This window comes from Condylostylus longicornis, unplaced genomic scaffold, assembly GCF_029603195.1.
Source record: "Condylostylus longicornis isolate FDR11 unplaced genomic scaffold, ASM2960319v2 ptg000026l, whole genome shotgun sequence".
Classification (NCBI taxonomy): domain Eukaryota; kingdom Metazoa; phylum Arthropoda; class Insecta; order Diptera; family Dolichopodidae; genus Condylostylus; species Condylostylus longicornis.
In genome coordinates, this window is record NW_026577995.1 from 404,941 (window position 1) to 472,641 (window position 67,701).

Consider the following 67,701-nt stretch of genomic DNA (forward strand, 5'->3'; position numbering starts at 1 on the left):
TACTCGTGTATAATTCAATTTCGACAGAATTGATTTTGAATTTTAGATTTTTTAAAATTTTTATATATGAACTCCGTCTGATAATACAACAATTGCGTAACTTTTCAAGTTGTTAAAAAAATGAATCAGTATTTTTTGACTTCGGAAATATAAATTGTTACCTACACCTCGATTTTATACATAGTGCGTTACCATATTAATTCCTAAAAGAACAGAATTTCTTGAAAGTTAAAATTTGAATGGAAACATTTTTACCAAAACAGAGAATAGTTTTTCTGGTCAGTTATATGCTGACCACATCAGATATTTTTCATGTTGTGAATCCTTTGTAAATATTAAAATTTATATGATTCTTTTAGCAGTAACGTTCCTAAATAGGTAAAATGAAGTAGGATCTTATACGATAAATTTAAAATAAATATTACGAATTTTATACACGACTACGTAATTAATAAAATTAATGCGAAATTTTTTAAGAATTAAATTTTATTTTTTTAACTTAATAACCTTAATTAATCAAATGAAATTGTAATTAATGAGATTTGGTTTTATAAAAGGTCTCCCTCTACAAACAGTGCTAATTATTATTTGTCTTAAATTTTAAATAAATCTTTACTATGGTTTTTATAACGCACAGATTTATAATTTTCTTATTATTTTTCTTTAAATATAAAATTCAAAGTTCAATTGAAAATCATTTTTTAGGGATTACTAAATAATTAAAATAATAATTGAACTCGAACAAAATTAATTAACTTGATTGCTTCTCATTACAAATATGAAGTAAATTTAAGCATGAAATTTCTTCTGAACTTCATTGAAATGATAAAATTAAAAGCTTGGTTAGTTTAAATCAGTGAAACTGCTGAGCGATTCTGGCGGAATATACATACTGTACACTGTATATATTCAAGTATATTTTTGTTATACGGAATTCATTTCTAATGCATAATATCAAATTGGGAAGTAAAAATAAACCATTTAATATTTGGAGGAAAAAAAACGAGAATTCTTGAATTCTTTATTTGAATTTTAAAATATCCTCTTAATAAAATTTATTTTTAATATATTCACATAATATGGAACATGCATACGATATGAATATTTAGTTATGAACACTACCGTTAATTAATGCTGATTACACACATCTTCATACAAGCATATTGTATAAGAATTTTGTATAAAATCTTTATATTTACCGGTTATTTCTTTAAAAGAAAATTAAATAACGCTACTAGCAGGAACAATACAAGAACATAAAAAATATGCAATATTACCTTACCCAACGTGTTTGTGTAGTCACACACCAGAAAACAATCACATATGCATATGTGGTTTAATGTTTACCATATAGTTGAGTAAATAAAAGCCATTGGAAGTATTGGAATAAATTTTTTAAATAAAATCACAAAATAAAATTAAACTTTTGAATTAACTTTATATTATTAACTATAATTTTTTTTTGTATAAAAGTTAAGGGTTGAAAATTTGTTATTATTCAATTACGTTTGTAGCACAAAAAATTATTATTATTTGTGTGTGGTACACAATGTGCGCGCGACTTCATTTTATTAAAGTGTGAGTGTAAATAAAGAATTTTAAATGTTTTAAATATAATCGCGATCGTGTATTAATCCGATAAAAATTAAATAAATAATATCTAGACGAGCTTTAGTTAGTTTATGTACAACATTAAAGTTAAATATTTTCTGTTTGATTTATTTTTAATAAGGATTTCGAGTGGAAAGCACGTTATTGTTTTTTAATCGTTCTTAATGCGAAATTTGTAAGAACGCTTTGATGTTATTGTGTTGTGTACGAAAATAAAAAAAAATTAAATGTGATTTTATTGTGCATTTTAAAAAATAAAAAATTTAATTCATTTAAAGTTTAGTTTAAATTATTTAGATTAAAATTAACTTGGCAATAATAGAATTTTGGAAAATAAAATAAAATTAGAATGTTGTTTAAAATTTTATTAAGATTTTATTGTTTTGTTGCAATTACTGTGCAAGGGATAAGAATTGGTCCCATTATTAAAGATGCATTAAGAAGAGATGTTGATGGTGAAGATTATAAAGTATGTAATATTAAAAAATATATAGAATCAATAATGATTAAAATTAAAAAATAATAATATAATTAATTATTGATGAAAAAAAAATATTTAGTTGTTAAGTGAAGATTTTGTTATACTAAGCTTTCATATATGTATGTATACGTATTCCTTATTTGAAGTTGAAGTTTTGACCAATAAAGACAAGTGTGAAGATATGTATATGTAAAATTAATTAAAAAATACTTTGTTTTTTATTGTTAATTGTAAAATTTTATAATATTTCCAATTAAATTGTGCTAGGAGAAAGTTTAATATTGAATTAGAAGTTTGGAACTCAAAATTGCAAATTTTAATTCTCAAACAATAACACTCTTTCTCATAAATAAAACAAAGAACCATTAATACGTCTAACTACAAATATGACAGTAAGATTAACATAAGTTTGTGCAGTGCGAATTTTTAATTTTAGGTTTTAGTTTGTTTAATTTAAAGTGCGTATCGCATGTTTTAAATGTATAAGCGTTATTTAAGTTAAAATACCATGATAAATAAATTGAATTTAAAATTTTGGAATATAATTTTATTCTCTACGATCATCAAATACTGTGCCTTATTCATTAATATTATTGAGTCATTTTCCAATATCTCTTCTACATATCAGCCAATGTACGATTATGTAATTATATTTTCTCGAATTTAAAAAAAATTGGCAATACCTACAAAATACAAAATGAAAGAATTTTAAATAATTTTTTTGTTTGTTCTAAAGAGTGACATAAAACTAATCTAAATTCTATAAAAATTTTTAAAATTTAATAACCAGTGAATTTATTGTGATTTAAAAAAAATGAAGCAAATATAATTAGCATAAAAATTTCGCAATGATATTCAATCGCACTGAATATAAAATAAATCTTGAAAAATTACTGAAACACTTCTAAATTAATAAAAAAAATAAGTCAAATTTATTTTTTTTTGTCTAAGTTTTTTGCAACACAAACATGACATTACAATTCCACATTTAACACTTGAACTAATTCTATTATGTTAATTAAGATATTGTTATTGATTGGTTAAATGGTTAAGTAACTAATGGCCGAACTATACAATGTAGGTAACAATTAACAAATGTTTATGATATAATAATTTATAATTAATGAATATAATTTTGAAAAACTTCTGAGAAGCAAATTAATTTAAATTCTATAAAAAAATTGACTTCAAAAAATGTTTGTAAAATCATCTAATTTCAATTAATGATTTGCAAAACCGATTTAGGAAGTGGCTTGCAGAAAACACCACGTGATTGAATACAATACTAATCTTACAGAATAATTAGCCTGTTTACAGCGGAAGACCATTTTTCTCAAAACAATGCAAATTTTTAAGCAATGTTCTATGTGAGTTACGTTCTGAGGGAGACAGTTAGATAATTTTAACGCACTCGTTAATGAACTATAAATACATTTACTTTATTTATGTGGACATAGGAGTGTAATCTAAAACTAATAAAAGTGTTTTTTTTTATCGTTTAAAGCTTCCGAGAATTTAAATCGAAATTACATTTCCACCTTTAATTTGCTCTTCTGAACAATTTTCAAATTGTGATTGAGGATAGTGCTGCTCAACATAGGCGATTTAATATCTTTAAACAAATACTGTGTACACTAATGAATAGTTTATGTCAATTTTTGTGTCAACGCTATATCATATAAAAATTGTAGCCGCACTATGTGTAATTGTCAAAATTTCAACTTTAGTTATAAAACCCTTATTTTCATTTCGAAATGACCTACATATATAGTTTTTATAATAACTTCAAAATTCGAACTGAAAATATTTGCTAATTCAATTAAGAAACATAATTTGTAAAAACAAAGTTGTTGAAAAAATTGTGTTTTTTTGACTTCTCAAATCAATAAAAAAATAATTTTTTTAATCAACAATTATTAAGGGAAATTGCATTCTCACTGCTAGAATAATAAATTTAAAAAAATATTTTTTTGTAAAATAAATAACGCATTGTTATGTGTGTGTAATTGTACATATATGAACATATATGTATATATATATATATATATATATATATATATATAAATACTTAAATGACTCAATAATGAACATAAAAATTCTGATGATCTTTATTATTAGTTTAAGTGATAAAATTTCTGTTAAAAGTCGTTCAGAATTTTTAATATTTAATGTCATTACTTATAGATTAGTGTTTGCTTTTATCTTTCATTTATTAAAAATAAATGTTGGAGTTATAACAATTATGATTTAAAATATGTGTAATTAAAAATCAATTACAATATAAAATACAAATGATAATAAAATTGGATTAAACTAATGGTTTGTAAAATAGCGCTTTTCCCTTGAGCAAATAAACTAAAATTAACCACTTTTAAAAACTAAAATTATATAAATTACTTGCAATAATAAACAAAATATTTCTAATTATTGCATATATTTAGGATAAGCAAAATAAAAAACTTGAAAGAAACGTTGAGCTAGTTGTTGAACGCGACAATTAAGTAAGTGAGTTAAGATAAAGTATATATTTTGGAAGTATGGTAGTTTCCTTTGAAAAAAAATGTTTACTCGGACAACTCGTACAACTTAACATTTAGAAGAAAAAAACTGCTTTCAGATAACGGTTAATTTTAAAGGCTTATTAAAATGGTTATTTTATCATTTTATTATTCAAGTAAACTGTCGTGGTAGAAGAAACTCATTACTTTTCTTGGTATTTGAAGTGTTATAACTTTCAGAGAGGGCGGAATAGATAAAAATTTTTCTGTAGAGAAATGAGTTTTGAACAATGATCTGCAAAAAAGTTTTCAGCTTTCTATCTTAAAGGGTGTAGATAGTTTTGTGAACAGACACACAGAAGAAAGGCGAACGGACAAAGTAAATAGTTCAAAATTTAATTCAAAAAGTTAAGAAATAGAAGTAATTTTTGTTATCAATTTCATTTCAAAAGTTTAGTATTTAGTATTTAGTATAGAAGCACGTTCGCACATACCCAAAAAAAACAACAAGTGCATTTACATTATATCGTTTACACGCATAAATACAATATCAAGTCCGCAAAAAGAAGAATAATTTTGAAATTGTGTGTTTGTATGCACAAATATGAGAATATAATTTCACTATCAATAATATAATAATTCCTTCGAAAATTAAATATGTCAATAAATTAGCCTGCAAATTAATTTGATTGACAGTACACTATTGTTACAAATTTGATCAACCTAGTTAAAAAATAAACTAAAGATTAATATTCTAACGTTCTACTTAGCTAGTAATTAATTACATGAATAAACATTAAGTGTCATACATATGTATATATTGCTAATTAAATAACTGAAAATCTTATTCTAATCACGTACTTACATACTTATATGTAAATATAAATTATGGTATAACAAAATGTTTCATATTTATATATTGCAAATTTAAAAACATAATGCGATAATGACAATAACAAATTCAAATAATTGAAAAAATCAAATTATCAACTTTGCATTTACATTAATATTAGTGATAATGAAAAACAGAATGATGAATTTTTTCCTGTCATTTTAAAAATATTTATGATATTAAAATTTTAATTAACATTCATAAACAAATTAAGTACATACCTATTCAAAAATTTCAAAATAAAACTTATACTAGAAATTCTTTTAAGTGCAACACAAGATTTTAAGTCAACTTCCTTTTTAATGTTGTAACTCAATGAAAATCTGCACACAAATCCGCATACAACATGCATTTACAGAATTTTTTATGAATGTGCTCATAATATATTTTGCATACATCAAAAAATATATGCGAATAGTATACAAATAACGTTGACATATAAGTGCACCTGTCATTGCTGGTTAAAGTAAAATAATAAAAATAATAGCGCAAAACTGACATTGAAACGTTTGTTTTTGTCTGTAAAAATATGTCAAAAGGGAGCAATGAAATTGAAACGTGCTACACATAGTAATTAATAGTGTAATTGAAAAAAGATTTGTAACGATTAATTTATCGATTCTATCGATTAAATAATATTTAATTGATAGAATCGATGAATATTTAAATTTAATCGTTAAAATAATAATATTCCAAAAATTATAGAAAACTAAGACGGGAGAGAAAAATTTTTAATTTGCTATTCTCTCCGGTTGCTCTTTCAATTACTATTATTCGGCTGTATTAGTGTTGAACTACATTGTATCTATGATCCATATTGTAGAATAAAATGATTAACAATAGTTAATCAATATGTTTTTGAAACATTTGGTAACAAAATTTTATGTGCACTACAAAATCGCAGTCGTATTTAACTAATTATAACGAGTGAAATTTCAACGTTCATGTAATTAATTTTAAAGCTCAGCATTTTTATTAAATTAAAATTAATGATAATTAAATTAGTTTTTTAATTTATTTTTCAGAATAATGTCAGCTATCGAGATGGTTATAAAATTGAAGATCACGATATCACTACAAAAGATGGATACATTATACGCTTAAATAGAATCTCATCAAATGTTACAGAGAATGAAGGCAAAAATAAATTACCACCTGTTTATTTATTTCATGGTTTATTAGAAAATTCAGAAATTTGGTTAGTTTCTGGTCCTGGACGTGCTTTAGCATATTTATTATGTGATGCAGGTTATGATGTTTGGCTTGGCAATGGTATTTTGAATAAACAATAAATTTGTAATGCGTATATAAAATTTAAAATTAAATTTTAGCAAGAGGTACAACACATTCAAGACGTCATCGTTACTTAAAACCAAATCAACATGAATTTTGGGATTTTACATGGCATGAAATTGGAATTTATGATAATCCAGCTAATATTGATTATATATTAAAAAAGACAGGAAAACGGCAAATACATTATATTGGTCACTCCCAAGGAACAACCACATTTTTTGTATTAACATCTTTACTACCTGAATATAATGACAAGATTAAAACGATGCATGCTTTGGCACCAGTGACATTTATGAAATACACGACAAGTGTTTATTTTACATTACCAGCTTTGTATATTCCAACAATTTATGTAAATTTTATATTTTTTACTAATTTTATATTAAAAGGAATCAATCACTTATGTTTTTTTTTAGCGTTTTACGACAGCATTTGGTTTAGAGGAATATTTTCCTAACTCTCTATTATTTGCAAGTTTACAAAACTTTTGCAGATCAGAAGATCCGGATTCAAATCTTTGTTACAAATTATTATCGATTGGAGGTGGAGCAAACCCAAAACAAATTGATGCTGTAAGTAAATGTTTAAATGTCAAACGTTACTTTTGTGTCACAAAGAGTATAAATTAAATGAGATAAAATTATAACAATTTGTTTTTGTTTATGTTTGGTTTTATTTTTTAGGAAACACTTTTTAAATTTTTTAAATACGCTCCAGCTGGCGCTTCCATTTATCAAGCCTTACATTATTCTCAACTGCATTTGAATGGGGAATTCCAATCATTTGATTACGGGGAAAAAGGCAATTTGAAACGTTATAAACAAAAGACTCCAATTAAATATTCATTAGAGAAAGTAACAGCAACCCCAATTAACCTTTATGTTAGTGGCAATGATCCGATTTCCAGTCTTAAAGATGTAAAAACATTAATATCAAAATTACCAATAAAACCAAATTATATCGAAATAGCTGACAAAGAATGGAATCATTTTGATTATCTCATTGGGAAACAAGCCAAGGAATTATGTTATGATAAGATTCTAAAAAGTATTATAAGTTCTGACAGCTAACAATATTTTGACAATTTTTAGATTTAAGACGCGATAGTTTCTTAAAATTTTATATTTTTATAATATTTTTAAACGGTGATATTAATATACTATACAAATAATATTATACGGCAATATAACAAAAAGTATTAATTTTAAGTAAGAAAACTAAGTCTTGCCATATTTAAAATGTAATGCGAAAATTAATTATGAATCTAATTTGTAAATTCGTAAATACTCAAACCTTATAGGTTATATGAATTTTTTAAGTTTTTGATAGTATAAGAGTTTTGTCAATATGTACATAATTTAATAGTTCATGTCATTTAATAGTTTTAAGTATATTGTTAAAAAAATATATGTAAATTCAGAAAATTTTACACAAATTCTACATTTATATTAAAATAAAAGAAATTTTATTAGAGTATCGAAATGGTTAAAATTTTTCAAAGAAAAATTTGAAAAAAGAAATTGACAATTTTTTAAAACTGTGAAATTAAAAATTTAAGAAAAATAAAAGAACAATTTTATTAAAACTATAAAAAGGAAAATAAACTAGTCTTTATTTAAATCATTTACTTACATACATACATATACAATCGAATAAGAATTTGAGACTTCAGATTCCTTTTCCATTGTATAATTACTAATTTCATGTAATTCAAATTGAAAACTTGAACTATGAATAACAACACAAAATTTAGAACATAATTAATTGCTTCCTTTAATTAGAAAATTACTTCCAGGCTTACTGAATTCATTATTTTCTATATTATTATTTAAATATCTTGAATTTAGGAGTTGTTGATTACTTGAAATTGAATTTCATATAAAAATTTAAAGCCATCTACTGGAATAAATGCTCGTTTAACAAACATCTCAACTACTCCTATGTACGAGTTGGTGTTATTTTAGTGTTATAAGTAGATCTAAAGTGTGTTAGAATGTTGTTGTATACCTGTAAATGGAATTTCACAATTATATTCTTTAAATTTAAATAAATTTACAATTTTGTTATTATTTTCATTTAAACATAAAATTCAAAGTTCAATTGAAAATCATTTTTTAACCTACAAAATAAATTAACTTAATTGATTCGTTCATATTATTGCAAAATTAAGCATGAAATTTCTTCTAGACTATTGCAGTAATAAAATTAAAAGCTTAGCTAGTGAATCAGTTAAACTTTACAAGTGAATCTGATGAGAAATTCTGACGGAATATACACTTTACACTGTAGAGAATCAAGTTTTTGTTATACGGAATTCATTTTTAATGCATAATATCAAATTGGGAAGCAAAAATAAACCATTTAATATTTGGAGGAAAAAAAACGAGAATTCTTGAATTCTTTATTTGAATTTTAAAATATCCTGTTAATAAAATTTATTTTTAATATATTCACATAATATGGAACATGCATACGATATAAATATTTAGTTATGAACACTACTGTTAATAATTAATGTTGATTACACACATCTTCATACAAGCATATTGTATAAGAATTTTGTATAAAATCTTTATATTTACCGGTTATTTCTTTAAAAGAAAATTAAATAACGCTACTAGCAGGAACAATACAAGAACATAAAAAATATGCAATATTACCTTACCCAACGTGTTTGTGTAGTCACACACCAGAAAACAATCACACATGCATATGTGGTTTAATGTTTACCATATAGTTGAGTAAATAAAAGCCATTGGAAGTATTGGAATAAATTTTTTAAATAAAATCACAAAATAAAATTAAACTTTTGAATTAACTTTTTACTATCTATCTTTTTTTTTTGATTTGTATAAAAGTTAAGGGTTGAAAATTTGTTATTATTCAATTACGTTTGTAGCACAAAAAATTATTATTATTTGTGTGTGGTACACAATGTGTGCGCGACTTCATTTTATTAAAGTGTGAGTGTAAATAAAGAATTTTAAATGTTTTAAATATAATCGCGATCGTGTATTAATCCGATAAAAATTAAATAAATAATATCTAGACGAGCTTTAGTTAGTTTATGTACAACATTAAAGTTAAATATTTTCTGTTTGATTTATTTTTAATAAGGATTTCGAGTGGAAAGCACGTTATTGTTTTTTAATCGTTCTTAATGCGAAATTTGTAAGAACGCTTTGATGTTATTGTGTTGTGTACGAAAATAAAAAAAAATTAAATGTGATTTTATTGTGCATTTTAAAAAATAAAAAATTTAATTCATTTAAAGTTTAGTTTAAATTATTTAGATTAAAATTAACTTGGCAATAATAGAATTTTGGAAAATAAAATAAAATTAGAATGTTGTTTAAAATTTTATTAAGATTTTATTGTTTTGTTGCAATTACTGTGCAAGGGATAAGAATTGGTCCCATTATTAAAGATGCATTAAGAAGAGATGTTGATGGTGAAGATTATAAAGTATGTAATATTAAAAAATATATAAAATCAATAAAATTAGAAAATGATTTGTAAACAATATGACAAGTGTGAAGATATGCATATATAAAATTAATTGTAAATTAATTTGTTTTTTTTATTAATCGTAAGACTTTATAACTTTCAAAATTAAATTGCGCTAGAACCAAGTTAAATATAGAATTAAAGAAAGTTAAAAACTCAAAATTAGAAACTTTACAACTCGAACAATATAACACTCATTCACATAAATATAATAAAAAAAACCGTTAATAGACGTACAACTACAAAAATATGACATTAAGAATAACATAAGTTTGTGCAGTGCGATTTTTTAATTTTAGGTTTTAGTTTGCTTAATTTAACGTATGCGTTTAGAATGTTTCAAATGTATAAAGGAGTGAAGAATTGTGTTTCGTATTTTTATTTAAAATAGAATATTGTTAATAAATAATGTCAATCAAATTGTTTGAATAAACGTAATTGATTGATTACGTGATATTAAATTTTGATATCAACTCAGTTCAGTTGAAATAAATTGAAGAAATGGATTGAAACTTGAATCAATGATATTTGTATTAATTGTTTAAAGTAATTTTATATGTAGTTTATATGTAGTTATGTAGTTTATATGCAGTTATGTAGTTTATGTATTATTATATTAATTATGAAGATATTTCGAATTTTGGGTATAGAAAAATTTATACTCTACTTAATTTTTAAAATGTCACAGCTTATCGGTGTGCATATGTCAATATGTCGTTTTCTTGTTATGTAGTCAAACATTGTAGTGTTGCAGTTATTAAAATTCATAAAAGATACATAAAATATTAGAAGATTATGCTAAAAATTACATGAATTATTTAATGTAAAAAAGATGAAATAAAGTAATAAACTTAACTGGATTATAGTTAAGATTATATTACAGGGGTGGCCAGACTTGGTCATGGTAAGAGCCAAAACTCAAAATTTTGAATTTTTTGCGAGCCGCAATGATATAAATTATAAATTATGTAATATCTGGTTGAAAATGTCTTAGTCCTACAAATAAAAAAGAGTTATAATTAAAGAAAAACATATGATATTTTTATACTTTACTGGTTGATGCATTACATTGTGTATTACAAATTTCTGAAAATCTGGCTTATAATTTGTGAATGCCGTACGTATAAGCTCAGTCAAATGTTCATTTGTTAGCTGCGACCGGTGCTTGGACTTAATAAATTTGATTGTAGAATATAATGATTCGCAGCAATATGTTATGCCGAACATTGAAATTAACTTACTCAGTAAATATTGTGGAAATATGAAGTCTTCACCAATAATATCAATTTCAAATGGATTTACAAGAAAATTTATACAAATTTTAAATTTTTTTAAATCTTGAAATCGTAAATTAAAATTCTCCATCAACTCCTGCAATCTATCCACATATTCTTTAAGCTTTTCATTTTCTATTTCCGATTTTTTCTTTCAATCTCGGAAAATGATTGAAATTCATTGTCAATATATCATTTTTAAAAAGTAGCTTTTTTTTTGAAAACTAAAGATTGTTTGCGTGAGATCAGAAATAGTTTTCTACTGACCCTGCAAATCTAAGTTGAGTGATTAAGAATTTAAGCTTTGACAATATATACAAATTATTTTTCCATATGTTAAGTAAGCGTTGACAAAATTAAAAAGTGTGGGAAAAGATATACTCTACTGCGTTTTTACTTTTAATCAAATTTCTTTAAAAAAATTTTTTTGGGAATATTTTTTTTCGACTTGAGCTGCACTAAAAATATTTTTTAATTTTTTCTTCGAGAGCCGCATAAAATTGGTTGAAGAGTCACATGCGGCTCGCGAGCCGCAGTTTGGCCATATTTGTTATATTATAAATTATATAAACTAAAAAATATTATAAATAAAGTAATAAAGCTAAAAATTCAATATTCTAGTAATTTAATAAATTTCCGAATTTCAGGAACAATGTTGTTACCGCATTAGTGATCAATATTCTAATTCTCTTTCATTGGCAGTTTGTTGAAACAGTTTTCAACAGCCTTCAACACAATAGTATTTAGGCATTTTTTACGAAATGAATATTATACCTGAATCGGTAAATATTTATTACTTAGCTATATACATATTTATTTGCCATACACTTACAATATGGAAGATAATAAAAAATATTATGCTTTTAATTTCATATTATGGTAACACTATTTTAACTAGTTTTAACTAGTAACATTTTTTGCATTTTTTAATTGGTTTTTGCTACCGAAAATTCTAATTTTATTGAAAAAATAATTAAAAAATTCGTAAAATGTTTATTTTTAGAATACAAAAAAAAATTTTTTTGTTGTTAAATTTTGACAAATTATCGAACGAAAAATAAATTTTTCATGAATTGAATTTTAAGTTTAAATTTTATGATTTGTGTATAGTTTTTTTTTTCAATATTCAAATTTTTATTTAATTAATTACTTGGCTTAAGCTGGCAACTACTTTTTATATTGAAACTGTCTTTTTATCTGCCACTGTCTGTTCATATTCTATAATGTGTTCATTATGATCTAAATTAATAAAAAAATTTTATTTTCAAATTTTTTTTATAGTTTTTTTGTTTTCAAATTTTCTGCAACGCAAACGTAATTCCTTTAAATTAATTAAGACACTGGTTAAATAGTTAAATAACCACTGTTGATATTACCATAAGTGTTGATATTTCAGATTTAAATACATTTAAGTAAATTCACAAAATCTACCCAGTCGTGCTATGGGTTCCAATTGCCAAAAAAAAATATTGACTTTTAAATCAATTAAATTAGAACTTCTGACAGCTAAATATAATATATAATAAATATATAGACAGCTAAATATAATTTTTATAATATAATTGTAAAAATTTTTAAATTGTCAAAAAAAAAATTTCATTTTCATTTCGGAATGGCCTGTTCAAACATTCAAATCTATATTTTGGAACATGAATTTTACATTTAAAAAACTTCAAGTTCAAATTGATAGTATTTGCAAATTGAATTTAATTTGCATTTGAATTGATATTTTGAATAAAAGCAAATCATTGTAAGAATTTTCAATTTATACTTATTAATTAAACAATAGAAATATGTTGGTTTTTTTTAGAAAATTATTCAGTAAATCAGAAAATATTCAGTGAATTTGCATTCTCAATACTAGAATAATAAATTTAAAAAATATTTTTTTGGTTTCTGTGCACATGAAGTACATATACATGGTGTGCTTGTGTGTTTACAGATACTCAAATTTTGCAAAAATTATGGTATGAGTTCTGGATAATAATTACAATTAGTTTAAGTGATAAATTGAATGGGTTAAAAATAAAATAAGTTAAAATTTTTAATATCTTTATTCACTTCTCTTCCTCTATTCATAGATGTAGGACAATATTTAATAATAACAATTTTATTTAATAATATTTATATTATAAAGATATTATGTAATAATTGTTTAAACTAGACGTGTAATTGAAAATCAATTAATGGAAAGCTGCGGCAGCATACTTTTCTTTCATATTTGACCAAAATGCTAAGTCTAAGTATAACAAACTATTTTAAATTAGAAAAACGTTCTTTGAGAGCAACGGAAGATTTAAGTCAACTTCCTTATCAATACTGTTTAACTCAGGGAAAGTCTGCACGCAAATACTCAAATGCATTTACAGAATGTTTTATGACTGTACTTGTTCATATTGTGTACAAATAATGTTGACAATTAAGTGCATTCGTCATGTACGGTTAAAACAAAATAATAAAAATAATAGTGTAAAACTGACATTGAAACGTTCGTTTTTGTCTGTAAAAATATGTCAAAAGGGAGCAATGAAATTTAAATGTGCTACACGTAGTAATTAATGTTACAAATCAAAAAAAGCAGTGTAGTGACTATGTGAGTAAGAATTTAATTAAAATAAAAAAAATTGTAGAAAATCGATAGATATACATACATACATACATATGTATATCATAGAAAATCAAATTACTATCTTAATAACTAGGCAATTAATTTGTGTGTTTCTCTTTAAAATATATTTGTAAATGGACAAGAAGTCCCCGCTAAAATTCTCTTCTAATTGCACTGTGCGTGCACCGCCGTTTCTTCATATTTGAGATAAAACATTTTGCCATGGTTATCCTTCGTCATATGGATAATAGACTATAGGATAATGTTCAATGGGCAGAATTGAGCAAACCTCATTCGGCAGAAATAATATGACCTTCCCTCAGCTAAGTTATTCAACCAATTCCCTTGTGACCTTACAACGAAACCAGTCAAGGTGCATAGCACCGAAATTATATAATTTTCAATTTATTTTTTTACTTAGCATTTAAATCTTTTGTATTTAATGATATTTAATAAGTTTCAAAATTATTTTTAGAACAATATCAGCTATCGGGATGGCTATAAAATTGAAGACCATGATGTCACCACCAAAGATGGATATATTTTACGTTTAAATAGAATCTCAATAAATGTTACGGAGAATGAAGGCAAAAATAAATTACCACCTGTTTATTTATTTCATGGTTTATTGGGAAACTCAGAAAATTGGTTAGTTTCTGGCCCTGGACGTGCTTTAGCATATTTATTATATGATGCAGGTTATGATGTTTGGCTTGGCAATGGTATTTTGAATAAACAATAAATTTGTAATGCGTATATAAAATTTAAAATTAAATTTTAGCAAGAGGTACGACATATTCAAGACGTCATCGATACTTAAAACCAAATCAACATGAATTTTGGGATTTTACATGGCATGAAATTGGAATTTATGATAATCCAGCTAATATTGATTATATATTAAAAAAGACAGGAAAACGGCAAATACATTATATTGGTCATTCCCAAGGAACAACCACATTTTTTGTATTAACATCTTTACTACCTGAATATAATGACAAGATTAAAACGATGCATGCTTTGGCACCAGTGACATTTATGAAATACACGACAAGTGTTTATTTTACATTACCAGCTTTGTATATTCCAACAATTTATGTAAATTTTACATTTTTTTACTAAATTTGTATTAAAGGAATCAATCACTTATGTTTTTTTTTAGCGTTTTACGACAGCATTTGGTTTTGAGGAATATTTTCCTAATTCTCTGTTATTTACAAGTTTACAAAACTTTTGCAGATCAGAAGATCCAGATTCAAATCTTTGTTACAAATTATTATCGATTGGAGGTGGAGAGAATCCAAAACAAATTGATACTGTAAGTAAATGCTTAAATGTCAAACGTCACTTTTGTGTCAAATTAAAGTATACTCGTATAATAGATTAAGATAATCATGATTTTGATAAACGAATTTGATATTTTTTAGGAAATACTTTATAAACTTTATAAATACGCTCCAGCTGGCGCTTCTATATATCAAACCTTACATTATTCTCAGTTATATTTGAATGGGGAATTTCAATCATTTGATTATGGAGAAGAAGGCAATTTGAAACGTTATAAACAAAAAACTCCAATTAAATATCCATTAGAGAAAGTAACAGCAACCCCAATTAACCTTTATGTTAGTGGCAATGATCCAATTTCCAGCCTTAAAGATGTTAAAACATTAATATCAAAATTACCAATAAAACCAAATTATATTGAAATAGCTGACAAAGAATGGAATCATTTTGATTATATCATTGGAAAACAAGCCAAAGAACTGCTTTATGATACGATTCTACAAAGTATTATAAGTTCTGATAGTTAGCCATAATTTATTAATTTATAAATTTAAAGAACGATCATATCTTATAAAATATTTAGTTTTATTAATTATAAGTAAAATTTTAAATATATTTTTAAGAATAATTATAAACGGTGATAATAGCATAAAAATTTTTTGAGCAATATAATAGAAAGTAATTAATTTTAAGTAGGAAAATTTTTATCTTGCCATGTTTGGAGCGTAATGGAAAGTTATTTAATTTTAAATTTCAAACATACTCAAACTTTGTTTATGTTATTTGTACTCAGATATCTATATTTTTAGCCAAAGTGTATGCAAATTTTAGTTATAAATAATATTTTTATATTTACTTTGTATATTCGAACTCGAAACTTAAAAACTATGAATAACAAAATCACTATATAAAAAAACCAAAAGAATCTAATAAGTTGTGCTCTGCAATTATTAAACAACTCTTAGTTCGAATCATTTATTCGTACGGGTACTACAGAGTTGACTCGGCAATATCTACTTATTCTCAATACCTTAAATAAAAATGTGAGAAATTTTCTGCCTTAAACTTGATTATTTAATTTTGTAAAGTACTGAAAAAATAGCAATAAATAAGGGTTAGTCATTTGATAATCGATTTTCGTACCTAAAATTTTAATTTTTTCTAAAGAAAATAAAAAATATAATTATAAAACACAATAAAACTCAATATTAATTACAATTAAATATATAATAATTTAATAATTCAAATTTTGTTTTTTTTAGGTTTCTATTTGTTTCTGATTTTGGCTTTGTTTTTTTTTCTATTTTCTTAATTTCTTATAAATCATACGTACACATAATAAACGCCTAAATTATTTAATAAAATACTAAACGATAATTAATTTTAAATATTTAAAAAGTAATTTTTAATTACAAATTTTTGCTTTCTGTTTTTTTATTCTTAATTCTATAATCTATAAAATTTATACAATTTAAAATATTCAATTTTATTCATTTATTTTATTGTCTATAGTTTTATTATTTTTGCTTATTTCATATACAACATACAATATACAAAATATAATTGATACTCATTTAATATAATAAATCCTGATCTTATAAAATGAAGATAATGTCTTTTAAAATTATATTTATAAATTATAAAATTATATACATATATATATATATATATCTTTACATTATTGTACGAGTATGTATGTATGTAAATAATGGGAAAAATGTGATATTAAAATTAAAATCTGCAGTAACTGAAAGTCTGCGGTAGCTGTCTATGAAATATTTTTCATAATTCACAAATATTGGAAAATAATTGTTGTTTCTTTGCAATTAAATCAATAAATTAGCACTATTTTATAGTGCTTGCTTACTGATTTTAATTTCTAAAACACAAAAATAGAGCATTCTATAAAAAATATAATAAAATTTAGTACTTACTTTTTAAGTATGATATTTAAATTTATAAAAATCTTAAAAAAGCTGATTTATAGTGTGTATAACAAAGTGCTTATATATTAGCACTATATGATTTATAGTGTGTATAACAATGTGTATTTATTAATTTTAATTGTTTAATAAATTCAATTCCAGATTTCAATATAAGTGAATGCACATATTTTTATAGTTCGTACAAAAAACATATGTTCCCATTTTTTCCTTGTTATTTTCTTACAGATAGATAAATACAAATATAATAAAATTATTACAAAAATTTAAAATAGTTTTTCATATTTTCATTAAAATCACATTACATATTAACAACTTTCCAGCGTTGTTATTCACTTACATAACATTTTTTTAATATACCATCCATTTTCTAATTATTTTTTAAATTAAAATATGGTATATTTTATAAAATATTTAATATAAATTTTGTGCATAAAAATAGTGACTTTATAATATTATTCTAAAATTTTTGTGGATAATAAATGATTGTTCTTATAATATTCTTTCATTTAATATTAAAAGAATAATTCTGAATAATTACAATAATAATTCTAATGTATAATATTAGAATTTTAAAATTAAAATATCTACATGTATAATTAAAAATTTGAGCCGATTAATTAAATCGAAAACAAAAATTAACACAATTATAATAGGTTCTTTTTAACCTAAAAAACAAAAAAGGACTAATTAATTTATTTATAATACTATGTAATTTGATTCGAAAGTAATATGTTGTAAAAATTTTACAACCATTATACATTTATATATAATAAAAATTTAATGCACTTTTTCAGTTTATGTATATAAAAATATATAAATGTTTAAAAATAAATTTATTAATATTATTATTTTCATTATCAATTTCTCTATATAAAATTTTAATTTGATTTTTCTATTTTCTTTACAAAATATATAATTATAATTCTTGTTTTCAAATATTGAACAAAAATTATAAAAAATTTGTATGAAAATTCTCTACTCCGCCAATTAATTTAAATACAATACACTTGTTAAGGCACCATTGGAATATTATATAACATAATAATAATAATATTAATGATAACAGTGTTGATAATAAAAACAATAATAATTAAATAGCTCTACATAAAATAAATATAAATATTTTTTTTAGATTTCAAATCCACAAAAATTTTCTATTGTCTTAATAATTTTTTGTTTTAAACTAAATTTTCTTAAAATTCCTACTTAAACTATGAAATATTTTACTTAAAACTAAATTTTATTATAATTTTTTTTTTATTTTGCATAATTATATTAAAATAATATATAATATTATACTTAATAATTTATATAATTAAAATTATATTACAATTTCTTAAAATACATAAAAATATATATGTATATAGATATATGTTTAATACATATGTATACTATATTATTAAATTTTTTTTATGTTTTATTATTATTATTATTTTTTGCATTATTTAAACTATCTAATTCAATATCCGAACAATTTTCTGAATTTGATAATGCTGAATCCATTGATGTTATTGTTAGATTCACTTGTTTATCACTATTTTTTGGTTGTAATAATGGTGGTGGAGTCATTAATAATGGTTCCAATAATTTTGAATTTTTTTGTCCTTCTGCATCTGTTTCTATTTCAATTGGTAATGGTAATGCACTTTGTATTGTAAAATTATTACTATTAATGTCTTCAATAGCCTTACGAAGCTAAAAAATATAATTAAAAATATTAATTAAAATTAGTCAAATACTAAATATATAAGTATGTACATAATATATGATTGTAATTGAACAATTAAATAATTCAGAAAATATTGAAAAATTTTTCTTTTTAAATTTTTCTCAAATTATTTTGTATTGAAAATATTTAAAATTGAATTTGCACTCATTTTCTTATTTAAGACAACAACCTTTTTTTTTTATTTGAGTGTTTTTTTTTGTTTCTCAGTAAAAATTATAACGCCAAAACGTATGCAAAAAAAATATGAAAAAATTCAAAAAATCTTCATTTGAAGATGAACGGAATGTAGGAATTTTTAAGGCATGACATTTTAAATTTTGCGTGTGTACCACCATCGGTATTATCATTTACCTCTTTCAATCCAACAACACCTACTAAACGTCCAATTTTAGTTACATAAGCATGATTTATTCCGACCATTGAGAAAAGTGAATGAACTTTTAGAATAGATGTACGTTCAACTAATTGGAATGGTGAAGGATCAATATTAACATGGGCTGCTTCCAAATCAATTGGTTTTAACATTTCTTCCATTTCCCAAATTTTTTGATCTTCCGGTGACATATCAATGACACGTTCTCTCGGCTATAAAAAAAATTTACAAAAATTGTAAAATTGTTACTGAATTCACAATAATATAATTGTTAGTCTTACCAATTGAACTTTTTTCGAAATCGATGGTGTATGATGAATTGTATGATGTTCATTTCCAGTTAAATTACCCTGTGAAGCATTTTGTGAATCTGGTGGATTAACATCTTGTAATGTAGCAGCTTTCCTGAAAATTGCTTCAAATGCTGAACGAATACGATATTCTGTATTTCCAGTAATTGTTGTATATGGTGTCATTGTTGGGCTACTTGGTGTATGTAAACCTTTCAAATTAAATGAATTTGTTTTCTTCAGAATTGATTTTTTTGGTTGAGAAATGGTTAATGCATTAGAACTGTTTGTTTTTTCTAAACTTTTTGTTTCATCATTTGAAAATTGTTGCCGTAATGCTAAAATATCTGGTGCTGGTAAAACTTCAAAACGTGACGGTCTACGTATTTTAGCAGCTTCTTCTTGTTCTTTTTTAATACGTTCTTCTTCTTCTCGAGCAATTCTACAATAAAATAAAATTTTTTTCCAGTTCTAACTTCATAGCTATATTAAGTGTTATAATAATTACCTTTCTTCAGCTTCTTTTTTCCATTTTTGAGCAACTTCCATACGTTTTTCACGACCAATATGTTTATCAATCATTTTAATTAATTCATATCTTTGAACAGATCCTAAAAGTATCATATTCTCTGGATTATCAACTAATGGTAAACTTCTTAATGCTTTATTAGATTTTAATATTTCTTTTAATTTTTGATAGCTAATATTTTGCCAAATATATTGTAAATCACGCACCATAAAATCTTCAACATAAATACTATACATTGCGGATGATGATGGTAATAAATCGGGAAGATATGGTAATTTCTTAATTAATATAATACTGTCATACATAGATGGTTGTAGAAGTGCAGCAATTGCATTTGATATTAACACAGCTATCATAACAGGTACAACATGTGTAATTTGTCCTGTCATTTCGAATACTATCACAGCTACAGATACTGTATGAGTAACAGCACCAGAAAATGCTGCTGCACCGACAACAGCATATCCACCAGGTATAATTGCTGATAATCTACCACCATAACGGACGCCACTTGGAAACCATGTATGCATTCCTTCACCAACTAAACGACCAATACCTGCACCAATCTTAAAAACTGGTATAAAAATACCTGATGGTACAGGAATAGTTGATGCAATAATTGAAAAAAAGAACTGAAAAAAATAGTTATTTAAATTTAATCTGTAAAATAGATAAATAAATTACTTCTTACCGTAAATACAACGTAACATGCTAAATTTATGAAAACATCTGTATATGGAGTCATCCAATTACTAACAACTTCCGTTTGTTCAATAGTGAGATCAGGTCGTGTCCACGTAAAATTTGTAAAAAGTTGTGTAACCTGTTCATGTGTACTGAGCTCACCAGCAATAAATTGTCCAGTAAATAAAGGAAATGTTATAGTAGAAACTATTAAAGCTATTATACCAGGATATAAAAAGCGGCTAAAATAAAACAATGCGTTTATAAATTAAAAATTGTGTATAAGACATAAAGTTGAAAAGAAAGTTGTTGGTATTTACTTTTTTTGTAAGAATTTGTTCATTTTTTTATTGGATCGCATAAATAAGACGTAATGTCTATGAACCCATACATATAATGCTCCACCCAGACCGCATATCACTCTGTAAAATTAAATTTAATTAGATAAAATTATAACTAATACGGGCGCTTTACACATATTTGGGCATTTTTAACAGAAAATTTCTTGTATTCACAATAATTTCTTTTTACTTACCCCATTAATGCATACACGAACAATTCTTGTGGATCAAATGGAAAATCTGCAGTGAAACTTGTCAAGAAAAATGCTCTTACAGTGTCAGCGTTTTGAAACCAAACTGCTAGTAAACGAAAAACAGTTGCTCCACATACTGCAGCAAAAAAACCACGCCAATAATTACGAACCGCAAAATATGTTGTGGTTACTTCAATGCTAAAAAGTACACCTAGAGGTCAGAAAATTAAACTTAATTAACAAAATTAAACTAAAAAAAAATTTTACACCATAGTAGAAGAAATGCTTAAAGATGGCGCGGTGCTTCGTGAATAATATTTTTTTTTATGAATTTTTAATGTGAGTTTAAAATTTTATTGTTATTAAATGTAATTTTTTTAAATATCACTTACCACCAACTGGTGCTGCAAAACATGCACCAACACCAACTGCACAAGCTGCAGCTAACATTTCGGAATTACGAGATTCATTTTCGTAAATTCCTTGGAATGAGGTAATCAACTTAGAAAGTAATTGAGCAACTATACTAGCTATATGTACAAAAGGACCCTACAAAATACAAAAAAAAATTAAATTAAAAATTAAATTAAATATTAAATTTATTATATACCTCTTTTCCTAATGGCATGCCACTACCAAGTGTAGCTGTTAAACCAATAACCTTAGCTACTAAAGTCTTGAATGTTAAATATTCTTTAAGAGCAACACCTCTTAAAATTGTTTTCATTTCAGGTATACCTGAGCCTATACTTTGTGGTGCCACCAAATGAACAAAACCAGCTGAAAAAAGTATTAAAGCAACTGGTAACGATATCCATGCAAAATATTGTGTTACTATATGATTTGTTAAATCTCTGTATAACCATACTCTTGCTAAAATTATTAAAAATTCAAAAATAAATAAATTAAATATAATTAAATCATTTAATAAATAAATATTTACCATTTGTGCATATTGATATTCCTTTGTCCATTATAAATGATAATAAAGCCATTATAATACCTAAAAGTGCTAAAAATACCCAATCCTCCCCTAAACGGGCAAATGTATGCTTCCAAATCCATGATAAAACTTTGAATAATCTGCCGTGTCTTTTTCCTAATAATTCCTGAAATGAAATCCCACCACTACTACTTTATATTTATGAATTTTTATGAAAAACTATTTAATGTTGAGAATTAGAAGAAAAATAATACCTTGTTTCGGAGTTTGTCTTCTTTTTTTCTTCTTTTTTCAAGCAATTTGAGTTTTCTTGCTTCATCTTTGGCGTATTCTCCTAGGTCTTTGGTATAGCGACCATACATCTATAAAATATGGTAAAAATTTAAAAAAAAATTTATATAGAAAGAGAATAATTTACAAAATTTAATTTTCACATAGAGAAAAAATGGAAAATTTTGAAATAAAAAAAAATTAATTAATAACAAAAATGTTCATGCGTGACCATGCAATGTTTTTAAAATAATTTTTGGATTATGAAAATATTAATAAAATAATAATCAAAGAAAAAAAAAACTAAAAAATTTTCGAGCAAAGATGAAGGATTGTACTTACAAATTAAAGTATTCTTGTCAGGTGTACGAACAATTAATATGGGATCCCAATATTATAAAAGAAATATGTTGAATAATATAAATTTGCGGCCGAAAATTTCAAACAATATACTTGTATTGAGTATTGCGTTGTAAATTTCCTGATTAGAAATCCCTGTGCACATATTATATATATATATACTAAATAATTTTTTTCTTGTAAATTTTTTTAAAAACGAATAAATTATGAGATTTAACTAATATGTGTGTGAAAAAGAAAAATACACAAAAACATAGAAATATTTTATTTAATAAGTTTTTCAATTTTAAAAAACGTAGAATTGCATTTTTTAATTTTAAATGTCCTTTATATTTATTTTATTATTCGTACAAATTAATAGAAATTTTAAAATATATTTTTATTTGAAGAGCGATCCCGTGACAAAATAAATGAAAAATTACGTGTGTGTAGATAACTATAAAAAATATTTTATGGTTGCCAATTGCAATAAAAAATTAAAATAATAAAAAACAATAAAAACCCTTTCCGTTTATTTAAAAATAATCTCCGAATTATTTCAATTGACAGAGTAATAATTTTTTGATCTACAATAACCGATTTGAAAAGCGGCAACTTCAAAATATCTTTCCGTTTTTGTTTCGCTACAAATACTGCAGCGAAATAAAAATATTTGACATAGAAAAAATTTGAAAATTAATTTTTATTTAATAAAAAAATATTTTATTTTTATTTTTTCGTTACTACGCACACACGGTGGTACGTATATACGTAACACGCCCACAAAATAATTTGTCCTTCTAATTTAGAAACAAAGTGGTTAACAAACAATTTAATTTTACTTTCTATTTTTTTAAATATTATAAGTAGTTTAAATAAATTGTGCTTTTAATCCTAAATATATGCAATTTTTTGTATCCTTTTATTTGAATTTGAGCTTTCTTATTTGAAAACATTAAAATACAAGCGCAAATTACCACTACAAATGCATATCAAATTTTAAATGCAAGTTTCGTCGTCGTTTATGAGCGAACATATTCGTTTCTTTGTATAAATGAAGCGGACATGTTTTTGACAAAAGTAATATGTAATTGTTTAAAAACCAATAATTAATTTGACATTTTATAAAAACTTCCTTTCTAAAGTTAAATTTATTTTAATTTTTTGAGAGAGAGAGAGAGAAAAAGAGTCAAGTGCTCTTCACCTAGCATCGGCTCAAATCAATTGCACCAATGCCATACCTTCGGCATTGTGATAATATCAAATTTTTGTCTCTTTTTTTTTGATAAATGTCACTCAGCCAAATGTCATATAGTATAGAATGTTATGTCATAAATGTATTAATAGATGAGAGGGAATGGACGTTGATAGCAATTTCAAATGCAATATTGTATTGAGAAATATTTTACTCATTTTTCAGAATTCTCTCTAAATCAAAATATTTATTTATCCGCAGTTCATTACAGCACAATCTACAGAAAGAACGCAATAATTCGCAAATTTTCTAAATTTGCCAAATAATCGATTTGCCAAAAATTTAAAATTAAATTATAAGCTTTTCATAATTTCAATATTAAATTTCAGAATCAATAAGTAATTTAATTTAAATGAAATTTAATTGACTTTCGAAATTGCTGTCTCTTTTTTTAATGTCTATTGTTTTAAGAACGTTGACTTTACTTGAATACATACGTAAAGGCACAGCATTGTGAAAAACAATAAATTTTAATATTTTAAAAAAAAATTTTTTAAATTATAATTGAGGATGAAAAAAAAAATTTTCACAGTCAAAATATTAAAAAGACAAAAATGAAAAAAAAAAAAATTTTATAACGCAACTTAAAATTTATTTTTAAAAGTTTTTTTTTATTATTTTCATAGATTTTTTGATTTTGATCTTCGCGTAGCTGAACCAATAAAAAGAGAAAAAAAATTAAATAAAATTTTTCTTTTATTCTGTCTGGTGGCGTTTTTATTGTCACTGTAAATTTCAATTTTTATTTTTATTGTGAAAATTTTCGAATATTGTTTTTTTTTTGTTACCGGTCAATTCTAAGATATCTTTGTTTTTTCTATATGTGTTCAGAACAATTTAAATGCTTGCCTAAGTAATTTTTGCGAAAATTAAGTAACATTAAGTGAAATGCAAACAAAATATTGGTACTTGACAAACTTAATGATTTTATAAATAATGATGAATTCTTCTTCTAAACAGCATTTGTTATTCTAAAAACGTAATATACTCCAGGTTTCTGTAAGTAGGGTAGAGCTTGAAATTGTAAGTAACACAGATAATAAAATATTTTTGAAAATATTTTGTATTTATCCAAAAGTCAAGAAAAAGGCATAAAAATTTAAGGAATACAGACGCTGTGACTCTTCTTGATTGATTTTTCAATTTTTGACCAAATTTTCAAGCGTTGTACAGCATGGATCACATTGCTTGGTATATAGCATGAGTAACATGAAATATGTTGGTTACAAAAAACAATAGCTGCAGTATAAATTAAAAACTTTACGTGATCTAATATAAAATAATTGAGACACCTCTCAATATTCATAAAGCGTATAATTTCCTACTAGGAATTCATATTATTTTCGAATTCATATTCGACAATGGATTTATATCATCCATATTATCAAAAATAAATTCTTTAATAATTGTAGCACGGAAACGATGGCCGAAGTGAACTTAATTTTTGAAGAGAAAAGTCAGTCACCAAACTGAAGTGAACCACAAAATGGTAATAAAATAATTTGCGTGAGTTGGGTAAATCGGCATCTTTTTTTCAAAACAAATTTTGGACGATTTGAGTAGCGTTATTCATACCAATTAAATGGTGTGAATACCGTTTACATGAAAATGTTAAAAATTTACTGTAATATGAAAATTATTAAGGCAACAAATATTTCCTCTACATTGACATTCTTCTAAGAAATCATTGAAATTTTAAATCTCTTAAATCAGTTCCCAAAAAAAATAGATTATTGTAAGGGTCTTATTTATTTTATGCGCCAATGAATAGATCTAAATATTTTTGAAAGGTTAGCTGAAACTGAAATTTGAGTTCTTGATATTTTACGTCAAAATGAAAAAACAAACGATCTAGCTATATAATGCACAAATACACACACACATATATGTATATATAAAAGTGTGACAATTTGGCGAAAAATTACAATACAATAAATTGGCTTTAAATACTACACATAGCTATGTATAACTATAAAGATAGAGACAAATGTTCGAACATAAAAATTAAGAATTTTTTGGCAGGGCTTTTACAGACTTTACCTTGAAAATATTGTTGTTTACTTAAAAATTTTTTTTTTTTTCAAATTTTCCCTTTTTAATTTATTGTTACACGAATTTGTTCGCAAATTTTTGTTTTTTATTTTTCAATTTATCTTTTTAATTGTTTTTTTTTTATACTTGAGATTTTGAACTTTGAATAAAAATATTGAATGCCATACGGGAATGATTATAATAATAAAATTCTTTATAATTTTAAAATTTTAAAATAAAAATTTTCTTTTTTACTTAATATTTTAGGCACAATATAAAAATAATATTAAAAAAACAAAACAAAAAAACATTTTACTAAATATTTTTGAGTTTATGTTTGATGTCATTGCCAGAATGACAAGAGCATAATATATTCAGGGGCATTCATCGCATTCATAAAACCTATTCTTGTATGTATTAATGGGTTAAATTTATGCGAAATGGTTTTTGGCAGTAACAATGTAGCTGTACATTAAGGGTTTTATTATTTTATAAAACCATTTATGATTTTATAAAATTTTTTTGCATTAAAATTTGTGAACGTAAATTTATTTTCATTGTTAGAGTAATCTGAAATAAAATGTCGTGAAAAAGAGAGAAAGAGAGAGTGTGTTATAGTAAAGTTTTCATATTTTAAATCTCATAAAAAACTTTCTTAGTTTCATTGAAATTCTTATATTATCTCAATTAATTTTGAAACCTGCATCAATATGATTATTTAAATATTTAATAATTAAAATTTACTTTCTACAGCTGAAATCTTCTCGTAACCCGAATGACAATTCGTGTTTGCGAGTTGTCTTTTCCGCCATTCATCAGGTAACAATATTAAAAAACCGTTATTTTCTTATTTAACTTAACTTCTTAAAAGTTGAAGCGCTCTCCACGCATACGATTTTTTCTTTTAAAAAACTCAAAGGAATCATCTCCCGACAGTTTTAACACCAGAACGTGTCCACCCTTTTTTCTAAGTTATTAATTATAATTACGAAATAAAGAACAACATTGAATTTCAGATTGATTCAGAACAAAACCAGTGTCTGTCAATAGCAAAGAGATCCTGACATTCACGTGTTTGCGCTTTTTTCTTTAAATCTTTTGAAACTCTGTTTAAAAAGTGAGAATAGAGTGCAGCTTTTTTGGGAAATTTTTAAAATATTATAAAAAAACAGTTTCAATTAATATTTTGACAGATTGTAAAATTTTAATTGAAAAATATTCAATTAAAATTTTACAATCTGTTTTGCAGTCATATGTATAATGCTGTTTAATCGTTTAAAGCGAGTAATTATGGCATAAAACCCAAACTTTCAAAATAATGAAATAAAAACTGATCCTAAAAGTATGCAATTTTTTTATTAAAATATTTGTCAAAACTATAATATTTGTTTCCTTTACAAAATTTCAGTTTCATTTAAAAGTAGTCAAGTCATTATCCACCTAACATTCAACTTTACTATTACTTTAATAAATAAATAAATTAAAAAAAAAAATATTTATTTTATTTATTTACATTGTTTAAAAAAACAGGAAAACAATATCAATTTTTTCAATTTTTTATTGAATTATTAAACCTTAAACCCCTGTAAATAACCTCACTTGTTATCATAAGAACTTTGCTTTCTTTTTGCAAAATTAAATAGATAATACACAAAGATAAAAGATAAGTAAATAAATTACAAATGAAAATAAAAACTATACACGAAAAAAAGAGGGAAAAAAGTAAAAACTAAGAAAAAATTTATAAAAATTTTGACCTTCAGGAGGAATGACCTGTTGGCGCTGAGCTTATTTTTTTTTTAATTAAGTAACTAAATCATAATACAATAAAAATATTGGAAGATTGTTTTAGCACATGAATTTAAACACCATTTAGTTTTGGAAAATTTTTAAGAGTGTTTCTTTTTAAGAGAACTGCGATAAAAAGAGTTTTTTTTTTTAATTTTATGCTTTTTATCGTAAATATTTACGAATCATGAATATTATTTTCTCCCAAGTTTCTTTTTATGATATTTAAATTTGCATTAAGATTTAATTTATTATTTAAAGTCATTTAAATAAAATTTCAATTATTTATTTTAGAAGAATGAATAATTTGGAAATTTTTTAAAATAGTTGAGTGAGATTTCAAGTTATTTAAAAATATTTTAAATTTAGTACTTGAAACTATAGAAGGATTCAAAAATGTCAAACTATTCGTATTATGATGCGACAGTGATACTACACGGCTACAAAGTTTATGGGCATATTATTTTAGTAAAATTCCTTTATGTTCGAATTCGAAAATTCAGAGAGTATGGAGGAATGAAATTAATGAAGCAGAATAAAATTTTCATGAACATCTAAAAGTTCATATTCAATATTTTCACAAGAATCCAAATTCGATTTCTTTATAAAGCTAACTAACGATATAAAATTTTAATTAAAATTTTTAATTATAAAATTGGTTAAATTCAGACAACAAACAATTTTTACACTACAGTTTTTACAGCAAATTTTCTTAAGTTCTTTCATAATATTGACAAAGTTCTCTCGTATTTATTTTTATTATACAAAATTATGATAGAAAATTACTATATTTGGAAAATAAATATTTATTTTTTCATGCGATAATTTTAAAAATAAAAGCCAATAAAATATTTTTATTTGTTTTAATTTTTATTTACTAAAAAATAAGGTGCGCACCTATGCGTAAATAAATATATGAAAAAGGAAATTATTGAAACTTGAAGTACACAAGCAGGCTTAATTCTTAATATAAGTTTCCTTAATTTCATTTATTTTAGATTAAAACACAAAAGTTACGATTACACAATAAATATAAGAATTAATTGCAATATGAGATTTTAATTGAGTAATAACTAATTCATGAGCTATTTTACTCTCCTTGGCCACTATTTCAATTTCTTTAAGCTGGATTCACTGCTTCATTGATTGACATTTCACATTATTGTGTAAGCGACAGTCGCAAGAAGTGTCAAACTTCACTAATTTAAACACACTGTTTCAACTTTTGTAAATAATGAGATTAAACTTCGTATCGATCTCGAAATATTTTCAACGCCTCATGCGATCCTCGCTTTTTAAATTCAATAGGAAAAAATAGTACCTAATTAGTACCTTTTAATTTCATATTATGAAAGAGAGAAAATATACTTAAACTCAAATTTAATAAAATAATTATCTCACAAAATCAATTTTAATAATACAAAATAAGATCCTTATAAGGCACATTTAATAATTTTTTATAAATTGCAGTCTTATAAGAACAATTGAATTCATTCATTTTAATTTCTTTTTTGGCTAAATAATTATTATTTCATAATTATAAATAATTGCCGCTCATATATATATATATATGTGTATATATATAATTAAAAATGATTATAAATTTTTAAGCAAAAAATAAAATGTCAAAAAAAAAAGAAAAGAAAAGGGAATATTAAAACTTAGGAAAAAAATATAATAATTTTTTTGAAAAAAATCAAACAGGTGAAAACAATAACATTCACGTATGCACACACACTGTGCCATAAAAAAAAATTAAATACAAGGTATAAAAAAAATTGTCCATGTTAAAAAAGAAAATATTTTTTGTTATAATTTTCGGGGTAAGAATTGCAAAGTTTTATAGCTTAAAAATTCTCGTATTTTAAGAGAACTTTAATATATCTTGCATATATGTATAATAGCATTTTGGAATTTCATTCTCATTTTTTTTACAATAAAAAATTAATTGATTAAAGCGCAAATCAAAAAAACGGGGGGGGGGGGGGGGGGAAATATGGAAATCATTCCTTTTATTAAAAAAATTTTTTTTTATTGCTTGTTTTTTTTTTCAATTCTGGTATACAATAAAATAAGTATAGACTTACATAATAAAAAGATTCAATTTCAATTTCAAGTTCACTTTTATCAATAGCCAAAGATTTACGTCTTACATTAGAAATGGAAAAATTTGCAGTAGTAGAAGAAGAAGAAGAACAACCAGTATTGGATGACTGGTAATAATCAGATGTTATAATATCTTCCTTCGAATCAAATAAATCGATTTGTTGATGTTTTGCTTTAGATTCTTCATATTTTCTTTTATGTAATCGTATTGAATCCTTTTTAGTTAATAAAAGTTCCGGTTCAAAACGAAATTCCCGAACATATTCATCTTCAACTCCGTAATCAATCATTCAAAATGAGAATTTGATTTTGTTTTAATTTTAATTTTTTATTTAATAAAATTTTTTTTTGTTTTGGTAAATATTTTTTTTTTTTTTTTGTTTAAATAAAATAATTAATTTTAGCGAATGTACATTGTCAAATCAAAATTGTATGGATACGTGATGTAATTATAATGAATGCAGTCAAAAGGCCAAAATAAACGCAATGAAAAAAAAAAATCCCGTCAGAAATTAAGAAAGCTTTGATTTTCTTTGTAACGCACCTATATATGAATTTAATTGGATGGACTCTTGAGAGAAATTCAACTTGAGAAACACATATACAATATAATTCTAAATAAAAACAAAATTTTTATACATACATATACTAGAGTATTAGACTATTAGAGTGACTATTGAGGGTTTTAATATTATGCGTTTACACAATTTTTTTAAAAATTTCAATTATAAAATTTAAATTGAAAAATTAAATATTATAAAATTTCTCTTTTTAAATTGAATTTTCCTCGGAAACCGTATTTAATACTATTTTTTAATATCAACATTTTTTCTTCCTTAATTAATATCCTTTTTTTTTTTTAATTTTATTGTTTTAAATTTCGATTTCAATTTTAAAATTTTATTAATTTTTATGTTTTAGTTTTTAAAATTAATTCTCTAATAATTTAATTAAATTCACCAATAATATTGTATAAAAAATATCATATAAGGCATGTTTTTTATACAGTATACTTTTATACTAGATTTTGACAACAAATTTTGAAAAATAAATTTACGATATTATATACTTAATACATATGTTTGTATATAAATTATGTAGGTATAAAATACAATAAAAAAAATATTTTATTTTTTTTTTTTTATTTAAAAATAGAAAAACGTGTATTAAAAATAATTTTTTTTTTGTTTAAGCGTAAAACCTACCACAAAATTTTCTATATAATTTGAAGAAATTAATAATTTTATACCGTAAAAATTTTTTTTAATTGCTTTTTATATTATGAATAAAATCCATGAAACTAGATCAATTTATAATAGATTTATTTATAATAAAAAATAAAATTAAAATTTTTTTTTTCTACTTTATTTTTTCAATTTGTCAAGTATTTTATGAAAACACACACACTCACATAATCGAAAGATATATATTGAAATTAAATAAAAAATTTGTTTCTTGTTTTTGCTTTTTGTTGTGCAATTGTATTTGTAAGGATACTTTGTTGTCCCTAGGCAAAGCACTGTTTTATGTTTATTTTTATATACATATACAAAAAAAAAAAAAAAACAAAAGAAAAAAAAAGTATTATTTTTTTCTTATTTTTATTTTATTGTTTTTAATTTAAATTGCTATTTTTTTATTGTTTTGCTTTTTTTTAATTTTTAATTAAAACTTTGAATAATTTTAAGATCACATTTTTCTCCACTCATTTTTGCAAAATTTAAATTTAAAGTGTAATTTGCATTGTCATATTCCACAATTTTTTTTAAATTATAGAATTTTTCTAATAAAGAAAGGTGAAAATTCAATTTACGATATATCCGTTTTTATTATTGCAACGTTTCGAAACTTATGATCGAATCAAATTGACAACGATACACAGAATAATAAAAAAAAAAAAAAACTCAAATTAAGAAACAATAATAAAAAATTAAAATTGTGATGAAAAAATATTGAAAATACACAAAAACAAAAAAAGAAATAACGTAAAAACAAAAATTGTCCGTCCGCTCGCTTTTCTTTTTTCTTCGAATTTCAAAAATGAACTTTAGGCAAATTTTAAATTAAATTTAAGGTGAAAATTAGAAAAAATAGAATTTTCTTTTTATATACAAACATACATATATTAGGTAAATACAAACATATATGTATATGTATAAATATATAATAATAAATTTGCACATAATATAAATCGTATGCAAAAATTAGAACATTTAATAAAATTTATAGCATAATCAAGAGCAGCAACATAGAGTCAAAATTAAAAAAAAATAAAAACTAAAAAGAATGACAGCAACAACAAAAACAAAGAAAAACAAAAACTTTTAATCTTTTCTAATTTTATTGAGTTTTAAATTTTGTTTTTGTTTTTTTTTATTACCTACATACAATGAAATTTCTCTCACATTAAAACTTTTAATCGATGACATTTCTCATTTTTATCTTTCATGCTCTTAATTTCTCAATATCTCACAAAAAAAAAAACAACATAAAACAAAATTTAATTGATTTAAAAAAATTAATTTGATTCTCGTGAAAATTTTTTATTTTTGTTGTTATTTTTGATTTTTGTCAAATCTCAGGGATTTTCTCCTTATTTTTCTTTCTTTTTCTTCCTTTGTTTGTAAAGCAGACTGAGTTGACAAAATATTTTTTTGCTTTTGTTTATTCTTATTGATCAAAATTTAAAAACAAATGTACAAAGGAGAGAAAATTAATGAAAAAATGCGTGTATATGTACTTGAATTAAACAAGTCTAAGGTGTTTTCGGACTAAAATAACCGAAGAATTTTTTATTTTGTAATAAAACAGAAACTTAAATACATATCCTGCAAAATCTCATAATTTTAATTTTTAAAATTATCTTGCTTATAAGTTTGAATTTTTAATTGAAAAATAAAACAAAAACAAGGAATGGCAAAACAATTATTTTTTATTTGATCGCTTTTATTCGAACAGTAATGTCAGATTGTTTATTATTATTATCAGAGTTAGCTCTTCATTTTGAAATTGGAGTGGTACCATAATTATTGACAAAAAAAATTTACTATTTGAAAAAAAATTATCAAAATAAATTTAATAAAAAAAATCAGGCAAAAAATAATATCTATAAATTTAATTATTTTGTAGTTTCATAACTAATTAAAATTAAAAGTCGAAGTAAAATTAAAAATTTTGCGAAAATGAATTTTTTGTTGAAAATTATCAAAATGTACTAAATAAAAAATAGTACGTACTGAATTTTGAATTACGAAAATGTAGTAGAATTTAATGCAATTATACATATCTGTCTACTATATCTGTTATACTATGACATCATTTGTAATATATATTGTGTGTACAACTCTATATATATTAATAATCATCTCTATATATAAACTCTATAAACAAGAGCTAATATATATATATAATGAATTCGATATTGAATTTCGAATTTTCGAAAGTATGTTCTAAATTTTGTTTATTATTGCATGAACATTTCTCTATTAACATTATATATTTATTATTATTTCAGTTAATATTTTCAGGATGTTTTCAATGATCATTTGCCTTTGTATTAATTCGTAAATTATTTATTTATACTAAAAAAAAATTTTTTTTTCTTTTTCAATGTTTTATTTATAAATGTTCTTTGTACTAGTTCTGAATATTGAACTAAATTGTTGAACTAGTTATGTACCAATAAAAAAAAATCTGATATAAATTGTTATATTAAAATTAAGGGTCTCATTCTATATGTATCTCACTTTTTTAGTCACTGAGTAAAAAAATTTAAAATAATGAGTATTCGAATAAATTACAATAGCAATTTACAATAGCATTTTCAAGTGAGAACAAAATTTTGCTCCCGTTTTTCTAAAAATTTGAATGAATATAATATATGTACGTAATATACTCGTATGTATACAAAATTCAATCACTTTATTTTGGAAGGTGACAAATTTTGACGACATTTTAAAAATTTTGACATAATTAAATTATATGACAAATAAAATTTGACAATATGCTCCTACATAAAAATAAAAAAATCAATTTGAAAAAATGAGAAAAATAATATTCAAAATTAGAACATTTTAATTATCTTTAATCGAGAGTAAGAAATTTTATGATTTCATAATCAGTTTAATATTAATTAATTTACTCTAATCGTAAGCATTTACATATATATACATAAATAATTAACAAATATTAAAAGCGATTCTGAATATTATACCCCTTTCCTGATCATAGAAACTATTATAATGCTAAATGAAAGTTCATGATAAACAATTATAAGCCTGCTAATTTGAAATAAATCTACTAAAATGTTAATTATGAATATGTATATGCTAATTATTTAAAAAAAAATTTAAAAAAAAAATTTTTAGGAAATTTTATAATTATATTACAAAATTATATAAAAATTTCAACGTTATTACAGTGTTTGTCGTAATAAAAAAAGTTTTTAATTACCTATTTTTTTAATTACAATAAAATTAAAATTTTAATAAAAACTATAAAACAATTAATATGTAAAACGAAATGCTTTAAAATTTATCATCATATTTTACATTGTATTCGATTACAATTAATTTACATATATAAAAATGTTATTTTAATATTTAAAAATTTAAATTTAGTTTCATTTCCCTTTGTCATATTGTTTTCTTTGAATCACCAATGTAATTGAAAATTCGTATTGACTTGTCTTGAGCAGTACATCTCCCTTTTTTGTCAAAATTTTTAGAACATTTACCTCCATGATCTACATGATCTTCATCTTTATGATTTGCCAATGATCTTATATAAAACTATCGGAATGTACCAGTTAGTTTAAGAAAAACAGTTTTTAAATCAATAATAAAAATAATTTTAAGAAATAGGAGTATGGAGTAACAATTTGAATAATAGTAGTAGTAGTAGTAGAAGAGGGTGGTCCCGCTTCAACACCGGCAACCCTCAAACCAACAACCCACAACCCCGATATAAATCAATTCCAAAGACCACCTACCTGAACCAACCAACCTCTTTGACAAATTTCAAAAGCTGAACAATTCAAATAACACGGTTATAGATTTTTTACACGGGATATAGATTTTTTATTTAATAACACGGTTATTAAATAACACAGTTACTAAATAAAAAATCTATATCCCGATTGGACACAAAAACGATATTTAATAATAAAGTTGTAATAAGAACATTTCTGTAACGCATTTGATTTTTTGTGCAATCACATGTTGTTTTCCATAGATGCCATATTTAAATATTGTTATAATACTAAATATTTAAGGGTCGATTTAACTTGAGGGTTAATATTTGTAGTCATTTTATTTCACTTTCAAATATAAAAAATTCAATTTCTCAAAATTGTATACGTACACGTTTGTGCCTGTAATTGTATAAACGTCAATTTGGTATTGCATACACGATTTAGAAAGTTTTCAATATTAAAGGAAATATTTCGCTTCCGGTATAAAGTAGAATTAATTTACAGAATACTGCAAATTAATTAGCCAGAATTGAAGATAAAATTAGCATTTTTTTTTGTGTATATATAAAAAAAAAATTCAATAATATTACGGTATCACGTTTCGATATTTAAATATTGAGTTTTATAGCAGTTTTCATAATATAAGCTTTTCACATAAGAAAAGTAAAAAAAAAATATTTTAATTTATTTTATTTTCGTCTTTTTGTTTTTAATCTATTTAGAAAGTTCCTCTTTCATTATTCAATTTTATTTGTTGAATAAAGATTAAATTTCAAAAACAATACCGCAACTTTCATTTTTCGTTTTTTTTTCTTGTTTTTTTTTATTTCAGAAAAATATTTTTATTTTTTCGATTTATTGCAATTATAAAGATACTTTATTCTTTTAAGGGAGTGCTCAAGTGCCCAATTAAATAAAATATATTGTTAAGGGGATAAGGAATATTTTTGTTCGTTGGAAAATTTATGTCAAAATGGCAGGCGATCATTTTACTATTGAACTACCGATGCTTTTATGTTTTAACACAATCATAACGAATTTTAATTACATAAATTTGATTGCATACACTTAGGCGTAATGAATGTGGAGATGAATTCTGACGTGCAATTTGTGAACATGTGACAATTTTTTTTACCAACAACTTAATGTCACTTTGCCTGAGAAAGAACCGAATAAAATACAAATGATAAAAGCAATCATTATTCTCATTAATAATGTAAATTAAAAAAAAATATTTTCTTAGTTCAAATTTTTAATAGTTTTAGTTTGATATATGAAAAGTCATCAGATTTTATTGTAGATTTATTCCTAAATTTTATCGTATATGCAGACAGAGCCTCATTATTTAAGATGTAAAAAGAAAAGGGTATAATTGTTATAGGAAATGTTTTCCGCAAAAAAAATCGCTTTACAGATTACAAAATATTTCTTCTGCATTTTATTCAAATTACTCTCAGTTGTTTTGTTACAAAAATAAAAAACAAAATACGCAAAATAACTAAAATTAACTTCCTACGCCCTCTAAATAGTAAAATTTATTTTCCTAATTGTATTTAGCATAATTGCGTCTACATATTTGCTGTGTTGTTACCTTTAAATAAATCATTTGCGTTAAAAGTATTGCATTGGTAATAAAAATTTTTTTATTGTTAACAAAATTGACATTTAAATGAGTGAAATGAGAGAGCTTTTTTTTTTGCTTGCTTTACAAAAGTGAGAGAGAAATTATAGAAATTTGTAATTAAATTCAAATGACATTCTCATTTCATCAACAAAAAAATAATTTCAATTTATTTTTAATTTAATAAGCCTTCAAAGAGAATTTTTTGTTTCTTTTTTCTTTTTGAGAGAGAGAAAATTATTTTAAAGAAATTTTTTTTAAAATTATTTCTTTGTATTTTTACTTATTTATTAATGATTTTTGCAAAATAAATAATAATGTGAGAATAACAAATCGCAACATTATTCTTCAATGGGTCGAGTTCGAAGTCTTATATGTGCATTTGTATGTATATGTAGATCATGACCATTGCTGACGAAAGTGTAATTTTACAATGATTTCGAAAAAAAGAATGAATAACAAAACAAAATATTAATATTATAAATTTTTTTTTTTTGGGACACATTTGGACGCACACTCATTAGAATTATTTTTAGAATGCTTTTATGAATTTTGAAAAAAAAAAATTATTTATATTTATGGTTTTTTTTTTCTAAACACAAAATTTTAATTTTTCTTTTTTTATGTCGTCTATTCGATGTCATTATAAATTAAAAAGTTTTCATGTCGTGCATGAACTTAACCTAAATTGTATAGAAGGAAAATTATTTTGCACGAAAGAAAAATAACAAAAATTTAAGGTTATCCCACAAATCGAATTCGATGAAAATGCGTCAGAGAGAAGAAAACACATAAATTTGTATGTAAAATATGTGTTTGTGTGCGAGGAAATTTTTTTTTTTTAAATAAAAATAATTTTATTTTTAAAGGTAAAAGAAAATAAAATTAAATAAAATAAATTTTAATTACATTGTAAATACAATAAAAATTTTTACGATTAAAATTTAAAAATAAAATTTATATATGAAATTAATAAATTTTGAGGTAGTATGAATGAAAATAATAGGCTTTGTATAAGTTGAGGTATAAAATGTTCGAAAAAATTTTGGAAATAATAGAAATTTATTTGGAAGGGATGGAAGAAGGGATTTGGAAAATTAAAAGAATACTCTAAACTTTACTATCCTTAGAATTTTTAAGCACATTATCAATAAAATCGGAAAAAATCATTCGGTTCCGTTTGAGTGCTTACAAAACTTATATTTTACAGTTTACTTATTATACAGTTTTTGCCGCGAAATCTTTATTTTTTATAATTTTTACGTTCTTTCAGTGTAAAAATTATAACTATAATTCTATAAATGCAATATTTGCCCCCTTTATTTTGTTAAAATCGCAAACAAAATTTTAAATTGTAAGGCAAATTATACTTAGATAAAAAAAAGTGTGGATATTAACAAATTTTTAGGCACAATTTTCTTCTTAGATGTTAACTCGTATAATATAAAAGTATAAAATTTAACCAATTTGTTGACGTTAACAGATATTTAATTTCGGTAATTTCTTCTCGTTACAAGTTACCGTTTCTCTTAGTAAAGTTTTAATTTCGGAACACATCGTTTGCTTTCTGTAAAACTGACATAACTCAAAATTTGCACATCTGAGAAAATCGGATTTGAAAATTTTGGAGTTAATATGTTTTCCTCCTAATAGTATTATTTTATAATTTATTCTTAGCGACAATTTGCAACCTAGTCAACTTGAATTTTTTTACAAGAAAGAAATTTCTGTATAAATAACTAATATATCGTATTTTTTGAGTTATGTTACTGTTGCAGCATATGACCGGTAAATTTTTCCAAAACTCAAAACATTAGTTTTAAAATTAATACACTAAAAATGCTGTGCGGTGAGAAATTGATTTATTCTATATTACTTAAATTTATGACTAGACTACTTTTCAATAATGAAAACATTTTTAATCCTAATTAAAAATTTTATTCCTGATACTTACATATTGGGAGTATTTAAGTATTCAACTTTGAAAAAGCGATTTTCTTACTTCGAAATTGCCATGCTGTATGAGAAACTTTTATCATGCAATTTAACTATGTGTAGCTGGTCTATATCTCATGCCATAAAATTTATTAAAATTAATAAACTTACAAGGGTGTCCAAATATCCGAATGGATCATCATCTGATACAGAAAAATCTGAATCTCTACGATCAGATATATTAACTGGTGGACATGGATAAAATGCTTGTGATTGAATTTTTGGTTTCCTATGATGACGTTCCAATTCTTCTTCCATAGATGTTGTACTTGTACGACGTTGTCGTATTGTTTTTAAAAATTTCTCAAAATCTGCCCATTCTGAATCTTCAACATCATCATTATCAATATTATTATCATCATTATTAATATCATTTATTAAACTATCCCTATGAATTTCCATTGGATCTAATTCATATCCTGGTGGCAAATAGCCCATCATTTCCGACATTTTGATTTTTTTTTTGTGTTATCTCTTATTTCCCTATATTTATTTGTATGTATGTATATTATGCTTAGTTAAATTTTTATATTTTATATTTATAAGGATTATTTAATAAATTTACGATCAAAAATTGTTTCATATAAATTTACAAGACATTTTATTATGTGTAAAATAATTTTTTTTAAAAATATTTTAAATTTAGTAAAAGCATTTGATAAATACTTAATAATTTTTTTGAATTAAAATATTTTCTTTATAGTAGATTTTTATTCTTAAATTAACGATCCCCATCTTGGAATGCATCACAAATTTTATTTAATATAATATATTATATTGTCATAATTCATAAATGAACCTAATTTTCACATAACACTCTGCTTATACTCTTACTTATATGTATACGTATATGTATATTATTTAATTTTATATTAAAACTTTTTATATTCTTTAGAGATGTATGCGTATTTTCTTAAAATATATAACACATTTTATTATTGTTATATGTATGCAAACTATTTATTATATTTACGGTATATTGTAAAATATGTACAGTAAGAAAATAATCATTGCTTTATTATGGTGCGATCTTTTTATAACTAAATGAATATTGCCGTGTTGTTGACAATCAGTTAATAATATTTATTGGCAAAAAATTTTATTATTTCAGTAAAAAATTTAAGAATTTTTAAATTAGATTGCATTACACTAAAAACGGCAGTGAATTTAGAAATTACTCTTAAGAAATATACTTATAAGTATACCAAACATAATTTTTCCTGCAAAACAACTTGAAGCAAAAACATTTTTCAAAATCAATCAATGAATTTGTAAAATTTTCATACGTATATAAATAAATTTTATAAAAAAAATACATAAATTATTATAAATATATCTATGTATGTATGTCTCGATTTCATTATTTTTTACAGAGTAGTTATGGCCAACTAGAAGTAGAATTTAGTTGGTTTTTAAATCGAAACGTCAAACTTTATTTCAATGACAAAACAAATTCACATTTGAGCGTTCGCACATCTCCTCTCTGTAGGCGATAGTTAAACAAAAATTTGTATTAATTTTGCCTAATTTAAAGAATTCTTCCCTCCAAAGTAATGTTCTCCTTTTAATTTATTTCTCGCTTTATAAAACAACAGCATTTTCAAATAATTTTTGGACATATTCTCAATTATATATTTAAAATATTACAATGAGTTTTAAAGCCTAATTATATACATATAATCAAAAACTCAAACTTTTTTGACATTCAAATAAAATTTTCATTACCGAATCTGACATAAGCTATGTATAGTAGAATGACTGCTACCGATCAATCTATAACAGTATGTGCCATGAATTCTAATAAATAAATCATATTTTTTTTGTTGTTTTTAAACTTTGCTACATTTTGTCTTAAATCAAATCAAACGAAAAAGAATATTTAAGATATGTATGTATATAAGAATGTGATGAGTGATGACAATGTGATTTATTATGTGTAACTTCTGTATTATGTACATTTTACATTAGTAAATATTGATCATACCTATACGTATATAATATACGTAGCTAGAATGTAGAAGACAATAAAGTTTTGAATGCTATGTACAAATAATGTATAAATAATGAAACAGAACGGAAGTATAAACTAAATTATAAGGTTTTAAATGAAAATTTATTTTAAAGTATATATACCTACATTTTATATTCTTACATGTGTAGATATGTATATATTTCGTACATACTTATAATATTAACTCATTAAAGATTGTAAATATGTTGGTATTCATATATTAAGTTTAAGCGATTGCGAAAATTTTTATATAAGAATTTAAAGAATTTGAAATTCAAAGGAATTCAAATAAGCACATAATATATAAAGAAGAATATACACACAAATATGTGTATATATAAAAATGTAAATACATATAAATTCCATTGATTTTCCAATGGCACCTTTAAATACTCGTAATAAGGCTATTTGATATAAACTTCTTTATTTAATGCTTTAAGAAATTTTTGACGTAAGCAGCTATTCAACGTCAATCTCAAATTCATTAATATCGCAAATAACCTGGATATATTAAAAATTTATGATTAAATATCAATAATTAAAAGATAACACTTATCCAGAAATCTATTTTGACTGGAATAAATTCGTTTTTTCGCATATTGAGTAGAGAAATGGCAGGACTAAAACAATTAACTTAATTTGACACTGTTGTATTGTGAGTTATTGAACAGCAAAATCATATTTCTCGCACACATACATTTTACGCTTATTTTCATATTTCTTCCGTTTTCTCTTGCATTTTGACTCCCTTACGTACGTTACATACTCATAAAATAAATTTTATAGAATATTTATATTTGTGTACAATCCTGTACATATGCAGGGTTGCAAACATAGATGTACATATTATAAAATTTTATAATTCATAAATAAAGCAATGGTTATTTTAATATTTATGTACATATATCCTTTATTTATATTCTAACAAAAACGACATCTATATGTGATTTTCTTTAGTATGTCATTATATTTAGTAAGTGTCAAATTTATTACATTGTGCCTGTCAAGTACGTATAAATAAATAAATTTTTTCAATTAAAATAATATTGAAATAGTTATAATTTTCGTAATTTTAAATTAGTAAATGACATTATGTCATAATTACTTCAAAATGTGTCATAATAAACTAAAGAGAATGAAAAAATATAAATCATAAGATAAACACTCATAATTAATTTTTTTCTATTAAAATATTAAAAATTTCACTTTAGTTCAATATTAATTTTGTTTTTTTTCTTTTGTTTCTTTTTTCATCACATGAGTGCCATTTACTAAATACCGTATTAAAACTAAAAAAAAAAAATAAAACAAAAATCCAATTTTTCTTCTTTTATTCCATTCTGAATTTGATTTCCAAGAAAATTTAATGAAAATGGTCGAATTTAGAGATAGAAATAAATTAAAAACCCGGCACGACACGTTTTTAATCACTTTATTTTAAGTGAATTTTCATTCAGAAAATTTTATACTCGTATGTACTGAACGCATAACTACTTATGCATTTTTATTCTTTTACCGCAATTTGTTCTATACCGGTTGATTAGATGAGAAGATTTGCGAATACTAACTGGATAATCTTAATCTCATCTATCGTTTGACTAAAAAGTATCATCAAACGGCAGCGAAAAGAAAAGCAAAAATGAAAAAAAAAGAATGAATGAAAAAGAAAGAAAAAAATTCTTTTTATTTTGTAATTTTGTAATTTTTGTTTTCTTATAACAAAAAATAATACATAGTCATTGACTAACGGTATATAATGCACATACAATTATGTATTTATGGGTATACATGGTATATACATAAATCTTATTTACTATTTACATAGATATAGTTTTGGGCTTGATTTTAAAGTAGTTTCATTAAATCTTATTAAAATAAATTGAGAATAACTATTTGTCGTAACATTATGTACACGAATACATTTATCCACAAAAATATGTTCATATACAGTTAGCATTTACAGCTCCTATTAGCATATTATCATACTATAGTGTAAGTGACGTTGCCGTCGTGTTCGTCGCCGTCCTCGTCGAATGTATTTCTTTCGTGAACTTTAGACTTCGTTACAATTCAAAATTGACTTAAGAATAAATTATTTACCATTTGGTTTTTGTCTGTATCTAGATTTTTTGTAAGTATATGTAGGCAAACATGTAAAAATTCGAAATTTAGATCTAGATTGTTGATTTACACAGGTATTTATTTCAAAAATTTTTCACCTTAGGGAAAAATCCTATACGCCATTTAAGAATATTATTTCTAAAAAAATCTTGAGAATATACACAATAAATTGGACAATATATATGGAAAATTCAAAGCTAAAGCGCCGAATCGATATCTGTCATTTTCTGTCATATATACGTCGATACCTTAGATCATGCCGGCGTTTGTTCGCATGGAATCAATCTCAGAATACGATCTAACCATAAACGAACATATATGCATTCCGTGCTCGTTTCCCCATATTCCACTTAGACCTGATACCCAAATGTTTACAGCCCTATTTGCAATTCCCGTTCTCAGTTCCTCCTAAATCAATTGAGTTCTTTAAATATCGCTTCTCAGAAGGAACTCAATTGCACTTGTTTTCACTAGGAATAATACTTCTGTTCTAATAATTGGCGCGTTAAATTGACGCGCATTAATATAGCTAAATGTAGCAACTATAAGAATAATGTTGATACTGAGCGTACCAGCCTTTGTAATTATCAATGTTATCTGAGCGATTTTCTAAAGAGGAAATGAGTCTCGCTACCAATAGTAATATTAAAAATATATTTCAAATGTCATATCAGACATGTCTTTCGAATTCTATCAAATCAGATATGTAAACCAATTTGGATTTTATCCGAAATCTGTAATAAAAATCATAAATAGCAAAAATAACATTGTGGTAATGAAAATAATAATTTAGAAACGCGAAACATAATGATAATTAGTTAAAAAATAAAGTTAATAATTATTATTTCTTTCCTAATTTAATTATAATATTCAATAGTTGGCTTAAACCGACGAAAATAATATTAATTCAAAATGTTAATATGAATATTTTATAAAAAACAATTTGCATTTTAAAGGGTGACATTATTTTATACCTATATCACTTTGTACAAAACGAGACGTAATATTCACATACAAGATTTAATTTAAACCGGCCGCTTTTCTTTCGTACTTATCATATTTATGAATATATATGTATAAGATTTTGATATTTTAATAAATATTATGTACTAAACTAGGCGAGAAATAATTTAATACACAGAATCGGATTCGGGTTTTGATTTAACTCAGGTATACTGTGACCTCAAAATTGTAATTATACTGCATTACTGTAAGTATCAGAAATAACTAATAATTTTAAATTAAGTCAAGCCACCTTAAATTGAATGCATGTTATATTATGAACTAAACTTTTGGATGTTGCATATATGAATTTACACTTCTATAATCGAGTTGCAGATTTCTCTCCTTAAAATCAAGAAATTGTAAATTAAATTTAATTAATTGTTGGCTAGAACTGATGAATTAACATTTTATAACTTTTTGATTTTTAATAAATGAGAACAACAAAAATGTCAGTTTGACGAATTTAAGATTTAAGGCGTATATTTGTAAAGCAATAACTCCGACACTGATTGATTCATACATACATACATATGTCATTATACATAAATAAATTATTCAATATCATGACAATGTAAGTGTATACAAATGAACTTTTTGTAAAACGTGCAAAACGAATACCTTTTACGATTTGTCTTTTATTTTTTTATTATTTTTATTTTTCCTATTATAAATTATTTTATTTGATAAGCTAAACAAGAAGAAAAACTGTTTTTTAACCTTAATATACAAATATTATATTTATGTTCTTTTTATTTTAAATTAATATGAGTATATTTATAAATATTCTGAGAGTTCATTTTAATGAATTTGACACACTGTAAAATTATGAATTGCCAAAATTGGACCACGCAAAATTATATTTTATCTCTTCAATATGTATAAATATAATGTTATTTTAGGAAAAAAAGTGTCAGTCTAACCAGCAATGTAATTCTTTGTAAAAATCTAATGCACAAGTTTTATGATATGAAATTAGATAAACAATAAAGTCAAAAATACAGCGACCCATGTCATCTATCAGATTGATAGCTGAAAGCATTCTCCGAATTGACATTCAGAAAATATTTTCCGAAGCATTCCGAAGTAACAAAATTTACAAAAACAATGTTTAATGCTTTACATTCCGAACCACTTCGATTGATGTTTTCCGAAGCGTCTTGATACTGACTTAAATATTTTTCTTTAATTCAGTATCAGTGTGCTTCCATTTGGAAGACGGGAAAGGTTGGGTGCATCAAAATTTGCAACTAATTCTTTTAGTGCATTTTTCTATCGAATTTATCAGCCGATTGTTTTTTAATTTGAGCGTCGCATATTCAAACAACCTTTACAATTAGCAGATTTAAAAATATTATAATCAATTTCCTTCACACAAATGATTCTCAACACCCTGATTTTCATACAAATTTGAAAATTATTTTTGATTGAGTTGCATTTTTGATTTTCGGATTAATTCGAATATACGTTATGCATCGATATCAACCGGATTTCGGTGTATTAACAAATTTAGCTAATTTTTTTCTATTTTATTATTCGGAATATCATTCACTTACATTACATATTATAAGGAATATTACTTTTCCAGAAATCTTAATATAAATACTAATTTGTTTCTTATACGAGTATTGATGTATGCATTGACGCAAACAATAAACACATATACAATAGCTTTATTGAATAATTTTCATTATTTATGAAATTAAAATACCTCAAAGATGTGTCAACGTCAAATTTTCATAGTAAATATTTAAAGAATTTAATATTGCATAACAAATATGAATTGATTTAACTAAATTTTTTTTACTATATTTTTAAATATAACTATACATAAACAGTTTTGAATTTGCATTGTTTGTTTATCAGAAGAATAATTAAAAAATATTAAATCAATTTTATTGTAACGGCCACAAACGTGGCCGTATTCACAGTGGCAATTGCAAGTTCAATATTATAAGATTAATTGTATAGTATTATAAAAATAGAACACTGCTTTTGCTTTTAAAATAAAATTATCGGAATAGATTAACGAAAATTTAAATATATAATACCAACTATAACGGAAGACGTACTATTTATTACAGAAAATCAATGATTCGAATGTCATAAATATTTCTCATATATTTCTCCAATATGCTCAACACTACTAGCATTATATTTTACTGAATATTTTATAAACCTAGGAATATTTATTGCTTATACACACCATTACAAATCATGTTATCAATTATGTTATTAACAGAAGACTAATTAGAGTTTTCTGCACATAAGTTTGAATGACTCCGAAAACTTCCAAGCAATTTGCATTTGAAATTTCATATAATTACACAATTAAGAATAAGAAAAATTTACTACACCAACAAGAAAACCACAACATTTTGCGTGGTGCTTAAAATTTCCCACAAAATTAAATTGTAAGTCCTTTTAATTTGAACAATTAATTTTAAATAATAGAGATAAATTATATAAATTTTTCAACGTAAAAGTAAAATTTTATTCTAATTCAAGTGGAATGGCCAAATTTCGAAACTATAAACTATGAATTGCAAAATATTTCCAGAGCTTTCATTCAAAATTTCAAATTATTGGAAAATTTTAGTTTTTTTCACATAAGTATCACAAGTAAAATTTTAAATATTTTTATTCGATAGAAATCCCGCAAGTAAATGTGATTTATGACATGAACACTTTTATACTTTAAATTCAAATATTTACCTCAATAGTATAATATTTTGAATCCTGATATAATAAAGGATGAGGACGTCTTGTCCTCTCTTTATACAATGTTCTAACTTTTGGCATTATTAAAATGTTGTATGGAACACAAATTAAAATTAAAAAAATGTAAAAATTAATTAAAAGAAGCCCGTACCGAATGTTTTCATTCGAAAATAAATTTCAGACTTACAAGTTTAATATGCTAATTCCTGATTTTATAATTGTAATTAATATCGCAGAAATTAATTTTTTTTTTCTTTCCATAAACTCTTTTTTCCCTTCTAATTAAGACATCAAATGAAATTTTAACCAAATAATTAAAAATTAAAAAAAAAAACAGTTTGATAATTATATTTACTTTCACATATCGAATTTTTGTTTTGAGACAAACATACAAGTGATCCTAGAATTGCACTTACATTAAAAAGAGAATGAGTTTGGGTACAAGCGATGTAAAATATAATTTAAGCACACGTTACAAATTGATCATTACATTTAACCTTAGAATTGTAATGCAATTGATTAATAACCAGTTAGAATAACATTTTCATAATTGCCTTAATAAATTAATTTCAAGCTCCAGTGTTTTGTCAACAAAATAAGTCAGACATTTTGAAATGTTTTGAGAGTGAACCACTCATTTTGAAATTATCAAGAAGAAGAATTGCTTCTTGTAACTGTTCTTCTTATATAAGTACAAAATCTATTTGTTTGAAATTCTTAAATTGTCATAGTTGTAAGAGATTCCGTACATTTTTGCAAGCAAATCGAACTTCTTTTGGTAAATCAAATTAAATTTCATCAAAAGGTATCATAAACGAATTTTGGAATTGCTAATTTTATTCACTTTATTAAAAACAAAATTAATAAAAATGTTTCAGTCTCACATAGCCAACAGAATTATACCCTACTTAGTCTAGTTTTAAAATTAGAACCTAGAAGTAAAAATTTTTAAAACTTGTATAAAGCGTTGTATGGCAGCCATACGAGCCTGTTAACCGATTCCATTAAAATTTATAGAATATATTTGGGCTGCAATTGGACATATAAATGTCAAGTTTCATGCAACTTGACATTTTTATGTCAAGTTTTTTAAATATTTTAAATAATATATAATAAATAATAGGTTGTATTGCAGCTACCCGAACTCGTTGTCCGAATTAGTCCGAATTAGTTCAAGAGAAACATTTTGGGGAAGTCTCTTGATGTTTGTTTTGTCGGGCGCTGCCACCTCCTTCAAGCTGTTACAAACTTTATAACACAGTTAATTATGCCCTATACTAAGGTGAAGGGTATAAATATTTATATTTGCTCTAAATATTTGATTTCGGAATTAGGTTAGGATGCTAATAATTTTATCGCGTGTATTTTATGTACTTACAAAATGTAACTTTTATTTTGCTATACAAGAAAACAAAAATGATAATGTAAGTAAATTTTATTTAAGAAAAGAGTAAACAGAGAAATTAATTAATTTCGCGGCCCTTGAAACATTATAGATTCAAAATAAGTAAATAAGTAGGTAAGTAGAGTGAATTAATATAGAGTTCTGCCTATATATGCTTATTACTTATTGAATAATATGACGTCATTATTTTCATTTTATTTATTCTTCTTTTTTTATTTAAGTAAATTTTATATTTTTGCAAAAGATACAAGTTTATGGCGCTAAATTCATTTGAAAACTTTCGAAACGATAAACTGTAAATATAGAGGATATCCAAAGAATAACAGGATCAGGAGTCAGGAGTCAGGAACAGAAGTCAAATCTACTGTGTATACTTAATTAGGCGAAGTAGGGAGGGACCTCGGTTCATAGGAGGGGGGAGATGCTGGGGGACTTGCTCTAACGGTGGCGGAGTTACGGTCCTCACAAATTGCTTGATTTCATCAGGAGGGTGGGTCTCGACCGTGTGTTGTAGGGCATGACAAATTCAAACTGAACATTAAAATCATTGTGACTGCATTGTTCAGAAAATTTCAAAGAAGATATTGTTTTTTGCAAGAATAAGACAAAAGTGAACTATGGAATGAAAAATAAATATATATATTGATATGAGTAATAAATCGATTCCTAAATAGAATCGATTCACTGAAAAAATGACGAAAAAAACCGAATCGATTCACTTAAAGAACGACAATTTTCGAAATCATTGAACTTTTATATTTTTCCAATATTTTAAAGTTAATAAATTTCTGTTTCTATGGTTTCAAAAAAAAAAAAAATAACCAACAATATTTGCTATTTTTTATAAAATTAAAAAATCTCTAATTAAAATCTCTTACGCATAATAATTTATCTGTAAAAGTGTTAATAGAATCTAATAAACACTTAAAATATGAACGATTATTGCTAATAAATACCAAATATTTATTATGAAAACCAAACATACGAAAAAAATATTCTATCAATGCACATACACACTTACATACATATATATGGTGATATCGTAATTTTAAACATTAATTTTAACTTATATTTTTCATTAACATCAGCTGATTATTCAAGCATTTGCTGTAAATTGAATTCACGCATTTGAAATTTTTTCCTTAACTGTTACTCGTATACAAGTAAAAATCTAGTTATGACCATAAAAAACCAATTTAATTATTCTTATAGACATATACGCGGCTGTGTAATCACTCGTATGCAATAATTTACACACAGTTAAGCAAATTAAGTATATCTATGTACATATAAGACTAGTTTCTCTTATGTAACCGTGCATTGCATATTAAATTGTAAGATTAAATAAAAAATTTTGCCGTTGCACCTCATGAAAAAAAACTATGATTAGTAGAAATTTATGAACGTCATTATAAATTAAACGATAAACGTTTAGCGCCAGATCATTTGCTTTAGTTATTAGTGTAGTGTAGAGCAAAGCAACAAGTTGTAGTATTTCAAGTCTTCTTTTTTAATAATTTGTTTTATAGAATTCAATGTAATCAAATTATAAAATGCAAATAAAATCGGGAAATAACTTTGACATTTATTTTTACGTTTTTCCTAATTAGCATTAAATTTAATTTTATGTATGTATATGTATGTATGTGTGTGCTTATATGGAGTATTGGAACATAATTTAATTCTGAATTATTTGAATTTTATGCATTTATAATTTAAATAGGCGCCAACGCAAAATTTTAAAACGATTGTAATTGATTAATTTGTGAATGTGATTGCAGTAGGAAAGTAGAAAATTTTGAAATTTTAATCCTTGGTTTTAGCTCTAGATTGATTGGAATTTGATTTTTGAAATGATCTTCCTGAATAGATCCATACTTATTTGATCCATACTTATTATGGAAATAAATTATTTCCAAAAATTTCTCCAGTATCAGAAAAAGTCCACTATAGAGAACCAGAATAGTTGCAAAACTGTGAAACTAGAACGGAACAAGAAAATTAGAAGAATAGAGAAAAAACAAGAAAGAAATTTTGTTTAAATAAAATATAGGATACCTTAATGATATCCTCCAACTTTTAGGATTTAAAAACGGTCCTGACTTGTTTCATATACATAGGTGAGAAATTACTTTAAAAATTAAAGAAAACCCGACAACAGTTAACTTGAAGGGCCATTTCAATATTTTAAGATTAATATTTTTTTAAGAAAGAAGAAATAAGTAATTACTGTTCTGTTTTTGCCGAAAATAAGCTATACTTATATGATATAGAATCTAAACAAATTACAGTGTCAAAAACTTTATATTCTGAATAGAACATTCTTAAAAGGGGTTTTAGAAAATTTTGATCTATTACAGAAATAAATTTCGTACAAAAGTCAACGTGGTTTAAGAAATTGTCGCTTCCTACTTTGTCAACAAACAGATAGACCTACGAGAACATTGAAACTCATTGACACATTTTTCTAAAAAATTTACTAAAATATTTCCAACAAATCCTAAAATTACTCAAAAACTCGAAGCATTGTTAAAAAATTTAAATATATATCTTATTTAATAAATATAAAATACAAATAGAGAAAAGTATGCCCCCTAAACTTTATGATTTTATAAAGAGAGTAAATTTTGTTATATTTCTTAACTTTTTTCCTTATCAAATTTTTTTTTATGGATTTTTTTTCATAATCATAGCAATCTAAATATTTATTTTTTCACAATTTTTAAGTTTATATAGCAAAGATATGATAATAAATTAATAAAGTTGTAGAAGTTGTAGAAGTATAAACTAACAAATTCTAAAGAGTTTGCGACACACAGAAGTGCTCAACTCGAAAATGCAATTCAAAAAAATTCAATTATTGAAGTATTGCGACAGTAAGGAACGAGAATTTAGAATGAGGCTATTACTCAAGTACTTTGTAATATATTATTTACACTACAGAAATTATGTAGATTGTTAGGCTGATACCTACAGCTACAAAAGTTTCAACAATGCGTGCTTTTCGAAAACAAAACACTTGAATTAATTTGATGTTTTTCCAGAATAAAAACAACCCAAAATTAATTTTTTTCTTGTTGGCAATTAAGTTTTTTTTAAATTTAATATACTCAGTTTGTTTGATAGACAAATATTACAATTGCATGATAAGGCTTGTATGATAATACTTCATGTACCATTTCTGAAGTATAAAATTTCCCATCAAATTACCCTCTTAAAAGTAGCATAGTATAGCAATTATCATAAACACTTCAAATCATTTTAAACATCATAAGGTGTGACCTTTTAAAATTTAATTATGATTTTTATGAATTTACAAACCAATTAAAAATTTCATATTTAATTTTATATTTTACTTTTCCTTAATTGGTTATTATTTTATATCAAAGGGATCAAACATTTTCCCGTTTCCATTGATTTTCATTGATTTTTAAAAGAGGTTCTCAAATTCCATAAACAAGGTTAAACTGCAAACATTCTAAAAGTGGATCTCACTTCATTTAATTTTTTATTTAAATATTTACATAGTTTCAACTCGAAATTTAAATGTAGCAGAACCTGATAGTAAAATATTCAAACAGTTATGCGTGGGAAACTTTAAAACATAGAAGCATTATTTATCAAATACAAACTAATGAGAAATTCAGCCAATAAGAACGTAATAATTTTGCAAATACATACATTGAATGGGCTTTGTCATCATTTATGTTTATTTTCTATAGGTTAAAGGCTATATTCGAGCATATATTCTAAAGTCTACTAACGTTCTACTGCGCGTCTATCAGCGGCTACATATGACTTTACACGTCAATATGTATAATTAATGAAGCAGTTACATACATACGTATATATTTTAAGTAACCTATATACATATAAACATTTTTTTAAAAAATTGCTTACCTATTTAAATTTTAATTTTTAATAAAGTGCTGCATTTTTTTTTATAACAACCTACTTCTTTATTTTACGTTTTAAGTGAAAAATGCTGCACTAAGAAAAAAGACACGACGGACGACTAAAGTTTGCTGAAAAATATTATGACAGCAAATTGTTTTTAACAATAAAAAAAAATTAATTTTATTTTGCAACTTAATCAAATAAAATTATTTAATTCTCTTAATATATTTAAAAAATTTTTTAAGTATTGTGTTCAGTAACTTTCTTATTAGCTATATTGAAAATTTAAAAACAAAATAATAATTGACCTTTTGGCAATATTGTTCTAGAATTTTAAATTTTTGATTAAGTACGTTAATACCTTGTGGTATCATTAATTAAATTTCCATACCTTCACATTCACCTTTAAATAATTCACCATACATTCACCTTTAAATAAAGTGGAAACACTTAATATTTTTAGTGTTACCGTTTGACAAACGTTAATATAATAAAAATAATGATTGTTATTCGAATTATTCGAATTATTACACATACCTGAAAGTTTGGTACTAATCGGTTTTTCTATAATTACTACAGAATATCCCGCTGGTTGATAATATTATAAGACTCAAAACATTTAAAATTAATAAGAACTCTTTCATGCTTAGATTCTTTCTGTTAAATTACAAAATTTTAAAACGTACAAAATAATAACAAAAAAACGAAATGCATTATCTCTCAAAATCGCGCATATCATTATGACATTATTATGACATATTTTGATAAAATATTCATTAAAAAAATACTTTGTAAGACAGCTCTAATGATCATTAATCATGCTAAAATTTTAAAATTTTATTTAGAGCAAATTTTTTTCCAATGACAAACAAAATAACTTTTAAAATATTAAAACAAATATTTTTCCTAAATACTTTTCCATTGTGCACGCGACTCGCTATGCGTCAGAATTTTCCTCCAAATAAAAACAAATCATAAATCAAAAATTAAAAAAGAAAAACGTGCTTATAATTGTGCGAAACCCGAAAATTTTTAGATAAGAAGTAAGTATGTAAACAAATATTTTTCATTTAATTTGCTGATAACCCTAACTAGCTAAATAAAATTTTACAACGGTAATAAACTAAGCGACTGATTAAATGACAATTAATAAAATATTTTTCAATAATTTATAATATTGTTATAAAAGAAACTAACAATAAAAATAAATGACAACTAATAAAAGGTATCACGAGTACAATATTTTAGAAAATTTATTATAGACACTCAGAAGTACAATAAACTGCTATAAACAAGTTATTTTTTATTTTGTTTGGGTTCGAATTTTACAGTAGAGTTATGAACATTTGAACTGACATACTATTAAGTTTATGCTTAAACATTATATAATGTCGTTCAATCATCCTCTTACAAAACACACCTGACGGTAAAAATTTTTCAATTCAATTCCAATAAAAATTTGACATTTATTATGATCAAATGTCGCTTTTTTTATTAATTTGAATGTTTTTAGTTATTGTCATGGAATAGACACATATGACAGCAGATAATAAAACAGCATTTGTAGAATAAACGACGGAAACACTGATCTCGTTTCAAATTTTAATTTAAAAAAGTGAAATATTAAAAAGGAATGTTTGCTTAAACTGAAATTAATGAAGCGAAAAAACTTTTATGATGAGAAAACGATTAAAATAGAAAGTTACAAGAAAAAATTTATTATTTAAAATTTATAATGAAAATTTTAAATGCAAACTTTAAGAATCTAGTTTATAATTAGAATTTTAATTACAAATGTTATATATACGAGAAAATATTTTGTTTCTATAACAATAATGTAAATGTGTAAATTTCCATATATATTTTGGGTTACCAAATGAATAGAAAAAGGTGCATTGCTTAAATTTTTGTCTGTCTGTTTAAAATAAAAGTCATCTTTTTTCAAGATAAGTAGATAATTGACATTGTGTACACAAATCAATTATTAAGAGAAATCCATTTTTTAAAACTTAGACTGAAATTTTAATTACCCGCTTTTAAAGTTAAAACTCTTCAAATTATTAAAAATTTCCGTTTTTGATCACTTATTATAACGAAATCCCAAAATGTCATTGAAGCCCAAAACGTTTTGTGTTTTCCATCGTAAAACAGCTCCTATGTCCGGCCCTTGATAAAGTAGCTATTAATATTTACCATTAACTTATTCTATTCCTTTTTCAAATATTTTATAGAAGCTTGAAATTTGAACAGGTTCAAGGCATTATCAAACAAATTTATTCCGTCTCCGGCAAGTGTACAATTCCGATTATTGTGTCAATTTCTGTTCTACTCTTAAAAGTATGCAATAAGAGAGTACATTTTACAATGTTAAGAGAACGCAGAAAAAACATCGTTGTAAAAAGAAAAAATTGAATCCTTTAAACTTTAAAGGAAAAATGCTTCCTTACAAAACATTATTTTGATTCAATTTTATTTCGTTCCCTATTTTTTAAGTTCATTGAAATTAAATTCTAATGAAATACTTATAATTTCTTTGTTGTTAATAAATTTTAGTTATTTATTTATGAGAAAACAATTATATTTTTCCTCTTATATGTACAAATAAATTTAAATAAGTGTTATAAATGGGATTAAATAACATTTTTATATTTTTATTTTATGAATTTTTATTTAACATTATTCGAAGTAAAACTTTTTATGAAGATACATAATACCAAAATTTAAATTGCGAAAAAATTCAACTTAAAATTTATATATTCACCACAGCCCATTAAATTTTTCCATTTAAAATTTCGCGGTTGATCGTTCTTATCTTTTATAACAATATTTGTTTTTATATTTTATTATAACGTTAAAAGAAAATCAAAATATTTTCCATAACTAAAATACACATACATTCATACTACATGTAATTATAATAATATTATAAAATATAGAGGAGTATATATCATGTTATGTATATTATATTTATGGGCGAGTAATTCAATACTGCATTGAGCTTTTAAAAATAAATAAGTATAAATTGTGTAGGAACCTCATTTATTTACATTTTGTATTAAAATCAAAACATAAAATGACGCTTATCATTTGAATAATATGTGTATGTGCGTATATGCAGTTCCGAATTCATGATACTTATAAGCAAACAATATTTTGTTTATATAAGTATAATATGAATGTTTTCAATTACAATATGTTTGTGATGCTTATGTGCAGAAAAAAAAGGCTTGAAAATCAAATTTAATAGCGCCACTTAAATATAATATTGAATAGGACTGAAATTGTGATATTAAAATGATATTTGATAAATAATTAACTTAAAGAATTAAAAAAGGGGGAGGTCTAGCTACTGCATTCCTACATTTTTTTATGAAAGACTAATAAGTGATGAAAGGTGTGATATAAGTGAATAATTTAATGTAATTGAATATAATTGAGTAAATTATGGTGGAAGATAAACTGAATTGAGTACAAAATCATTTAACAGTAGTGATCTTTCTTAAAATGAGAGTTAGCATGGGGAAAAGACGCAAAGGAATTTTTTTTTTAAACTAAATCAATTGGATATTTTTTTCAAAACGACGATTTTATTATAATTAAGTTCAGTAAGTAGAATACTTCATAATTCATTTCGATAATAATTTCACTAAAACCTTATCAAATTAAAATGACGCCAATTTGTGCGAAAATTAAAATTTTAAATATGCATGTGAGCTTTGATTTATTATAGCGATTGATCAGAATGTACAAATACAAAACCAAGTCAATGATACACCAATTGATAGATTCAATAAAAATTAATGTAAATTTTTAAAATAAATTTAAGCTTAGTTGGTCACGTAAAGTAGTGCATAAATCTTACCGCCCTACTCAATAAGCAATCGAATAATGAATTTTTTTCATTCATTGTTATGAACTTTGAAATTAAAGTTAATAAAAATGACGATCAAATTAGAAATTCCTTTAATATTTTCATATTTGTATTGCATCTAAATTACTTGTATATATATGCAAATTCAATATACATAAATTAATTCATTCAACTTTTTCAAAAAGAAAAAAACTAACGAAATCATTCTCTTGAAAGAATAACTAATGGAAATTTCTTCATATAACTGCAGGACAAATGGATGACGTATTCAAAGGAACGAGTTTAAAGGCAGAAAAATTAAAAAATTCTTCTACTTGAACTGGACTCGAACCGGTGACTATTGTTCTTCACATTGGTGTATACTGTAATCTACATGATTACCAAGTATTGTTTACATAAGATGCTAGATGAAATCATCTATGTGAAATACCCAATCACATATTAATAAGTATTTGTGCCTATTACATTAATAATATTTACTAATTCTCTGGATTTTTTAGAAATTTAAAAATTATAATTTAACATTGCATATTATTAAGGTCACCGTCGTTTAATTTAAAAAAAGAAATAAAATAAAAATAATTAAATTTACTTACCAAAGTATGAGTGTATCCCAATCCTTCTTCATCTGTACCAACTGCAATTAATGGTGAATGCATTGTTTGTATATGAGCCTTCATTGGGCTATCAAGCATTTTTTGTTTATCACTCAGCAACATTTTTAATATTTTTTTTTATTTTCCCTTAGATTTTAAGTTTTGGCTTGAATTTTTTTTTAAATTTAGTGTTACTTTTAATTTTATTTTTTAATTTATTTAAATAATATCACAAATTTAGTTGCTTTTTGTTTTATTTATTATAATTTTAATATTAAATTTAATTAAATTTAAAATATTTTTTTAATTTTTATTAATAAAGAAAATTTTTCACTATAAAATTGTTTTATAAATAAAAAATTTTACTAGAAAAAAGAAACAAATAAAATTTGAATTAAAAATTTTTATTTAAAATATTTTTTAATAATATTAATTTAATTGCAAATACTTTTAAGTACAAAATAAATATTAATAATTTTTTTTTTTTATCTTTGTTAAAAATTTGTATTTTTTATTTGTATTAAAATTATAAAAAACATTTTTTTTAAGTGTATGTGCAATAATCAAGTATGAAAATGCCGCGATTATAATTAGCGTAACTCAAGTGCAATTCAAGTGCAGCTTATGATACATAAATATAAAAGTTTGCATTTCATGTGTCTTACTGCACATTGCCCTTCAAATATTTCTATCTGATTTTCAGTATTTATCTAATAATAAAATGCAAGTTATCAATATGACAAAAGATAATAAAATTTTTACACAATTCACAATTAAATTCGATATTTAAGAAAATAATAATTTTTTATCGTAAAATATATCGTAAGCATTTTAAAATATATAAGTTTTAATTATTTTAATATTCACAAATTGTTATATAAAGTTGAAAGATCAAAGCTGAAAAAAGACTAAATGGGCTTTTCAAATAAATCACCTATACAAAAACGTAGTCAACTTGGACAAACAAAACAAACGTTGTACTTAATTTTCGATTTTTTCTCAGTGTTTTTGTAAGTTCGCTAAACGCTTAAAAAAGCAGACATTTGCATGTATTCGAGATTTTTTTTTAAATTAAATTTAATTCATTTTGCTTAATTCTTTTTAAATCATGGAAAATATTAAAATTAATTTAGTATAACAATATCCGAATTTTATTTATTAAAACAATTATAGTGCCCAACCTAATTTTCCGTACTCTGCCAAAAATAAATTGAAGTTGAATGATTTAAATGAGAACTACCGCAATATACGACAAATTCTACGTTTAACTTTTAAAATTTTAAATCTGACAAGATGTACAAAAGTTTTTTGTACTGTTTTTCTTATTTTGTTAATTGCCATTATATAAAACTAAGCAGTAGATTTTTTTTTAATAAATGACAGCTCATAATTTCGATATAAGTTAACGTGGCGTTTCAACGTATTGGCGTATAAAATTAGTTTGACAAAAGGTGTTATTTAGGTTTAGGTACTTGCTAAATTTTAAGGAAAATTTTAAATTAATATTTAGAAAAAGAAATTCGAGATATAAAATTCACAAAAATTGTGTATAATTCTGAATTGATATTGTTCAATATTGTACTCCCCTTAATTAATAAATTTAAATCCTTAAATATTTTTGATATGTGCCATTTGACTTAAAAAAAATTACACTTAAAAAAAATATGAGTGCAAAATAACATTATAATCTCAAATACAAAAAAGTGTTCTACAATAAATTTTATATTTTTATTATTTAATTTTATTATTTAATTTTTTTAACAAATATATTTTAATTGAATTTTTATGATTTATAATTATCAATTAATTTCTATTTAATTGTGATTAAAATATTGTCGCGCGAATAAAATTTTTTTTTTTTAATTAAATTAAAATTATTTTTTTAATTGAATTAATTTTTATATTAAGTTGATTTTTTTTCCTTCTCACTATACTTAATTTCATTGACAAAAATAAAATTTTTTTTTTCTAAAAAAAACAAAAAAAAATTTTTTTTGTTTTTTACAAATTTTTTAATGAATTCAACAAAAAAAAATTACGTTGATATAATTAACACTTTTAAAAAAAAAACACACTGAGAAAAAAAAAAACAAAAAAAATTTCCATTTCTATTTCGCGCAAAATTTAAAAAAACAAACAAAAAAAATTAAAAATTAAAAAACGATAAATAAAGAAAATGATTTTGTTTTTTTTTTTCCTCTTATTTTTACACAATACCCATGTGAAAAATTATTGTTTTGTGTGTGCTATGAATTGGAAATAGATTAAAAAATAAATAAATAAATTGTGAATTGTTGTGTTTTGGGTGACTGACTAGTTTTCAAAATATTTTCCGTACGCGTACGCCACCATTAATCATTTAGAAAACTAAATGGGAAAAATAGTGTGTGTCTGTGTGTATTTGTTATATAGAACTTCTTTCTTCATAGAAGAGAATAAATCAACTGAATCAGTTCTAAATTGTGTGTTAATATGACTGATTTTCTTTTAATTTTTTTTGCTGTTATTTTTTTCTGTTTTTCTGTTTTTTTATTTCAGTAAACAGCTGACTTAGTTTTTTTTATTTTGCTTTTACATACACTCAACTCAACTCTCAACTTATTATTATAATTATAATTTTTATTATTGTTATTAATTACTTTAGTGTTATTATTACTATTATTATTTTGTACATATAAAGCTTTGCAAGTAAATCAAAAAATAAATACCTAAAAAATTATCATTTTATTATTATATGTTTATTTATTTGCATATATTTACTATATATATATAATATAATATACAATATAATTATGACATATATATACTTATTATATAAATATATGTACATTACGTGTATGAATGTATAACAGTATTTAAAAAAATTGTACTTTAATAATGAAGTTTTATACTGTATTTGTATAAGAATGTAAGTAAGTTTTAATTTTATATGTGAATCACTCAGTCATCATATCGCATAGAATTTTGTTTTTTTTTTAAATAATAATTTTGTATATAAGTTCACTGATCATTTTACATGTTCTATATATATATATACAAGTATGATAATATAAGTTGTTATATACGCAACAAAAAAAATAAATACCTTTTAAATCCTTTTAAATACAATATTTTGCAATTGAAATCTGAAAATGAAAAAAGAACAAATAAATTTAAAATTAATATTAGTGATTAATTGGTAAATAATGTTAATTTATGTATACAGATTAAGATAAAATTAAATGTGTATATAGAAAATTGTTATATCAGATATTCAATCTCGTATAACAATAAGATTATGTGTTACAAATTATTATATAATATTTTTAACATAAAGTATATATTTCACAGTCTAAGTAAATTGAAAGGCCTTCGGAAGTTCTACAAGACTATAAGTGGGCTGGAAAAAAAAATAATGAGATTCCGGGCCTGGTTACATTGAGTATATCTGCAAATTTGCAAAAAACATTTCAATTCAAAAAATCCAATGTTCTTATTAATCTCACTAATTATAGAAAGTAGATCTAAAGAAGACGAGAAAAATTGTCAGAAAATATTAAAAAAAAAAAAAAAACAAAAAGGTTTTAGAAATCTGAATTACCTATTAGGTAATAAAATGTACAGACTTTCGAATTTGACATTTCGAGATTTTTAAATTTATTTTTTACAGGTTAATCAAGTCAACTATTTCACTATCAAAATTACTTTTACCGTCAACTTTTTTCGGGCTAGTCGGTTTTAATTTCATATTCGGCGCGCATTGCACATTCCTGCTTTATACAGTCACCATAGTCATAAATATTAGTATGACTATTACAGCTGATACTTAAATTTATTATTCATTAAAATTTATTACATAACATTTAATAATAATTTCGATTTTTAATATTATAATTATGCAATAATATAATAAAATTTTTCAAGAATATTAAAAATAACATCTTTAGAATATTACAATAGAAAATAATTATCTTTTATTTTTATAACCGATAAAAATGTAAAATATTTATTAGAAAAACAATCGATTACATACAAGTAACTAAAGCAATTTAAAATTATTTAATTACTTTAAAAGTTTTATCACTAAACAATTTTTTACTTCAATAGTGCTTAACAGAAACACTTCTTCATTAAATTTACAGCATAAAATAAGCAAATTTACTTAATTATGTAATTTAGTTTTCAATTGTAACTTTGAAAATTTGAATAAGTAATATGAAAAATTCACACACAAATCAATTGTTACTCAAAAAGTGTCATATTTGATTGCAATCAGAAACGCCATTTGACAGTGTTGCAGCTAAATTATTAATTACAGTGTTTTTATAATGTTTACAGTGCACATTAGTGTTTTACAATTGCAATTTATGCGCATTCTTACACAAGATTGGCAGGATTACTTTTAAAAAAGATGTGCTATGATTAATCGCAAGAACCATCTATCGTTCTGGATAGGATGCATTTCGTTTAATGAAATTCGAGAAAGCTTTTCATGTCAAACTGAAATAGCTTAATATTTTCTTTCTTAAATCTTTTATCAGCATTAAATTATTTGGACATAATAAATCCCTAACAGAATACTCTATACACTCATTTAATAAATAGAAAATATTCACAATGTTTCCTATGAATGTTCACAATATTATTTTTATACATAGGTGTTTGACATCAATGAAATCTAAATACATATTTTGTAATAATGCTTCAGTATAGTAAATTAATCACTAAAATATTTTTTAAGCACACGTAATGTTGCTATATATGTATTCATCATATTATATACAAACACACAGATATATATATACATGTGTGACATTTTTTTTTTCAATAATAAATTATTTGTATTAATATTTATGAAATTTTTAAAAATAAATAAAATAATTTTTTTTTGAAGTGAATAATTTTAATAGGGTTGCCTTATCTACACAGTATATATAATAGTACTTTCATATATTTAGATATTTATTCTCATGTTTGAAAATATAATAATAATAAGTTGTATATAAGCTTGCCTATTGTAATTGTTCATTAAATTAAAGCTGTTAATTATATCTAAAGTTATTCTTAAAGTACTGGGAAAAAAATCAATTATTTTGTTGTTTTTGTTTAAATTAATAATCTACTCAAATGACCAAATTAAAAGCAAAAAAAAAATAAAAACAGATTAATGTCGTTAAAAAAATTTAATTATGTAATCACTGAATTTTATTTGTTTTATTTCATAAAGCAAAAAAAGTGGAACTTTTTTAAGAAAAAAACAAAATCAACGCATCATTAAAGCAAAAATAATTTCGCTTTTATATTTTTTGTTTCTCTACATTTCTTTTGCAATTTCAAACATGTGTGGTGAATTTAAATTAATATGTGGTGACTAAATATCAAAGGGTTATATTCACACTATCGAATAAAGCTTCAGTTTTGTTAATGGGTTTAAATTGTAGGTTTTCTTAGCTTTGTTTTAAAATGACATTATGAATATTTTTTAATGTCAAATGAAGTTATCACTTTTGAAAATAATCTGAGGTTGTGCTCATTTTTGCAATTCTAAGTTTTAACTTCAGTCGTAAACCTTTTTTCTTACTTTATTGGTAGATAGTAGTTTTGTAGGCCCGCAAAGTTGCTGCTACAAGCAAGTCAGCTTTACCACAGCTGCCTGTTTACATTTATCTTAACAATATTAAACTTGAATAATTCGCCATTTTTAGTTTTTGACATTAACACTCTCGGGGAAACTGTTATACAAATTTTGCTTCAGGAAAAACAGAAGAAGTGTAGTGTTATTTATAGGAAAATAAATTGAAATCTAACACCATTAATTATTCCATATATCTTAATGTTTTGAAATCGAAAATTAAGACGTCTTCAACCATCGTAAATCGGACTATAACATATTATAGAGAGAGTCCGTTTTATATTCTCCTTTAATTGAATGCTATAAAATGAGAAACGTTAAGTAATTGGAATACATGCAAAAAAGTTTATACTGATTTCCAGATTTGCAAATGGTTCGAAATTTGAATTTTTGGTTTTAGTGTTCGTTTACTAGTTCGCTCAATTCATTTGTGAATAAAAAATTTTTATATTTTTTTGACCCCAACATGTGCTAAAGCTGTGTTCTTCTTTTTATTTTTAACCTTGAAAATTTTCAAAAATAAAATTGATGGACAGTTTCCACAATTAAATGTCCAGAATAAGTACCATAATATTAAAAATATCAAATTTTCTTTTAAGTTCAAAATATCAATTCGAAAGGATTAGATGAGGTCATGTGTTAAAACAAGGGTACCCATAAATTATATCACATTTATATTATGCACATGTAGCAGAACATATGTAATTATCTACAATATAAATAAATCGTTTTGATAAAGAGAAGAGCAATCACTTTAAAAGATAAGATAAATAGATAAATGTAGGTTATCAAATAATATTGTAGTTACGGTATACAAGGTCGGGTTTAAGAAGTATTGTGTTTTTATATTCTGATTTTAATTTATTACATTGATAATTATTTTATAATGAAAGCCTCCAATCTGGTAGTCAAGAAAGAGTAAAAGCCACTCCCTGTGTAGAAATTTCATTCTATAAATTTATAATACACGCAATAAATAAATATTAAAAAAAATGGGTAATTTATTGAAAAGAGGAAAATATAGCCGGAATTATGGAGATTATAAAATTATCTTATAATTTTATGTATTTAGGGAATCATTAGTTCCGCTGAATGTAATCAAAGCTTGATAAAAGTAGAATTTGAATATAAATAAAATTTAATAAAAAAATCGAAATTAATAAAATTACCTTTAATTTTTTTTAATGTGACATTAATATGATTTTATTTGACAATATGGAATTGACAATTCGCTGTGCTGTCAAAATTTCACAGATTTATGTGAATTTGCCAAAAATATCAATTTAATTCAATGATATTTTTGTTTTATCACTGAATTGTATATGCAATAGGCTATAACGTGTAATATTAGCTTGGAACCATTCTTTTGGTAGAAAAGTTCTAGTTTTTTAGATTTTCATTCACTCGGAACACCATGTTTCAATTTTTATTTTGAAAATATCCGACTTAATCAAATTAAAAGAAACAGCTATTTTCATCTTTCAAAAAAATTTATCTTCCAAAGGGGTTCAATTGTGGACAATAAAGTTTCTCTGCAACCTAAAATGTCATTATTCTTTAATCTGCAAGGTTCACAATTTTTTGCATATTATACGATCGAGCTTTAAATTTGAATAAATAAAATTTATTGTAAAATTAAATTATAATTACTTCTTTTTTTGAAGCAATTTCAATCCCCATTAAATTTTAAACGTTCGATACAAAAAAGAAAAAATCCTTTGAAAATTGCAAAGTCATTTTTGTTTTTAGAATTTCTAAATTAGTTAATCACATATTTTAGAAACAAAGCAAACATTAATTCTTATTTTCCTATAATTAATTTAAAGTGTTTTTCTTATTAATTACTAAAAAAATAAGTGTTCAACTATAAAAACTAAAAAATTGCTAAGATTCCTAAGATCTTTGTAATAATTTAATAATTTTGATATTGATCAGAATATTAAAGTACTCGTAATTGATTACCACTTATATGAAATCGATCTTTAAACTCTACATCCTTGAGCAATTTATATATTGAATAATTTGTTTGAAATTTCGAAAAAGAGCAATAAATTTTTTTCCTCTAGAGTCTAAAAGCTCAAATAAAGTTAAAAATCTAAATTTATTAAACACGTGTAGTAAAGTATAAGTAATTAACTTTGATTTGAACGTTTAATGAACTTCAGAATAACCTACAGTAAACATCAATCATGAAAATGTCATTAGAATCACCATCAACATGATCAATGGCAAAATTTTAGTTTATAGCAGTCCATTCATTTCTTTTTTAAAGAAATTTTATTTCTCCACATCATACTAAAATTTTATTTAAAATAAATTCTCTATAAATTCTTATTCACAATATCTTTTAAAAGCAATTACGTAAGATTTAAAAATATTTAGCAAAAAAAAGAGAATATTAAAGAAAACTGGCCAACCAAGAAATTAATTACATCCGATTATCCAAATTATCCAGATTTGATTCTTACATAAAAGCGTAAAAAATGATTGTTTTCTTTTCGTTTCAAATTGATTTTTGATTTTTTTACTTTGAAATTTTTGTTATACTTTCATTGACTACACTTTAATGTTTCAATCACCTGAAACAACAAAAATATAAAAAGAAATAAAAGCAAGTAAAATTTTCGTGGTTGTACCAGTCACCTTATAATATCAATGTTTAAATATGTGCTAAAATAAAAAAATTATGTGGAAAAAAAATCTTATGTGACATTTGGATGTCATAATTGTCAAAAATATTTGCAAAGCAAAAAATATGCGTATTTCAAATTGCCAGAATATCTAGTTGAAGTAGTTTTTAAAGGAAACACGGTTTAAGTACAGAAGTCCCATTGTATGGCAATAAAATCTTTAAATTTAATAATATTTGATTGACGTTTATTTTCTACATAAAAATAAAGAGCCGTCTACCGGAAGAAAATTGGGTAGTTTAATTTTAGGCTAGGAGGATAAAGTTATACAGCAGGGTTATACACATAAAGTGTTATACGTAATATTGTTATACATTTGCAACGATAAGTAGAACTTCCAATAGGAAAAACGACATAGAATTAGTGATACACACATGTTTCTGTCAAATCGGACGACGTCTATTATAAGAAAACTGTTATACACGTTAAATGTAAACACAAAAGTTTTGAAAAATTAAAAATAAATAATAAACAATAGAAATTTGATTGGTAAAAGATTAATTTTATATAGAATTATAAACTTTCGATTTAATCACTTCCATTGTGATACTAATTGAAAATTGTTATATTAAATTTATAATATTGCGTATACAATTTACTTTATTTATACAAAATAAATGAGTGATTTAAATTACTTAGAAATGTTTTTATTACCAATATCAATAAAATACTTTTATTCCAGAATTACTACCAGAAACAACGATAATCGAAGAAATGTGTGTAATATGCGTGATAATAGACTGTTTATATTGCCAGAATTTATGAAGGTGATAAGAAGAAGAATGTGTAGTGTGAAAAAATGAGATTTTCTAAAAGAGATAAAATATTTTTGAGATTTTAAAATTTCTAAAACAAAGAGAACATTTTTTTATACAAATAACTAGCTATATAGAATCAGAAACTATATGAGCTTCAGAATATTTTACTAAAATTGTTAGAAAAATGTTGTTGTTGAAAACTATGATTGATTATGTCCAACCTTTAAATATATTAAGATCTTTCTTAGTTTTAGTTCAACAAACTGTTATTTATTTTTGCGCGTTTAAAATTGAGTTCCGGCTCAAATATAGATGAATTTATTTTATAATACAAAGAAAAATTTTTGAACTTAAAAAAAAATTAGTTCCAACTTTAAACACATATTTAAAGCAAGTTTTTTTGTTTTGAAATCATAGAACACATCAACTTAATTGTATATACAAGTTAAGAATCTTAATAACATTTTGGAGTGGCTATTGTTGAAATATCATAAGTTCTATTTCTGAAATTTAAGACAAGCTTATCGCAAATTCTATTTAAACAAATCTTTTATATTCTTGAAAACATTTTTTTTACAATACAAAAAATTCTCAACTTAATTTTGTTTTTTATAATATTATAGTCAAAGCTTCAAAAATCAAAGCACGTACATGTATAACATTCTTATTATATTGGATTAAAACAAGAAAATTCTACAAAATTTCTTATGATTTTGCAGATTTTTGCCTATATACAGCATAAAGCATTTTAAAATTCTTTTGATCCCAGAATATTATGCCCATCGGCAAAATAAGCTTTGTATATTCTTAATACTTAAAATTAATAAAAAAGTAAGTATTTTTAAAGTTTATGTCCATTATTAAGTAATTATTCTAATGGCACTCATAAAATTTCAAAGTGCTATACATTTAATAGTCTATTAAGGTTATATGACAGAATAGACTCGCTTAAAATCAATTGGTTGGTAAAATAACATAATTATTCTCTTAACCGCGTAAGTGTAGGGAAATGATTGTTTTTTTATTGAAACAGGTGTTTTATTTTATCATATTGCATATATTTAGGGGCTAGTATTATTATAGTAATCATTGTAGAAAATTCAACCCTTAACATTTTTCGGAAACTGACATTTTTCACTATTTTGCAATTTATATACAATTAATTTTAATTTTAATTACATAATTATGTCAAATATTTACAAGAAGCTTCTTTTATAACAGTAAAATCAATTTTAATGTTTTGTATAAGTAAACAATATGTTAACTACTTCAATCATTAAATGTCATGAAATCTATCAATTTTGTTTTATAATGTTTTTGTTTTTTAGTTGAGCACATCATTATAAAATTTTTAATATCAACAAAATCGCATTTGAAATAATTAAATAGTAAATAACAAATAATAAATATTTACAAATTTATGATTTGAAATAAATTTTACGGTATGTGCAAACAAAGAGTTTTAGGCTTGGGGGAAAGCTAAAGAAGGTAGTTAGTTAACATAGTTACAAAGCTTTTACATTGTATTTTATAAACTGAAGACAATGGATTAGAATCTTACTCAAGTAATTACATATTTTCTGACACATTAATTATAATCAATAATGGGACATATTCTAAGAGTTTTCCACGTAATATTGATATTTATCGTAATAGTTATGTGTAGTGATATAAACATATGGTAGCGACACAACAGATACATTGTTACATACAAGACAACTATGGTTGCCTATATATTTACCTCTTGTTTCTCCGTTTGGGGACGCCCTTTAGAACAACACAAACAAAATCAGTTATTTTTCCCTTTTGCACTATTTTACTGAGTAACACAAACATATGTAGCCAATAATGCACATTTACAATAATTTTTCTTTATTTATATATTTTATAAAGTTATCAAAATCCTTGAAATCATATGTTTGCATTTTCTATATAATATTTACAATTTCTATATCAAATATTTTATTAAAAATTCATTATTTTCTTTGTTTACATTAATGAACGAAGTGTGACATTTTTTGACTTTTGATTTCAGACTTATGGAAAACAAATTATTTATCAGCAATTTAAAACTGTACACACTGACCTTAGTGATTGAATGTTTATATTTTGTATTAAGGCAAATATGGGTCAAAAATATAAAACAAGTACTTATACA

At 23.8% G+C, this 67,701-nt stretch overlaps 3 protein-coding genes across 4 annotated transcripts; 2 read left to right on the forward strand and 1 right to left on the reverse strand.

Moving 5' to 3' along the window:
* The first annotated feature begins 1,784 nt into the window (after window positions 1–1,784).
* LOC129607138 (lipase 3-like) lies at window positions 1,785–8,010 on the forward strand. The gene is made up of 5 exons (XM_055517886.1): window positions 1,785–2,080; window positions 6,508–6,754; window positions 6,814–7,130; window positions 7,195–7,350; window positions 7,462–8,010. Exons 1-5 carry the CDS (start codon window positions 1,961–1,963, stop codon window positions 7,846–7,848), a joined length of 1,227 nt encoding a protein of 408 aa, XP_055373861.1. The 5' UTR covers window positions 1,785–1,960; the 3' UTR covers window positions 7,849–8,010.
* Window positions 8,011–10,070: 2,060 nt separating this feature from the next.
* Window positions 10,071–17,100, forward strand: LOC129607112 (lipase 3-like). The gene is made up of 5 exons (XM_055517849.1): window positions 10,071–10,243; window positions 14,643–14,889; window positions 14,949–15,265; window positions 15,330–15,485; window positions 15,595–17,100. The coding sequence occupies exons 1-5, from the start codon at window positions 10,124–10,126 to the stop codon at window positions 15,979–15,981; spliced, it is 1,227 nt and encodes a 408-aa protein (XP_055373824.1). The 5' UTR covers window positions 10,071–10,123; the 3' UTR covers window positions 15,982–17,100.
* Window positions 17,101–18,594: 1,494 nt separating this feature from the next.
* On the reverse strand, window positions 18,595–42,047 carry LOC129607083 (chloride channel protein 2). Of its 2 annotated transcripts, XM_055517800.1 has the most exons (13): window positions 41,773–42,047; window positions 38,972–39,772; window positions 22,738–22,845; window positions 22,484–22,649; window positions 22,151–22,413; window positions 21,933–22,089; window positions 21,541–21,751; window positions 21,326–21,427; window positions 21,013–21,247; window positions 20,301–20,953; window positions 19,784–20,234; window positions 19,481–19,714; window positions 18,595–19,095 (listed from the first exon to the last, which is right to left on the reverse strand). In XM_055517800.1, the coding sequence occupies exons 2-13, from the start codon at window positions 39,308–39,310 to the stop codon at window positions 18,811–18,813; spliced, it is 3,204 nt and encodes a 1,067-aa protein (XP_055373775.1). In that variant the 5' UTR covers window positions 39,311–39,772; window positions 41,773–42,047; the 3' UTR covers window positions 18,595–18,810. The 2 variants fall into 2 exon arrangements, with proteins under 2 accessions (XP_055373775.1, XP_055373776.1); XM_055517801.1 differs by lacking the exons at window positions 38,972–39,772; window positions 41,773–42,047 and adding an exon at window positions 30,254–31,053.
* Window positions 42,048–67,701: the final 25,654 nt, after the last annotated feature.

Coding starts and splice junctions, on each gene's coding strand:
- LOC129607138 (XM_055517886.1), top strand. CDS start 1,961: ATGTTGTTTAAAATTTTATTAAGATTTTATTGTTTTGTTGCAATTACT. Junction 7,131..7,194: donor TGTATATTCCAACAATTTAT/GTAAATTTTATA, acceptor GTTTTTTTTTAG/CGTTTTACGACAGCATTTGG. Junction 7,351..7,461: donor ACCCAAAACAAATTGATGCT/GTAAGTAAATGT, acceptor TTTATTTTTTAG/GAAACACTTTTTAAATTTTT.
- LOC129607112 (XM_055517849.1), top strand. CDS start 10,124: ATGTTGTTTAAAATTTTATTAAGATTTTATTGTTTTGTTGCAATTACT. Junction 10,244..14,642: donor TTGATGGTGAAGATTATAAA/GTATGTAATATT, acceptor AATTATTTTTAG/AACAATATCAGCTATCGGGA. Junction 15,266..15,329: donor TGTATATTCCAACAATTTAT/GTAAATTTTACA, acceptor GTTTTTTTTTAG/CGTTTTACGACAGCATTTGG.
- LOC129607083 (XM_055517800.1), bottom strand. CDS start 39,310: ATGTCGGAAATGATGGGCTATTTGCCACCAGGATATGAATTAGATCCA. Junction 21,428..21,540: donor TTCGTGTATGCATTAATGGG/GTAAGTAAAAAG, acceptor TTAATTTTACAG/AGTGATATGCGGTCTGGGTG. Junction 19,715..19,783: donor TTTCGAAAAAAGTTCAATTG/GTAAGACTAACA, acceptor TTTTTTTTATAG/CCGAGAGAACGTGTCATTGA.